The following is a 72,089-nucleotide window of genomic DNA, read 5'->3' on the forward strand; positions in this document are numbered from 1 at the left end:
TATATTTTCTGCTAAGAATTGCTGGGAACTGCATCTCATTTAACCGATCTTATTCTTTTGTACGCGTTTATGTATCACCAAACGGCTAAACTACAAAAAAAAACCAAAAAAAAACTCACTAATCTAGATATAAAAGTTAGTGATCTTCATACAAGGAAAAAAACAGTATGTTCAGTTAATGGAAAATGCAACTGATTTATTATATAAAGTTTTAAACAATAATGCTGAATGCATCATTTTTTATTCCTACAGGGTGGAACAGTAATAGGAATCCTTGTAGGAATTTATTGCGGATGTATTGTGTTTGTAAATAAGGTCATGTGAATGGCCCACAACTGCCGTATGAAGCTATATTTTTTTGCAAAAGATGAGTCTACAATGATTTGAACTACGAAAGCTTCTAATATCTAACCTGGTATCAATTTATTACCAGTAAAAGGTGTGTTTAGTCAAGCAGCTAAGTCAAATTTTTCATCAGAATTCTGCAAAATGTGGTAAAAGCATCAAACTTGGTATATAAGCTCCTAACACCATTCTAAGCAAAATAAGATATGGCGCCAACCTGAAAAAAGCAACTTCCGGTTTTTTCCAAGATGGCGGACAAAATTGCAAAAATTCTAAACTTAATATCAAAGAAACCGTACACAAGGTGGTAAAACAATGAAACTTTGTATATTATCTCTTAAGACCCTTCTAAAACAAATAAAGATATGAAACCAATATGAAAAAATATCAACTTCCGGTTTTTTTCAAGATGGCGGCCGAAATAACAAAAATTTGTAAGGGTTTCGCGGAACCCAGTGGCTCGCCTACTTTTGCTGTTTGTCGCAGGCTCAACAAAAATGAGGAAAAATTATTAAAAATTTTCCTCTAGATACTATCTTTTGATTGTAAGAAGTTCTGTTCAAGTTTGGTAAAAAATCCAAGAAGGTTTATGAATCTAATAAATGTTTCAAAAACTTTAACTGCAGACTGTAAGTAATGTTTACTGGAATAAAACTAAGTCCATTTATAAGTAATATACGGAAAAACAGGAAATAAATTTTTACAAAATTTCCTTCTAGATACTAGCTTTGATCATTAACATGCTTCTGTCTAAGTTTGGTACAATTCCAGGACAGTTTTAGAAAGTTATTAAAATTTTTAAAGCTTTAACCACAGAGTGAAAGTAATGTTAACTGGCAGAAAAACTAAGTCCATTTATAAGTAAAATACGGATAAACAGGATTTTTTTTAACAAAATTTACTTTTGAATACTATCTTCTGATCACAAACAAGCTTTTGTCCAAGTGTAGTACAAATCCAGAATAGTTTAAGAAAGTTATAAAAATTTGAAAAACTTTAACCACAGAGTGAATGTAATGTTAACTGGCAGAAAAACTAAGTCCATTTATGAGTAAAATACGGATAAACAGGATTTTTTTTTACAAAATTTACTTCTGGATACTATCTTATGATCATAAACAAGCTTCTGTCCAAGTTTGGTTGAAATGCAGGATGGTTTAAGAAAGTTATTAAAATTTCAAAAACTTTAACCACAGAGTGAATATTTGTGGACGCCGCCGATGACGACGACGACGACGCCGACGGAATGTAGGATCGCTATGTCTCGCTTTGCGACAAAAGTCGCAGGATCGACAAAAATGATGAAACAAGTCAAAAGGACGTTGCAATATTTACAAAAAAAATAAATATCAAATGAGTACAATTGAAAGTAATATATATATATATACAGTAGCTGTTATATACAATAAGACGTTCATTCATCCTGTTTGTGTCGGTAAACTCTATACTCTGCAGTACATTAGGCAGAATCTCCACCACACTCGCCTAAAGCTGTACACGGAAGAGCGGATTTGAAACCCTTGCACTGTTCTCGACAACCTTTCTTGCATCCACAGTGAACAAGCTCTGTAGTGGAGAGGCTGCCTCTGCCAATATTGTCCAGAACGGGTTCTTACATGCCGTTGTCTTGCTTCTTCCACCCATACAAGTCTGGGGATGGAAGAACAGGCTGTAAAAGCAAACACTGCATCCAAATCAATCCAGCTTGGTACACAGAACGTGTGGTATTTTGGTAAAGTGCCTCTCTTGTTGGTGGTACAGACTCGATTGATCTACCTTTATGTGCCAAGAGTACTTTTCTAGCTTCATTTACACTGTTTGATTCACTTGTCCGATGGTACAAAAGAACAACATATCGCTCCAGCAATGATAGAATTGAATCACGGCATACTGTGGATTCACTTATTTTCGTGGGTACCAATTTTCGTGGATTAAGGAAAACTAACATGTTCGTGAATATTTAATTTGGTTGCATCTGTTTGTGAAAAAAAAACAAAGCCTTTTTGTTTTCGTATAAATTGATAGATATATATTGAAACATTATTCAAAACCCTGCATGATGCGGAAAAATATGACAATTGAGAGGTTTAGCTAGCTATAAAACCAGGTTTAATTTACAATTTTCTACATAAGAAAATGCCTGTACCAAGTCAAGAATATGACCAAAGCTATTCATTCGTTTGGTGTGTTTGAGCTATTGATTTTGTCTCTTGTTTACAGTCTTTCCATTTTGAACTTTCCTCGGAGTTCTGTATTTTTGTTATTTTACTTTTTGTCAATATAATGGAATTTTATAAGACTGTCATACAAGTGAGAGGTTTAGCTAGCTATAAAACCAGTATTAATCCACCATTTTCTACATGAGAATTGCAACTGATTTTCACAGTTTGTATTATGTTTTGCCGTTATTGTATTGGTTTTACGTTAATTGGTTTGTTGTAAATTAGTCCTCCAGTTTTTTCGTTTTATTTGTTTCACATATTCAAATGTCGGAGCCTTTTTTACCATGTAAACTGAATAGATTTCTCTCCATGTTGTATGCCGATTGGTGGTCTGCGATTGCTTACAATCACTTTATTTCAACTCTATTGGATAGTTGTCTCATTGGCATTCATATCAAATCATCTCTTTGTATATTAACAATTCAAATATAGGTCACATCGTTTATTTTTTCGGAAATTTCTGTATCTTCGATCAGTTTGGACCCCGTATATCAGATGTTGGTTATGATCACATTTTGCTTCATTGTATAACTGTATTTCACACATTGGCAATGCAAATAACGAGATTGAACTTCAGTCAAGTCAGAAAATTGTCGTCTCAAATCATTATAAATGTGGACGCGAAAATAAATTTACAAAATTCTCCTTCTTAAAAGTTAACAAATTTATCAGCTTTTGGCTTTAGTTCAACACATTCAGACGACACTGTCAGTGAACCTTAAGTTGTTTTGACAACAATATGGCCAGAGATACATAAAAACAAAGCAATACATGACATGACAAATCATCACTTCGAATTGAATGATGTAAAGTGCTTAAGAAATTTGAATTGATCGTCGACTGGGTGGTTCTAAGTTGGCTTCAAGTTTTTTCCAAACTAGCGACAAAATATGGCAGCTCGCAATAGTTTTGACTCTAACACATTTTTTTCAAAAATTGCTGTTAAATGAATATTCGTCTGAAACAGTCATTAAAATCGTAGCATCATCTGAAAAGTCAATTCGGTACTGTTCAGTAGCTTTTCGTGCAATTCAGTATGATGTTGATGTGTAGATGTAAATAACAGATACTGAACATTCTGAACGTATCTTGATTAAAAGTAAGCAGAGTGTATTAACATTACTGAATTAAGCGTACGGAGTAAGACGAACAGTTCAATGAAAGACTGAAAATAACTTAATGATTTGTTGTTTCACTATTGTTCAAATCTTAATGACCGTGTCAGATCAAAATTGGCTTACTAGTGATTTTCATGTCTGAATGCTGGATATCATTCTGGAAGCATTTATCAGGTTAAAATATGCTGGATATTATTAGATGCAATATTATGAAATAGTATGTAAACATATGCATTTTTATTCTCATAACTTCATAACTTAAATGAAGATGCATGAATACAAAATCCTTTGGCTCACTTATATGTGCCGTCTGAGTTTTTGAGTCTTGATGGAAGTTTACTAGTGATATATTTCTCAATTATCATTACAAAGGTTAATGGCGGAAAAAGATACAAGTAAATAAGATATCAAAGAAACATAATACGCGACATCTAGCAATCAAAAAAATGGTCCTGAACAACAAAAATTAATAATTTTAATAGACTTAAGATCAGTCACTTCACTTGGTTTTTTTTAATATTGAGCTGTTACTCATTCATATCATATGTATCTATGTAGAGGGCGAATCATTCGATATAAGTTAGAGTTTTGTAAGGTTGGTATTGGTGTAGTTCATTTATCAAGTTTAACGGCTAGTCATCAAAAACGTTTAGTCTTTTGGTGTCAATTTTTCTACAATATGTTATTCTTATCACAATACAAATGTTTGAAATATTTTAACGTGTCATTTCCCTTTAATTATGAAAACATATTTCATATACTTTATACTCTATACTCTTTTTATGGGGGCATTTAGAATATCAAATGACGTTTTGTTAACATATAATCCACACATATTATATATTGTCAAGTGCAGAGCTATTTTTAATGACTAATGCTAATGGCATATCACATTTGGGCTACGCGTGACGTCATTTAAATTCAGTAGCGCATCGTTAGGAAAAGGTAAAATGCATTATTAATGTGAAAATCAGTATATTCCAAGGCCTACCAAAAAGGGTCCTCAATGCTCTTCAACTATGTACTTTTTTGGCTTTATATTTTTTTTTATCTGAGCGTCACTGATGAGTCTTATGTAGACGAAACGTGCGTCTGGCGTATTAAATTATAATCCTGGTACCTTTGATAACTATCAATAAATGATAGGATATGATATGAATATGGTTAATGAGACAAGTACCCCCAGGATACAAAATTACGTAAATGTAAGCTACACTAACTCATCAAAGACATATGTATTCAACCAAATACAAAACAATAATAAGGAAAGAAATTAAAGTAAAAATGAACACATAAGCACAGAGGCAAAAATGATTAAAATACAAAATAAAACCAATGGAAAAAGAATATTTGCCTTCAAGTGTATCTCAGAGTAATGAATAATGAAATTAGTGTGTTTTATAGCACCACTAAGCATCAAAATGATGCGAACCTATTCATACGCGCTGTTTCATGTCTGATTGGCAACATGAACTTCTAGAAACGTGTCGAATTACACCAGCCTCAAGGCAATTACAAAGATGTAGGGTAAGGATATATTCTTCTTTTTTGGGGGATTTGCGAAATGTATAAATAAGCATGTGATTTGAAAAGTCCTACAAATTCTAAAAACACACTAACAGCAGGTCTTCGACCGTTTCAAAATTTTTCGAAATACAAAGGATTTTCATATCCCAGGCATAGATTAACTAGTCGTATTTGGCACAACGTTTTGAAATTTTAGTTTCTCAATGCTCTTTAACTTTTTACTTGTTTTAGCTTTCTAAATATTTTTATCTGAGCGTCTGATGAGTCTTATGTAGACGAAACGCGCGTCTGTCGTATCAAATTATAAGCCTGGTACCTTTCATAACTATCAATTAAGATATTGTTATAATAGGGAATGGAAACAGGGAAAGTGTCAAAGAGGCAACAACCAAAACAAAGAGCTGAAAACAGCCCAAGTGCGACTTCAACACAGCGATAAAATCAAGCACCTGCAGGAGGTCTTCAGCTGACGCCTAATCAATATTGTATTTTAGTACAGCAAAATGGATCCCACACTAAACTCTGAAACATGCAAATGAACTTAAATTTTAAAAAACAAAGACTTACAAAGGCTTGAGGTTCCTGACTTAGGAGGCGCAAAAATTTGGATGTGTTAAACATTTTTTGTTCAATTTCCAACCTCTCCTATACCTCTAGCCAATGTGGAAAAAAACAAACACATTCCAAACGCACAGTAAAACTTAGGGTAAGGGTTTTTACTCCAGGAATAGATAACCTTAGCTTTATTTGGCAAACTCTTTGGGAAATTGGGATTCTTGATGCTCTTTAACTGTGTGTTTTATTTGGCCTCTTTGTTTTTTTTTAAATCGATCGTCACTGGTGAGAGATTTTTAAACGAAACGCGTGTCTGGTGTACAAAATTTTTAATCCAGGTAACTATGATAAGTTTATATTTAAGTCATTACTCTGTTGTTTCGCCGTTATCATGTTTTTCTTGTTGACTTTTTCTTTTGCTCTTATATTTTTATGTCCCTTTTGTCTTTACATGACCAATATGTATGTCAAGAAATTCAAATTGGCCTTAGATCTTAACATTGACTTTCGAGATGCGTGTCATGGATCATAGATCATGGATCTAAACAACCCAACTATAAAATATGTATTGTTAAGAAGTGAACATATTAAACAAATAATTTTTGATATTTTAAGGGTAGACAGTTTCTATAAATAGTCAACAAAGTACTTCGTTCGAAATGTATTGGCGTTGCGTAAAGTGGTAACAATCAATTTGATCAAAAAGGTGCGTTAACAAACAAAGTTCAAAGTTTAAAACATGACCTCAAATCTGTGTTATGTCTCATTTCATATTGCATTTAGTACAGAAAGAAACATAAATGCTGATTGTATGATTCACATCAATATTTGTATCGGTATGCATGAAACAAAAGAAAGGGATATGTTTAGTGTTCGATTGAACAGACATAGGTTATGTTTCCAACACACAATATTGGTTAAATATATTTAACAAGTATCTTATTGAAAAATTGTGAAATTCAAGCGACTTTTAAGAAATAAAAGTGAGGGAAGAATAAAAATCGAAATAAATGCGCGAGGCCTTCTCACGGAAAGGTTAAAAGCCCTTCAAATAAAAACAACACACATAAATCAACATGTCGTTTGATACTATAAAAACATTTAAATCATCTTAGTTCTACTATTTCTTTTAACAAACTACACAACAATATTTGAAAAATGGTTATTAAGTACATCTTGATTTTGTATTTACAAAAGAATATAAAAGGCGTTTTATATTCGACCATCAAAACTAGTAAAGCAAGTAGATATAAAACAATGCAAATACAAAACTATACGAGAAATCAAAACAATCAATGAATATACTTCAGACTATAAACTGATGTATATTCCGAACAATTATTGAATCATGATAACAATCGAGGATTCGATTACGTCAGATTTGAATTTCTCCTTTTCTATTATAAATTATGAGCCCTTATGCAAAACTGAATCAATCTTAAGGTTCGTCATAAGGAAATATGTCAACGTTTACAACGCAAATTTTATTATGAAAACAAATATACCCGTGCACCTTAAAAAGCTCTCAGTCTTGGTTTGTCCTAATAATAGAAAATTTAAATGCATTTTATGTTTCGGAATATTAATGTTTCCAGGATTTTGACATGCATATTTACGTTCATACAAAAATTGTCAAAATTAACTATGTATATAAAGTAAAATAACAAAAATACCGAACTCTAACGAAAATTGAAAAACGGGAAATCTCTTATCAAATGGCAAAATCAAAAGTTCAAGCACATCAAACAGATGGAAAACAACTGTCATATTCCTGACTTGGTACATGCATTTCCTGATGTAGAAAATGGTGGATTAAACCTAGTTTCATAGCTAGCTTAACCTCTCACTTGTATTACAGTCGCATAAAATTCCATTTTATTGACAACAATGTGTGAACAAAACAAACAAACATAACAGGCAGGTAAAAATGTCAAAAATAGGGGTATAACCTGCATCATTGTGTTATAATCTTAATAACTATAAAAACAAACAAATATGTCAACAAAGCAAAAGATTTCATTTAAACACAGTTTATTTGTTATTACATAATAAAAAAGGATCAAGAAAAACAAAATAGCATGTAGACAAAGCACATAATCAAAAATGAAAGACAAGAATACAAAAAAAAATGCCATAGCACAATATCACAATGGCGGGATGTATAAGTACTGAGCCACACCAAAAGGATATTACCAAAAAAGGAATAAACTGTAAAGGTTAATAATTTACGAAGACAAATAAAAGAACACTTTAACACGTAATTGATAATAACGAACAGCGTCAGTACCTAGAATCTATACTTAAAGACCATCATGTATTATTTGTGTAGTTGATACGAAATATTTATCAACAAGGTCTTGGTATCTTCCGATGCACTTTTTTCAGAAATAGGACGAGACGTTCTTTGACATAACTTTCTGCTCAGACACTCCAGATGTTCAAGAAGTTTCTCTCATGTGATAATTGTAGTGTTCTGTGCTGATTTATATTAACAATAACGAGACAATAGATGTCTACACAACAATACGAATAAATCTCTGTAACTGAGTGTTTATTTACCCTTATAGAACTGAAATGTGTGTCGCAAATTTGCAGAAGTCCTCCTGCAGGTTTGCGGCAGACAAAACGTTTGCAGGAAAACAAAAAAAGGTGTTTACAGATGTTTGTAGCTACCTGATAATTTCCCCCAAAGACATTGCAGCTTTTTGCTGCAAGCTTGTGGAAAGTTTGCAGAAACATCACTGTTATCAGTAAGATCGAAAGAGTTAAGATAATAAAACATGTTTGCCGCAAGAATGCAGAAATCTTTGACCAATATATGGTTGCAAGAAAATTCAAAGAATTACACAATACTGACTGGGCATGCCTTGTTTTCACTTCCTGGAAGCTAACCATTTGAAATTTTTGGCTAGGTCATGTTGATAGTATTTGAGAAATGTTATACGTTAGAGATCAAGGAGGCATTTTGGTTCAATAATATAGGATATTCAATATGTAATTTTGTAAGTACAAATTACTCATAGAACTGTAGATTTATAATAAGATAATTAATGTCACCATCATATATATTTAAATTAACAACTATGTTTGAAATACTCTAGCTATTATAAGTTTGGATTTTCTAACTGATTAAATATATTTTGTTTAATAAAGTTCATTTCAGTTCTATAATGAAATTATTACCTAGCTATATGCTTAATACACATCTCAGATTTATTCGTTTTTATTTCAATATATATATAACTACATTTGAGCATGACCCCTTTTCAAAAATGAAATGCATGTATGTATTTCCTTAGATATACTGACTAAATCTCAGATAATTTTGCAAGTATTCTTTGTATGCGCACATATCTAATTAGCATACTCAATCTGAATCTATTACAAGCGTTAAACAACTAGGGGACAGAACTCGTTAGTCCTTCAATTTTTCGGCTAATGTTTAAAAAAAAAAACATTAGAAATACAACGTATATAAAAACTACGTTATAAAAGACCAATAGAACAAGAAAAATACCAACTTACTCTCATTACAAAATATTACCAAATGGTGAAAAACGTTATTACAATTATAAGAAAACATTGGTCCATCTGCAAAAAGACAAACAATGCAATGACATTTTTACATGTATATAGCATATAAATGTAACAAATTGATAAAAGATTACCTTGCGAAATCAGGATAACAGTTGAAAGACTTTTGAAAAGGGGCCCATGCTTAAACAGTTTAAGAAAAAAATCCCGATACACTGTTAGTAATAATCTGAATTATAGGCAACAGAGTTATGAATATGAGTTAGCAAAAAACGATGTTAAGTCTTAAAATTTATTACGAATGTTGGTTGAAGAAACCACAATTCATTAAAATGACGAGAGTTCGGGAGACCATGATATTAATCTGATGAATTATTCATCTCATGACTGTCCATTAATAATGTGCATATTGATCTCACTGTGTATTTTTTTTAAATCTCAGTGTGTAATAAACAATTCTCAGTGTGTGTTTTTCAATTTATTTCATCTCAGTGTGTCTTTTTAAAATCTCAGTTTGTAATTTTAAATTCTCAGTGTGAGTTTTTCATTTTTTTAAATCTCAGTGTGTAATTTTAAAATCTCAGTGTGTTATGTTATGTTTTAAAATCTCAGTGTGGTTTTTTTTTATTCTCGGTGTGTAATATTTCGTAAAAAGGGTTTTAACATAGTTTTGACGAGAACGGCTTGCCAAATATATGTGTAGTTTCTGCAAATTTGCTGCAAACACGCAGCAGAAAAAAATAACTGGTTTTGAACAGTTTGGGGCAAGTTTGCAGCAAATCTAATTTGCATAATTATGTTTGCCGCAAGCTTATCGCAAGTTTCATTTGCATGGTAAAATGGTAGTTAAAGATTGCAGCAAATATTTGCTGCAAACTTGCATCAATGTTTGCTGCTAGTTTGCTGCAAACGTTTAACGTATAAAATTCGTGGATCCGAAGCGCTTTTCTGGATTTACCTTCATCGCTCAAATCAAAGGATGTATACGAATCGAAACAATTTAAGAGCTATATGACCACAGAGGACTATGCTTGAGGAAGTTGAAACATTAGTTTCTTTATAATTTCGAAATTTATAAACGGACAGTTTTAGAAAGATATGTTCTAAAATTATGTCAGTACCTAAGTCCTGAGTACTTTTCTGATGGCTACCTCGGGACTGATAGTCCAATAGTAGCGATATCGACCCAGTGATGCTAAAAATTAAAACAAAACTTTATTAACTGGTTTCTACTAACATATGGGCAACACGACGGGTGCCACATGTGGAGCAGGATGTGCTTATCTATCCGGAGCACCTGCGATCAACCCAGTTTTGTTGGGGTTCGTGTTGCTCAGTCTTTAGTTTACTTTGTTGTGTTTTATGTACCATTGTTGGTCTGTTGGTCTTTTTCTTTTTTATTCATGGCGTTGTCAGTTTATTTTCGACTTATGAGTTTGAATGTCCCTTCGGTATCTTTCGGCTCTCTTTTATAATTTTTAAGAGTCCAAAGCGCTTTTCTTGATTAACCTTCATCAGGAACGCTGGAATTACGTCTGCAGTAAGCCTGGCTTTATATCAGTACATATTCGTTTCGAATTTTCCAGGACACTTTTTGGTGTATTTAACAGCTCATCCTGGTCACGTAGGTTGAGTTCAATTAATATGACAGTCTCCTCATGACTCCACGATGCCCCTCTTTTCCCATCCACTATCTTTAGAAATGTGGATACATGCCGCCGAAATTGCAGATTTATTTGCATATCTAACTACATGCATATATCTAAATATTTGGTCTTGGGCATCATATTGAGAAGACATTTTTATATTTTCCGAAATGCGCATTTAGAGCACAAAGTACTGCTGATTTTTTTATTTTTAATCTTGATCTTACTCCATACTAGACATAGCAGATCATAGATTAGCCAGTTGTTTCTGCAATTCAAGAGATGTTGTCAACAATAAAGACGGCAGATGAATCGTGTCTATAAGGTAAGCTACACAGTAGTGTACTAGGCAAAATGTACATTTTAAGTTGACAATGTCTTTGATGTCTTTTACAGAAATATTTACATTGAACGAAGTGTTCCACAAAATTATTTGAAGTACCGAAAATAACCTTATTTATCAAAATTTGCTGCAAACAATGTTTCAAATCAAAAAGTACACAAGGCTGTCAGACTATAAAGCAAGTCCCTGCATCAAAACAGTGTGAGTCTACGGACGTAATTTGTAAGATCGTATTGGGATTAGAAATTAACAAAAATGTCGCTCATAAAAAGGTTGTTATTATGAATATTGTGATATTTGATGAAACTGTTAAAGATCACACGTTGTATGGAACAAGTCATCAAATATCAGAATAATATCAAATTGGCTTTTATAGTACACAGTACAGATATGTGTTAATCATTGTCCTCGAACTCATGGACTATAGAGAGTCCTTGACAATAAATTTTATAAGTAAAAACATACTACTGAGTAAAATGAATAATTTATAGTTTGATATTAATATCAATCAAAAATCCTAACTCTAATGTTACCTATGTTTAAAACCTTACCAAGGATCCATCAAAGGGACAAGGCTAATAATTTTGAACACCTGCATGGCAACCGTTTTACTATTTATTCTAACTTTAAGATATATCTTATAATATATAAGATATCTTATATAATCTAGTCTTTATAAGATATCTGATAAACTTTATAGGATAAATTATATACTCTATAAGATACCTTTTAAAGAATTTATGATATGTTATTAAGTATAAAAGATATCTTATAAAGTAAATACGATATCTTAAGTACATAAGATATCTTATGAAGGATATAGTATATCTTATATACCTTTTAAGATATCGTATATACTTTATAAGACATCTCCTCATATAATTTTCTTTATAAGATGTCTCATATAATTTTTCTTCATAAGATATCTTATAAACTATACAAGATACATTATAAGGTTAATAAAATATCTGATAAAAACTAGATTATCTAAGATATTTTATATATTATATAAGACAACTCATATAATATATAATATATATATGATATCTCATAAAATAAACAAGATATCTTGTTATCTTGCAGTTGTTATCAAATAGTCCATTACTATGTGTGTTGGATTTTGTTTGAGTTCAGTGTTTCTGTTATTCTGTTGTTTTCCTCTTAAAATTGATGTGTTTCACTCGGTTTTGTTTTCGCTTAATCGATTTATGACTATTGAACAGAGATATACTACTGTTGCCTTTATTTATAAGATATCTTGTAAATATCTTTTATATAAGATATCTTATATAGTTTATAAGATGTCTAATATATTTTATATATTAAGATATCTAAATATATAGTTTATAAGATATCTCGTATAATTTATAAGATATCTCATATAATTGATAAGATATCTTATAAACTGTAAGATATATCTTCTAAACTTTATTAGATATATTGAAGCTAGAATAAATAGTAAAATGGCTTGCCATACATCTGTCGTGCGTTTCGTCTTCACTAGACTCGTCAGTGCGTTTAAATCAATACAGTTTGAACACTTATCAAATAAGAAGAGTATTCAAAACCACAAATTTCCCGAAACTGTGCAAAATCTACCATAGGCAATTTATCACTAGGTGTAGAAATACTTTAAGGTGTCAAAATTGTTCTAAATTTCAGTAAATTGTACAGAAAATCACCGTGTCAATGGTATGTAATGTCAGCAAGAAGTGCTGACTACTTGGTTGGTGATATTCTTTTGAACAAAATGTCCACCGTCAGTGCAATCGACCCTTTGGTTGTAAAAACTCAGGTCTGAAAATCGACTACTGGTATCTGTGATCCGAATGATGCACTTAAATAAACTTTACAGAGAAGAAAATCACAAATAAACACAGAAACTTACATACTTACACAAACAGTACAATACTCTAGAGATTATATTTATCAACAAATATGCAAATACTACGTCCAAGAACATAATAAAAAAATAACATCATTATACTTTTCTAAATGTGATACCAAATAAAATTAGGTTTTGAAATAAAACATAAATTGATAAAAATAAAGACAATTACCTGTTGTCAGGACAGACGCACTTAATTATTTTCTATAGTTAGTATGTAGGACCATTCTTCCTTGTGCATTGATTGGATAAATCAATCGTACGATTAAATAGGTGACAATAATAATGCTCATAACCATGTCGTACTGTTATGTATTGGAATATATATATCAACATGAAATAGAATACCCACATATTGTTCGTTTAAAGGTACGAGTTATTGACATTCTTTATGCATTATATAATGATTACCAAATCTGAAGCTGCGTTGTGTCATATGCTGGTCATTATAACAGGTATAGTTCCCCACGGTCGATAGTAGAGTTCGCGATATAAAAACGAATAAAGTATGATTTTTTTTTTATTTAATTATAAATGAAAGTGATAAAGTGAAATAATAATTGGCTTTTGGCATCCAGTTTGGTTCAATTTTATCAAAATAAGCTAAGTATCATCGCTGGTGAATTATTCACTTGCAAGTGAATAATTCGACCTCATTTAATCCGTATTCATGTGACCTTTTATTTAACCCCTTAGGTGGGGATGGTAACGCATGTACTCAGCTATTAAAAGGAAAAGAATGCCAAAATTGAAATTGAAACAAGGATGAACAATTTGGTTGACTGAATCGATCCACAAAATAATCATTCTTATACAGGTAAAATCGACGATTAACATTTTTTTAACCTACAATATGAAATCATCGAAACGATTTTGGCCCATAATATTGTACAGCGATTACGATTTCACCATTCACCCTGCGTGACCGAACACTTTTTCTTATAGGAGTTATCTACCCGCGACCCATTTTTCCTGTTATCTTTATTTTTCTGTAACCGTAATTGATATCGACAAAAATATTTTTCCAAATTGTTCGTCTACACTTAAGGATGTTTCGTTTAAGTTTAATTTGAGTGATCCAATGACATCTTATAGGAGTTATTTCTCTTTTCAAATTTAACATAGGTGATATGTTGAATAAATTCATACAACATAAGTCATAGAAACCTAAAGTCCTTGGTTCATTTGAAGAAATTGAGGTCAAGGTCATAGGTCAAGGTCATGTTCTTAATTTTGAACTTTGCTTGTTATCTTTATCCCGAAGAAACCGCAACAATTAATGATAACTTAAAGATACTTTTCCTAAATAATTGTTCACAACATGGCGCAACTTCAACCTGTTTAAGTCGAAGTGTTAAGGTCATCCTTTTTAGTTTTCTCCCCTTATATATTATAAATCAGTATTACTCTTCAACCACTCTTCAATGACCTGTGATCGCTGATCTATGACCTTGAAATTGAGGTTAAGGTCAAAGGTCAATTCGACGTTCTAGATTTTGACCTTTGCTAAAAATTCATACTGGTTCATTATAAAACTATTAGGTCTTTTGCATCAGGTTGGTAGACATATGACCTTTAAAGAGGTCAACCGGAAGTCCGGAAGTGACATTATTTTAACCATAAGTATCCTATTTCATACTAATTTAGTGAAAAATTTCCTAGATATCTTTTTTTAGAATCGTTTTTAAGTAACAAATCATATGAACCGGAAGTGATATTTTCTTCCACCGTTTTTTAAATTAAATTCTTTATTATCAAAGCTGAGGTGGAGAGCTTTGTACCAAAATACCAAAATACCTTGTGGTACTTTTTCATTAAGTTAGTGTGAAAATTACTACTTCCGGTTAAAATAATGTCACTTCTGGTTGACCTTTTTGATTGTCTACCAACCATATGCAAAAGACCTAATGCTTTAACAATGAATCAGTATAAATGTGTAGCAAAGAGCCAAATCTAGAATGTCATATTGACCTTTGCCCTTCAGCTCAATTTCAAAGTCAGAGGTAAATGATCACATATAAAAAGACTTAAGGTCATTCACTTGTAGGGTAGGGGGTTTACTGATTTCAAATATATAAGGGTAGAAAACTCCTATGAAGGGTCACCGTATCACTTCGATTCAAATGTAATGAAGTTGCTCCATGTCGTAAACAATTATTTGGCAATAAACATAAAAACCAAAAACCTTGTATTTTAAGAATCAGTTTGAAGCCATCAATCATATGAAAACGAAGTGATTCTTGTAACTTTTTTAAAATTATAATCCTTTATTATCAAAAGTTGAGGTGGAAAGACCTTCAATTGTTCTCTGAACAATTGGTTTTTAATTAAATTTATGTTTATATCGGGTCCAATGACCGTCTGCAATCTTCGGAGGTCAATTCAATGGTTAATTAGATGACGTATAGACAAAAATACACACGAATTGTTGAATCATCTAATCAAGTCCATGCATTGTTAATTGTTTATTTTAGACTTTTTGTTATTTGAATATACGTTTTAGTATGTTATAAATCAGATATGAGAATTTGAGTCAAATCGGTGATCATGATTTTGACAGCTAATGCCCCTTTAATATGGATACGTCCTGAATGTACATGTATATAATATCACGTGATATTGAGATTAAGTGGGAATTTATTCCTTGTTGGTTACTTCTAGCCAAACGTTTACCAGATATAGCAGACTAACGTTGGGACAACGTTGGCCCAGCAAATATGACTTTGTTGGCTCGACATCGGATGACAATATTGCCCCAACGTTCTAAGTTTAAGTGTAAACATATTTTATTTGCTTATATATGCTAAAAGGATGAGACAACAAACTTATAAAGCCTTTTCCCATGAACAATGTATAACATTCGCGTATTTACAAAGCATGTATGCAAACAATACATTATATAATTATATATATTGGATATGTAAAAAGATGATATGTGATGATGTGAATGTTTGTACACAATATAAATTTATATGCACTTTAGTGGGCTATATTATACAATTATATAACCTCTTGGACTTTTTTAATAAATTCATATGCATTCTTTAAAATTCTTTTATTTTCATCATTAGTTAATGACGAATCACCGGAGGTTAAGATGTTAGATTTTAGTGGAGAGTTCTCTGATAACCAGTTCAGATTAATAGATATATTAATAGGATTATTGGGTCAATGAAATTCTACAAAAATGGTATATTATATCATTCCCATTACGTAAGGGGTAAACAGCTGTACTATGGATTGTTGGTGGAATCAAATTGCAAAGATAGGCTGATGCATTATTACGTTGAATATCATAAAATAATTGTAACTTTCTCCTTTCTCTTCGTTCAGTTAGAGTTTCCCAACTAATATCATCATAAATAATTCTGCTACTAGTAAAAATAGGGAGACCTGTTAGAATTATGGCTGTCTCAAGCTGCAGTTGCTGTAATTTGTTACAATTACCCACACCCATAGTATCCCACACTTAACAAGCATATTCGAGTAACGGTGTTATAAAAGTCAAGTTAAGTTTTTCTAAGTTATTCCTACTTAATCTGTACTTTAATTTTCTAAGCACATTCAAATGTTTCGATTCATTTTTATGGTACCTTCCAAATGGGTGTTCGATTATGCATCTCTACTAAACGTAAAATCCAAATGTTCATGAAAATCTGTAACTTGAATATTCTTACCATTGCATATGAAATTCATTTCCGGAGTTTCAATGTATGAAAACAACATAATTTCTGGGGTTTTTTTCTGGGTCAAAGGACATCAGCCATTTCTTAGACCAAAGGCTCAGCTCACTCAGGTTATGACGGATCACTCGGTGATTTTATTTGTGACATGCAACGTTCTTAGTGCAAAGAGGGCCAATGTTGTCCCAAGATGATGGTTTTACGTTGGGCCAGCGATGGATTTTTTTTTTAAGATAACGTTATCCCAACATTAGGCCAACGTTAAATAAATGTCGTTTTAAAAAACATTTGGCCAACGATAAATGTCGTTTAAAAAAACATTGGACCAACGTTGGACCAATGTTAGATATTGTTTAAAATAACATTGGACCAACGTTGGACCAATGTTAGATATTGTTTAAAATAACATTGGACAAATGTTAGATATTGTTTAAAATAACATTGGATCAATGTTAGCCTATTGTTTAAAATAACATTGGACCAATGTTAGATATTGTTTAAAATGACATTGGACCGATGTTAGCCTATTGTTTAAAATAACATTGGACCAATGTTAGATATTGTTTAAAATAACATTGGACCAATGTTAGATATTGTTTAAAATAACATTGGACCAATGTTAGCCTTATTGTTTAAAATAACATTGGACCAATGTTAGATATTGTTTAAAATAACATTGGACCAATGTTAGATATTGTTTAAAATAACATTGGACAACGTTATATATTGTTTAAAATAACATTGGACCAACGTTGGACCAATGTTAGATATTGTTTAAAATAACATTGGACAAATGTTAGATATTGTTTAAAATAACATTGGACCAATGTTAGATATTGTTTAAAATAACATTGGACCAATGATATATATTGTTTAAAATAACATTGGACAACGTTAGATATTGTTTAAAATAACATTGGACCAATGTTAGATATTGTTTAAAATAACATTGGACCGATGTTAGCCTATTGTTTAAAATAACATTGGACCAATGTTAGATATTGTTTAAAATAACATTGGCCCAATGTTAGATATTGTTTAAAATAACATTGGACAACGTTAGATATTGTTTAAAATAACATTGGACCAATGTTATATATTGTTTAAGAAAAAACATTGAACCAATGTTAGACATTGTTTAAAATAACATTGGACCAACGTTAGATAGCTTTGGACCAACTTTGGACCAACCTTGGACCAACGTGAGATAGTATTCAAGATAACATTGAACCAACGGTGGGCCAACGTTAAAACTGTTTGAAATAATATTGATCCAACGTTGGGCCAAAGTTGAATAAATTTATAGGTACAACGTCGGGCAAACGTTACAAATGGTTTAGAACACTGCTAAATGGTATTTGGTTTGCAACGTAACGTTTTAATTAAATGTTTTCGTCGGTTTATGTTGTTATTTGTAGGTCCATCTAGGTTTGTATGCATGTTTGCTGCAATGATTCAAATCATTGGTTTTCCAAACTTTTGACATCAAGAAACACGTTTTGCACGCATGCACGGAAATCAGCATCATGTATTAGATGACAAACGTTAGGAATAATAGGTTTCATCTTTAACAACTTCCTCAATATTTTTTTTTTGTAAAATATTTATATAATCTGTTTCTACACATCGTTTCTATAAAATACAAAGTGCAATAACGTGATAATAATAGCTCATTCACTATATATGATATATGAAATATAACATTTTAATACATATGTACATTGTATATATTATACCAAAATAACTAATTTCAAGTTTTTTGTGAAAATCACAATGACAAAGTGTTATTTTCATCATTAAATGTATTAGATATAAGGTTTATGATCACATCGAAATTAATGACAAAATTACGGATGCTGATTGTTAGCAGAAAAGAAATTCAAATGAAACCGAGGTTTTAAAACTAAACTTTGTACGTTTGTTTTTTCTACATTGGCTAGAGGTATAGGGGGAGGTTGAGATCTCAAAAAACATGTTTAACCCCGCCGCATTTTTGCGCCTGTCCCAAGTCAGGAGCCTCTGGCCTTTGTTAGTCTTGTATCACTTTTAATTTTAGTTTCTTGTGTATAATTTGGAGTTTAGTATGACGTCCATTATCACTGAACTAGTATACATATTTGTTTAGGGGCCAGCTGAAGGACGCCTCCGGGTGCGGGAGTTTTTCGCTGCATTGAAGACCCATTGGTGGCCTTCGGCTGTTGTCTGCTTTATGGTCGGGTTGTTGTCTCTTTGACACATTCCCCATTTCATTCTCAATTTTTTTTGCCAACATACTTATAGACTCCAAATTGATAAAAAGCGTATTTGTATAGATTATAACATGCCCTTTTCCATATTGGCCCTGGTATCATCCCGAGACTCCCATATCGGCCTCGAGGCTTTAGCCGAGGGTCGATATGGGTCGAGGGATGATACCAGGGCCAATATGGAAAAGACATGTTATAATCTATTTATCACATATTTAAGTTCTGCAGAAAAGAGAAAAAAGTTCAATTATAACAATTTAATGAAATATAACAGGTATAATCTTAAAAATTTTATCACAAAAGTTTCATCACATTTTCAAATTTAGTTTTTATCATTTACTCCATAGAAATTTATTGTCAGCTGAAGGACGCCTCCGGGTGCGGGAGTTTTTCGCTGCATTGAAGACCCATTGGTGGCCTTCGGCTGTTGTCTGCTTTATGGTCGGTTTGTTGTCTCTTTGACACATTCCCCATTTCATTCTCAATTTTTTTTGCCAACAAACTTATAGACTCCAAATTGATAAAAAGCGTATTTGTATAGATTATAACATGCCCTTTTCCATATTGGCCCTGGTATCATCCCGAGACTCCCATATCGGCCTCGAGGCTTTAGCCGAGGGCCGATATGGGTCGAGGGATGATACCAGGGCCAATATGGAAAAGACATGTTATAATCTATTTATCACATATTTAAGTTCTGCAGAAAAGAGAAAAAAGTTCAATTATAACAATTTAATGAAATATAACATTTCCACTTATTTTTGAATATGGCAATACACAAACTCGAGAATTTGGCATAATCGGGGCTAAATCTATAACTGTTGGTTGTGCATTGTTACTAGTTGCCATTGTAGCAGAATTCTCCTCATAACTTTCAATACAAGCAACCATTGCATCGACATCTACATTTGTTAAATCATCATCTGTTAATTGTTCAATATTGTGAATGGATGTACTTGGCTGATTAGAGATATTTTCATGATTATTAATTATAGATCCTCGGTTACCAGAAGAGATGTCACTCAAAATGTTTGACATTTTTTCTTGCTGCTCTAGAGAAGCAGAGCTATATTGGTTTATAGATTGAACATTACGGTGTCCAGTCAACTGCATTATCTGGGTAGCTTCAACGTTAGAATGTAATAATGAAGTAACTGTTGTTTTTCTGGCACTGTGGTTAACTTTACGGCCTGTGAGACCAGCTTTAAGAGACATAGTTTTTGACAAGTTACCAAGCTTGTTTTTTCCCAGTGGTTGTTTACTGAACCACAATGCTCTAATAGATGGGAGAGTGCTGTCAGGGGTAATATTGTGAAGTGTTGACAGATACATCCTACTGTCTGGTGTCAAAGTATCAACAGGCCGTCTTTTCATGAACTCTTTAAATGCATTTACAGGACATCTTGGGTCACCTACAAAGAAGACCAATGATTAAACATACAAAATAAAAGAAGAAACTTCTTTTTTCAAAACATAACATTTTTTTTCAAATATTCTTAAATGTAAATCGCAGAGAATATATGTTTTGTTATGTATTAAGAATACGATTTCGGCTTTTTTTGTGTTCTGTTCCGATTGCTGCAAAGTAGTTTTATTGTAAGTTAATATGAATTGATATTACAAATACGTGTTTTTGTAAGATTAAAATATCATGATGTAATTCTATACGGTATTTACCTGGGTTTTCAAACATTTTAGGTGCAAACGACCTTGTATTTCCAGACTCCCCTTGTCTTGTTTTTGTCATTCTTTCGGAATATTCAAGATAGTGCTTTCCTTCAGATGTTGCTTTCATGGTTACATCACCAAATAACATATCTGTATGCTCTTGTCTACTTCTCATTCCAAAATGGAGACAGTTATTTAACCATATTGTGTTTGTTAAGGCTTCAGGGTTACCTAAAATAACATACATTGAATATGAAATTATGCGAAATTACATGTATATATATATGGCCTTCCAAATATGAATAATTTATATTCAAGTTTACTTACATTATACAAATACAACTACCTTTTTTCTTTTATTCAAAGAAATTCTATTAATTGAGAGGAGATTCTCTGGAAATCACTTTTTAATTTATAATAAAAAAAATTAGGCATAATATTAGAAATACAACTATAGTTATTGTATAACTGAAACTTTTGACGGACTTTAATTACTATCCCATTATAAAACGGGAACTGCGTTTTAACTATAAAATAAATCTTAAATACTTTATTAATACTTGATTATTAAAACTTACTTATTCCTAGCAGATTTTTGTTGAACAAGGAATCAATTTCATCAGAAGTGAAGGGGTCTGCACGTCTTTTTTTGTTTCCAAGTCCTTTCCCTTTCAATGCTTTGCGCTTCGCCCCTAGAACATCCCGAGAGTGAGCAAATTCCTTGTCCTTTATAATACTGATGTTGCTTTTTTCATTCAGATATCTATTTATGGATGATTGAATGCACTTTAGCGAATCTGGCTCATATTCTTTCTTATCTTTTGTACGTACGGCTATGTAGAATCTTGCCAGATACATATTCATCGCTTCAACTGGAATATCTTCTGGATTGCGTAATTCTCCTGCACTTTTTAACCACTCCTTTAGAATTTTAATGTCACTTTCAGTTTTTTTCCTTGTGTTAGCGTTTTCATTTCCTCTACAAAGTCTGCCGTATCGCTTTCCTCCACTGCGATGAAACGAGCACCGTCATTGTTCGCCATTGTCGTTAAGGACGCAATGACGTCACGTCATTTGGAATCAGGGCACAATAACCAATAACCTCTTTTTTGCCCCGGGCAATTTTGAGGTTATTGCATATGCAAAACCCAACGTATTCGTAACAAATATGTGATAAACCGAATTATTACATTGGTAGCAATGAATTACATTGATTTCCCAGTTAAATAAAAACCGATAATTTCACATGTGAAATAAACGTGGTTATTTCACTCTCTGACGTCATACAACAATAGGCGTTGTCAAGATGTCGATAACGTCGGATCAAAACAAATTGTGAATGCGTAGAAAAAGGATATAGTTCCTTACATTTTCTACATTAATTTCATTAAAAAAGCCATTTGCCAATGTAATAAAAAGAATAACAAATCAAAGAATTCAAATATCAAAAAATATTCAACTCGTGACCGAACAACACTGATAATTAACTCATGCGCTACGCGCATTCGTGAATTAATGTGTTGTTCGGTCACTCGTTGAATATTTTTCTCTATTTGAATTCTTCGATTAGTTATTCTATAATTATTGGTACTTTTGCAGTTTGATAAAGAATGTGAATATTTAAATGTTATAGTGTCTATTAAAAATCAAATATTGTAGATTGTATTATAGATAAAACTAAAAACACTGTATATTCTTATATGATTAACATCTTACAAAGAATATACTTTTGATTATCAATCATTTTAAAAATCAAAACTGTTTGGCTTCAAAATAAAATACACGATTGGCAGTGTAACAGTTGTGTGTTTCCTTAATATAAAGATGAATTAATATACTCATTAAAAAAACATATCACACGAGTTACCACGAAAAAATACAAATCATCATAACTATTTGTCAACTAGAATATCGACAAGACCAACATAAAATACTAACCAACATAATACCAACATCCAGCAATAAACATACATAAAAGCAAACGTTTCCTATACTTCTGCATAATGTTAAGAGAAATCGGTGAAGCAACGTTGTAACCATTTAGTATATAAAAGAATTCAATATATAATTGCAAAGTCTACAGTCCTTAAAGATTCCATTCCCCTACAGTGATCGGGTATGGGGACTGACAATATTTTGAATCATCAGGTCTCAACTAATAGCTGACTTTGAAGAAAATATTTTTATCTTTATAAGAAGATCTATCAATAACCAACGGTGAACCTCACATCAATTGCCCACTATCAACCAACATATAAGGTTTGCCCAAAATTATAGTGCTAACAAATTTAATCATCTGTAATTAGCATCCAATGATTGCACAACGTAGAACCGATGTTGGAAAACCAACGCAGTGTTGTACCTAATAAAATTATGCCATAGTTGACCCACAAACTTTTAACGTTAATAGTCCAACGCCTATATTTAACCAACGGTGATATCTTTATCCAACGTTGGTAAAACGTTGATATGCCAACGTTTACATCAAACAAACGGTACAGCCTGTATCCAACTTTGATCCAACGTAAGCATGATGTATGAGATCAGACTGAACAATAATCAAACGGAATTTCTTTTTCATGCATAGTAACTTAATATGTATCAATATACACAAACATATTTCATTTATACTGACCTAAGTATAACTCTCGAGAAAATCTTTCGAGCATTGGGTTTTGGACACAAGTTTCCGACATTTTACATATACGGTATTTTAACTTTTTTTATTCGAGCCTTTTGGTGAGTCTTTTGAAGACGCCGAAACGAGCTTCTGGCGTACAAAATTATAAGTCTGGTATCTTTGGTGATTTGTTTACACTATACTTAAAATGCATTTTAAATGTAGTTTGACCGAGATTACTCGTTTTAGTTGTTTTTTCTGGCCAGCGTGATCGTTGATGACAGAGAAAAATAAGTGTTGAACTCCGACATGATAAGATTATATTTGATTTTTTATATACATATTATATTGTGTATTAATAATAACAATTGCTGTGCGTTAAAGTACTAAACTCGTTGTCCACCAGACTTGTTGGGCCATTTTAATATGCCCTAAAAATAGTTAAGTAGAGTGGATACTAATTGTATTCAACAATATCTTTAATAAGTCAGTGAGATCATTCGTATACTTTTCCTCTTCTGACTTGAAGGAAGATATGTCCTCCTCTACTGTATCTTTACTGGACGTGTTACATAAAGTGGGGGTATTTATGTACCGTCGGGTAATTCAGACAACAGGAAAATATAATAAAGTTCTTCACTTAATTTGGTGCACTGTTTGCTACTTTCATTCTATATTTACAATATCAAAAGTAACCCTACAAACCCAGATTTGGATACTTTATAACGATATAATTGGTGTACGAGGTTTCAAAGACATAATTTACTTTCAAGAACAAAATAATCAACTATTGACATACAATAATGTACTTTACTTTACTTTACTTCACTTTACTTTACTTTACTTTACTTTACTTTACTTTACTTTACTTTACTTTACTTTACTTTACCTTTACTTTACCTTTGCTTTACTTTACTTTACTTTAATTTACTTTACTTTACTTTAATTACCTACTTTACTTTTACATTATGCCTATTTTACTTTAATTATTTTAGGCCTACTTTACTTTAATTACTTTAGGCCTACTTTACTTAAGGCCTACTTTACTTAAGGCCTACTTTTGTCCGTCAAAATAGAAGCATGTATAGTTTACATGTACATACAACACGAGCATCATTTGAATCAAAATATAAAAATTATATTGACGAGATTACTTCATTAACAATGACACATTAAAAGATTTTAAAACAGACTACTGTTGTGCTGTTGGTTGCAATAACAGACCATCTGATGTGCCGCCTGACTTTGTAACTTTAATTGTCACGAAGAAGTGCTTGCATGGGATTCACGCTGAAGTCGTTCACTTAGCGGGTAGAATAAATTAGATAAATCAGCGGTATAGGGTATAAGGTCATAAATTAAGAAGTCAATTAACACCTTAGCCATGTGAAATGCTCGTTTTACCTTGTACAATATCACCAGGTGACAATTGATAAAAAAGTTTCCTTTTCTAGATACAGTAATTGAAAAGGGGACGACCATTTGATATTCTGAAGGAAGCTGGAAGGAAACTTATCCAACTTTTGTACACAATTATTTCCTTCATTTTGTGTTGCAGATTATTCTTTTTCATCCTGCCTTGAGCAAAATTGTTTATTTTCAGCTCTTACTTGATCAGGATATTCATTTTTTAACCCACTTCCCGGAAATCAAATGGTCATCCCCTAGCTAATATAGATGTTAAAAATGTTAACCTTGGTACCTAATTTACACTGAGATATCATGGCCAGTACGGTTAATGCAACTGGATATATTTTTTTTTTTTAAATAATTTATGAGGGGGGTCATTCAACAATTTGATCTTATTTTATGGTTAAGCGTTGTAAATACATGATATTCAATTACTTTTAATGATATCTTGTAAATTTTCAAATTAATTTGAAATGTCATTATATCTATCCTTTTTTTTTTATAAAAGTTTGAAAATTTTGGACACAAAGTATGCTAAGATATGCATTATATAGAATTTGCAAAAGTTGAAAATATGTCGAAAATTATTCTGGCCGTTGGCACTGAACATCTGCTTAGACAAGGTCGATCATGAACATAGCCTAGAAATTTAAATGGCATTGAATGCATTGTTTAAAAGTCTGATGTTTGAAAATTGAAGATAAACCTGTATTTCTGATACGTATTTTAAAACTGCCTTATATCTCACTTCATTATTATGACCGTCTAAAGAACATCACTGAGGCAGAAATATTTGAAACAAATGTACATGTCTATTAAAATTTACAAGAAAGTGTTCTATTTCATGTTATATGCCATGTATGCTGTAGCAGGATAAAACACATGGTGACCCCATTTTTTCTTTTAGTATTCTGAAAGCATTTTATGAGAGCTATCTTTTCACATTTTATTTTAAAATACTATCATTCAGTTTACCTTCAAATATTCATACAATGATGCCTTTTCTCTGTATAATCCATACAAAATGTTTCCTATTTTCACAGACGTGGTAGCTTGAAAACAAACTCGGTGACCTATCATTGTGTATTTTATATTTTTAACATATCACAGTATACATGTATACTACATCTTTGGCAAAGAATATAAGAGAAAATTCTATCTATGTTCGTTTATACTTCCATACTATGCCATTAGTGGAAATTTCGATTATTTAGTAGCAACATTCTTAACTGCCGGTAACTGGTTCTTGTACCCATAAAATTTCACTCAAAAGTCACAATAACAGTAACCGGCTTTTGTTTAAAAGAAGGTTAAAAATTTGAGTCTAAGGTACTAAACCTAATTGTAGGCCGTAACCCTTTACATGTTACAAGAAGATGTAAAAAAATATTTGAGAAAACACTGAGAATTGTTTACGGTAACTCACAACGAGCGAATTGATACTGGAACGGAACTGATATTAAATGTATTTCTGATGTTTATGCTGTTTTCTTTTTAACAAAATACTGTTTTGTGTCGGTACCTTTTATAGCTTATTATTCGATATGGATTTTCTCATTGTCGAGGGCCGTATGGTGACCTATGGTTGCCGCGTTTCATCTGTCATTTGGTCTCTGGTGGATAGTTGTCACGGGGCGTCTCTTCCTATATGAAGGTATATACATATGTGCCGCTGGAATGGGTCCCTTTTTTGATACGTCAGATATATCAATGGGGTGCAATTTTACCGAGGAAATATATCAATAGGTAGTAATTGACCAATTGTGATATATTTAGGTACTATTTGAGCTGATAAATATATGAATGGGTTATGATTTCGCTGTGAAATATATGTATAGGTGGGGATTTCACAATTATTCAATATATGAATGGGGGGTGTTTTTTAAATCCCAGCTGCAAAACTGTACCCAAAATCTAATGTAATCTCTGTCCTGCCTTTTTATTTTTCACTCTATTCAGTCCTGCCTTTTTTTTTTTTAGTTTATCCTGACTTTTTTTTACCTAAATTGTCGTCCTGACTATTTTTTTTGCAAGTGTCTCATCCTGCCTTTTTTTTTACTCAAAACTCCTGTCCTGCCTATTTTTTTCAAATTTCATCCTAGCCCCCCATAAAAATCAAATGGTTACTCCCTTAATTTGAATATATAAAATTTAAAAAAAAGATTTTTAATATCTTTGACCAATATATAAATTTATTCGTCCCAATCATAATACATTTACATAATTTGTTAATATACAATTGTTAAATGTCAGCAATTGCCAAAGATATAGTAGCTATTATATCTATGATGTCAGTGACAACTTATCAAATAGCTACATTCGTCGTGACAAAAATATTGTGAACTGGCCCTGTCACGTATGATATCGTTAATTATCGCGGGATTATTAAACTAGAACGCACTGCAAAGGATTTCGAGATCAGCGTATGTGAAACTGGTCTATTCCGAAGTCGTTTCTAAAACTACTAACCCGGAAGTAGTTTTGTAAAAAAGCGCTGAATGTTTGAGTGACAACAATAATGTGTTTTCCATTATTAGGATGTTTAGTGGATGTTCTTCCATATATATGTGTTGTCACGGTACCCGTTTACGGTTCATTTTGTGGAATTGACCTTATTTTACGCGTGTCAATCCTGTTTTATGCGTATGCATTGATAACTCAGTATGGTCCTAACTTTTTGGTAAGCATGTAAGAACCTACAAAAAATCCTATCACAGAATGAATATTTTATGCAGTTCTCTTTCTCTGTATCTGTATGGGTATGTGTAGAAACCTATTTAGGCTTTTAAGCACAGTGGAGAAGATCGCCGTTGTTATGGGCGGTGTTCCTGTACATGTAGCACGGTCCTAAACATGTTAAATAACTCTGGCTCTACAGAATCTGCATGCACAACTTTATCTGGCATTTGGTTCCAGTTTACGATTTTTTCCACCAAAAATGAATGTTAATATTGCTGTCTGGCGCTTTAAGTCCTCGGGTATTGTCTATTATGTGTCGTTCAATTATATTGTCTGTTTCACAGTTAGTAAATACTTTGGCTTTGATACTTCTTTTTGGTCTTGCTTGTGTGACAAATTTGTTGGTTGTCAGAGCCGGCACCAGTCCCTCAACCACCTTTTTTATAAGGATCAGAGGGAGACTGTGTCTTCTTTCCTCTAGAGTTTCAATGTCTAGTTGACGTCTTATGTTGGTGATGGAACCTGTTTCTAATTGACTCCTGTAGTTCTTCTTTATGAATTGTATGCCACTGTTTTGTATACATTCTGTTTTGTTGATGATTCCAGTGGCGGATCCAGAATTTTTCATAAAGGGGGCTCGCTGATTGACCTAATGGGGGGCCCGCTCCTGTCATGCTTCAGTGATTCCCTATATAATCAACCAAATTTTTCCCACAAAAGGGGGGGCCCGGGCCCCCCAGGGCCCCCCCCCCCCTGGATCCGCCTATGGATTCCGTTTCATTTATGGGTTCCAGATGGTTGCGTCCTATTCCATTGTACATGTTGTAGTCTTTTGTAGATCTTACTAGGGATACATGTATGTATTGTTGTGAAAATCCATGGATTCAAACCCTCAATCTCAAGATCTAAAGGCAGCGCTCTTACCAATTGAGCCAAGGAAGATATTTCCCTAACTCAACCAGTTAGACTACCTTTATATCTCCAGGTCTACAACACTCTTCTCCCTTTTCTTTTTTCAAGCTGCATACCAACCATCCAAGCAGCTCACAAGTCCACTACTGTACAACCCAGAGTCTTTCACCCGTAAAACCCTCTGGCCAGTTCCTTGCATGTCACCTGCACATGTCACTGTCATTCTATGACCTGGTCAAACCTAATGACCATATATATATCTAACATCAAACTGCCAGGCAATATTCTACATATACTTTTGTGTACCATTAGTAGATGCTCGCAGCGCCAATGTTGTGAAAATCCATGGATGGTACCAGTGGGATTCAAACCCTTAATCTCGGGATCTTAAGGCAGCACTCTTACCAATTTAGCCAAAGAAGATACTCCCTAAATCAACCAGTTAGACTACCTTGGCTTTATATCTAGATCTCCAGGTCTACAACAGTATGCTGCTTCTCTACACACTTCTGCAGTTCTGGTACATTTTTTAAGTTCCTCCTAAGAAAGCCAAAGGTGACATTGGCTTTCTTATTGATGTTATATATATTAATGTGGATACTCCATTTTAGGTCAGTGTTCTCCCCCAGGCCGTTTAGCGTCACGGCACCGCAACGCTATAATTATTTTGAGGATGCTATTTTACTTGTCTCTATATCGCAAAACCATGTCCTAATTTTGAACTTTTCATCTAATTACCGCTTGTGATCATAAAAATTATATCACCTTTAATTGTAATCCCTCCAAGTCGGACGATAGAGGCAATTTAGAGTGATTAAATATGTGTTAATTGCCCTTTGGGTGATAACTGAATGGATACGAATACCCCAAGCTGACACTTGTGACATGACTATACCACGTGGTCCAATCACAAATTTCGACATGGAGAAAATGTAATCAGAAAATCTAAAAAACAATTCGAAATCTACGTTTGCATAATCCAAATTCAAAGATACAAAAGATTTCTCTCTTTAGAAAAGAGGTTAGGTCGTATATTTTTACAACTTTTAAAAAATTACTTTCTTTCATTTCCGGTACTACTAGTTAATCGAGAGCGTATATTAAACATTTTGATTTTGAATTAAATAAGTTTAATACTTCTTTAGAAAGAGATCATAATTGGCTTTAGTTAATGTTTCATCCATTTAATGCATTAAAAGCGTCATATTCATTCCCAATCTCTTGTCAAACATTGTTTATTTTCGTAAATTTTTCTTCCGTCGCCATTGAAATATTTGTGTAAACTACGGATCGGAACCGGACCAGATATGGCAAAATTCAGCATTTTTTCGATAATAACTACAGATGCACAAATGGCACAGTAGACAGAAAAAAATTATCACGAAAGAGAAAACTACGCATTCCACACGCATTAACAGACTATTTATTAGATATCTTTGCTAAATGTATTCTTTTTGAAAATACATCGTTTTAATATACTGACTAAAGTACGTGTAGCTTAACTTTGTTAAAAATATATATCATTTTGATATAAAGAAACAACTGGGACTAATTCATTTAGTACCATGAAACAATGAATTTCATAGACATGATAAAGAAAAAAGTTTTTTAATTGAAATTTTATTGCTATATGATACTTTCTTTTCCCTTTTTATATAAAAACCAATTCTTTTTTTTTGCTAGATATTTAGTATTTTATATATACAGGTTTTACTATAATAAACCATTCATTCATTTAGTTGAGTAGGTAGGGTAACTGGAACCATACATATATTTTTATTTGGCCCAAGAGGAAAAAAATAATTCTGTAACTATAAATGAATATAGAAAACATAAACTGAAACAACTGTTATCATGGTTAAAGTTTAATTGTATTCTCAGTTATGAATTGAACAATATAAACATACATGTATATAACATAAAGGAAATAGAGCATCGCTGTGACACATCAAATGACATTGAAAAAAAATACAGTTTATTTTTTTTTACGCCAAATGTGGTGCTATCCAAAATTTCTGGGGAGAACACTGTAGGTCATTTGAGATTTGGTGTCCTAAGGATGGGTTCATTTGTATCTCTACCTTTTGTAAAATGCGTTTATTTAGGGTATAGAATTTGTCTGTTTTTTTATTGATGGATAAGATATACAGGGGTTAAAATTAACATTTTTCACTGAAAAGTCCTGGACCTTTACAACAGTAAAGTGGAAGGTCCACACCTTAGGATGAAAGGTCCAAACATTGACTTTTGATTGGATCAATTTTAAGATTTTGTGTCCTTCTCACTAAAGCACTATGCCTACCAGAGTGGGTAGGGTATTTTATACAATATTTAGAGGTCATGGTTCCCGAAGCTTCTCCAAATTGGAGCCAAGGGCGATCTATCTGCCAATGAGACTGGAATTTTCCCTTACGTTTCTCACAATCATATCTTTTATCCTTGTTTAAACTTTCATTGCTTCTTTGTCAGACTTCTTTTCTTTAGCCATGTTAGCTACACATGGTTAAGTAACGTTGACAACCACATGCGTTAATATGACCAAAGCACCCATAAAAATTGTCATCTGACACGCTGTACTATTAATGAACCAGGAAGTTGATCACTAAGTTAAAAATAAATTTTAGCACAAAGCTAATTTATCGTGACTCATTACCACATCAATTTACAAGTTATAACAAAGTGATTCATACAGAAATTCATTATATGTTTTCTGAAACTTGAAAATCAGCAGTCCGTCGGGTGCAGCTAATAACCAAATTTGAAGTCTGACCGTAAATCTGATAGGTCCCGGACCTCCGACCACCGCTAATTTGAACCCCTGATATAGCTTTTTTTTTTGCGTTTAATCACATCCCCCATTTGTCAGCCCAAATTTCTAGTTGTTTCAAATTTGATTGAAGTTTGTGGTGATCTTGGTCAGTTCTAATGGTTCTGTATAAAAGGCAATAGTCTGCAAATAGTCCTACTGATGATGTTACACTGTCTGGCAGGTTGTTTATGTGGCACAGAAACAGGATTGGTCCTAAGACGGTGCCCTGAGGTACCCCTGAGTCAACTGTTGTTTTGCCGGATATTTCCCCTTCCACCACGACGGTGTACATTGATCTGGCGATCAGGAAGTTTGATAGCCATTTGTGTGTGTTTCCTTTGATTCCATATTGTGTAGTTATTTGTTGTGTGGTACTGTATCGAAGGCATTGGAGAAGTCTAAAATGGCTACGTCAATTTGATGTCCCTTGTCATGCTCTTTTAGGAAATCATTGATGTTAGTGATGAGTTTTGTTTCCCATGAGCATCCTGATCTGCTAATTCCTTCAATCATTTCAATCTATAAACATAATCAAGTTGACCCTTTTGGTAGTTTGGCTCACCTTTCGCATGGCCATAATTTCCCGATTTCATGACACATAATACCTGGGGTAATTCCCCAATCTCAGGATCTCAAATTCAGGACTCTAACCAACTGAGCCAAAGAAGATCTTTCCTATCTTTACCAAGCTAGACTCCATTTATACAGCATAATGACATGATATGATCAATTTGATGCCCTGATGTAAAAGTTTAATGCAATTCTGGTTCAAAACAACAGTTTACATCTTTACAGTCTGCACTAAAATGTTTTCTGACTACTAGTCCGAATACCAATATTCAAACATTTTTCTTAAGTGTCTAAACAAAGTTTTGCAAAAACTTACTAGTCCGAATAAAATTTTACTTGTCTGGGCCCGGCATCAGACTAGTGGCTAAAGGTGCAATACATAATATAGCAGGGTTTCTCACTAAGGCGAGTCCATGAGTCCTGGACTCATGAAAATCTGTCTGGACTCATCATTTTCAAAACTGGTGAATCACAAGAGGCATAAAGATTGTAAAATATTGTATTGACTGAGCACAAATATAATGATTTAATGACACAAGTTTAACATGTTTAAAAAAATCAATCTAAACTTGATGTATTAATTTTCTTGCTCTTTTTTGTCATGGGGACTGAATAATAAACAATATAGCAATAAAATTCCATCTTATCACTTTTGGACATGCAATGGCCAAAAATGATGAGTCCATAGACATGCTGGACTCGCCTTAAAAAATCGTAAGTGAGAACCCTGAATATAGGCACCTTTTTCTCGTTTCTCAATTTTTTATATAGATAGGACTGTTGGTTTTCCTGTATACATTGTTTTACACAAGTCATTTTGGGGCCCTTTATAGCTTGCTGTTAGGTTTGAGCCAAGGCTCCATGTTGAAGTCTGTAATTTCACATATAATTGTTTACTTTTTACACATTGTGACTTGGATGAAGAGTTGTCTCATTGGCACTCATACCACATCTTATTTAAACATGTACCTAAGACTACGTACTGTGTTTATTCTCCCTATACCATTTTCATAATCTCATGGATTCAGGCGACGTACACTTCAACTTTGTTTTCAATCTACTTTCAAAATTAAAAAAAATCTGTTAGGACTTCCCATACTGAATTTTAGTGATTTTCCTTATATTTAGTCCATTATGTATTTTGATAGGCAATTTAGCGTTTTAGATTAGAAGTGGGTCCTCATTATTAAATGCATACAAATTGTTGGGGTTTTTCTTCCAATTCCTTTTTTTTTGCCTATGTGCTTTACTTTACAATTGTAATTATTTAAGTGAACCAACACATGAAGTGGTGATTGTGCGGTAGGGTAAAAAAGAGTGTTATGACGACGTTATTGATAAAAATTATAAAGTAAAAGTGAAATCAAAACGTCGTCTTAACAATTATTATTGTAACATTACTTCGGGATTACCGCAATAATTGCAAAATTTGTACTTCAGTGTTGTATTTCATATATACTTTTCCTGAAGACACCACACTTACCATGCTTACTGGCAAAACATGTTGTCCATTAAAACTATAACTTAATGGTAGTTATGAGTGTTGTTGTCTTTGATATCCATACATCTTTACAATGATACAAATTATACTATATCATGTATATACAAGCTTCATCCTTATTTAATGATTCATATTATTTTTCAGCATTATATATTGCCTTATTTGAATCTAAGCCTGTTGGTATTGACATTGATATATCTTCCAATAAATCTGGTACCCTACCCATTAGTATGGCTCTATGACAAAATACTATGGGTAACAGAGCCAGCACTTATGATAGCAGAGATTGTTTTGGCCTTAAACTTTGTGATGCATTGTAGTCAGAGAGTGATTGAAAAAATGGAAGAAGATGATTCTAATTTATGGAAGGTAAATAAGTCTGTAATAAAGTACATTCCATTGTACATTTGTACATGTATACAAATTGTAACTTTCTGTTTACATATCATACATGAATACAAATTATACCAATCAGAATACATTGTACATGAATAAAAGTGACACCAGTCTGAATGAAAGGTTTGATTGATTGATGTTTGCTTAACATCAAGTGGCAAATATTTCATGCATGTCCAGGACAAAAACAAATTAACAATAAATACAATAGGTAGCTCCTGTAATAGAGGCCGTCTTGGATAAAAGTCATGGAAATTTGGACTGCAACAGGAAAATGAGGGTAAATTTGATAGAGACAGAAATTTTGCCTTTCAACACGCCACCTACGTACCTCTTAAAGAGTTGTTGCAACGGGTATTAATTTCCAGAGAGCATGGCATTCTCTCTGCACAAGGGATCAGATTTAGCATCCAAATTCTGAGTGGATGGGGCTGCATATTTATACATCCCGCACAGCCAAACATACGCCCCACTTTGGCAAGGGTATTAAAGGTTAAACTCTGAAAATTACAGAAAAATCTGTTGACCTGTTTTTGAGTTATTGGCCCTGAAATTTTTTTTTCTTCAGTTATTCGCTCTTATCGTGACAATAAAGGAACAAATATTGAAAGTGTAAATTGCAAAAACGATCAGCGCAACAAGATCTATTACTGTATAAGGCTGTGTATTGTCTGCATTTGTCTATAACCTTCACCCCTCTTCACCCCCCAATATTGTGAAAATAGTTTAGTTCCCTTATATGAACTGCAACAGCTTTTGACAAGTTGTGGGTCCGCGACAAACAATGACGAAAACTGGCAAGAAAGTAAGCATTGTTGTTAAAAAGATTGATAATTAGTATAAAATTTATGAATATTTGTTGAAAAGGAACTTTAAAGAGATGTACTTAATCTTTTTGGAAAGTCTTCAAAAGATCTGTTTATTTGCTTAATTAAATCTTCTTTCAGATTAATTTTCTATACTAATTACATACAACACTTGTCAAAAGTTGACATGGTTATTTAATTGCTTTACACACAAATCCGTAAACTCAATCATGCTAGATGACACAACTGCACAATATGACCTTTCACCTGGAAATATAGTTTTGTGTAAAGAATTTCTGTTCTTTGGGTTAACACTTTCAGTATTTCTAGTTTAGATTTACGATACAAAATGTCAGGTCTTAATTTTATTTACGAAGATAAGTTCGAGTTTTACAAAAAAAGTTGGAATACGAAGTTGGCAGATCATGATGGTGTGTTGTCGTTTACTTGTTACATACCCGAATAACATCAAACATAATCCATCTTGGTTAGATTTTACTTGGTTTCAACTTGACTATTATGGTTATATTAGTCAAAGTTTCATCTCTCATTGATATCCATGATTCAGGTACACTGTTAAGATGTAAATACACAAAATAACCAACTGAAACATACCAGACATTGGGGAAGGGAGGGGGGATTTATTGGAATGCCAAATTCAGTTTTAGAGCAAAGCTATTCATCTTTTGATAGAAACACATAATTTTAGATCTTGTTGTAATGTAATAAATCTCAAAATAAGTTAACACATTTATATTCACCCAGTATCGCTTTATTTATTATTAAGATTTTTCATTTTGTCTCTGTTTACCTGAAGTTAATAATTACTTTTTTTTTTGTAGATCCTGACAATAGGTTTTTCTTCCTTGTGTTATGCACTGACAGCTTCAGCTTCATGGGACATTTATCTGGAAGGTACCAAAGGTCAAATGCTGTAAGTGTACTTTGAATAAGTAAGATAATACCATATTAAGGGAAACATTATCGTACATTCATTGCAATGGAGTTCTTGTCTTGCCTCCAATGAAAATCAGGGAAGCAAAACTAAAGCATACAGTTGGTGTCAACTGTATCAAAAATTGTTAAAGTTTGTAAAATAACACAGGTGAAACTTTTTACTGTTTTTAAGTTATTTAAAATGTTAAAAATTTGAAATATCTATATGTTGTATTTATCTTTTAAATCCGTCAATTATGATATATATGTCCTCTGTCCTGAGACAGTGGGTCTAACATATGTGTAGGGGACCACACCTACATGAGTTAAATGTCACCTGACAAAAGATTATTGACTCCTGATCTGAGCTTTATTATAGTTAAAAACAAAGTTTGTTATACATGTCTAAGTGTGGCACTGATAGTTCTCTGAATAACCATTAAACTTGAAGGAAGTGAAATGATAAAAAAAAAAAATGCCAAGTGTTTTAAAAATTTGGCTGGCATTATGTTTGAATCATGCCTTTACAGTACACACAAGGTGGTTCAGTCAAAAATTAGTCAATGCCCGAGAATAAAGTGATTCACTATAAACATGTTGAAATAAATCTCTACATATTTAATAAAAAGAATATCAAAGTCACCGTGATTCACAGTGATTACTCCACACTAGAAAAAAAATGATTTTTGACTTAATCTGGTTATGTGTACTGCATGAATATGTTGAGAAGAAGTATTTTTTTTCTAATTCATACATGTTTTCTGTTAATCTAAAAGTAATTTTATGTACAATGTATACTTTTATGTTTATTTTCTTTTGATTAAGAAGTAAGTTTTTGTCTACTTCCAGGTTGTTATTTGTTGTTTTGATTCTCTGTCTGACAATGCACAACATGATGTGGATGTCACAAGAAGGTATATAATTCTAGTCAATGTGGGAATTTAAGACAAAAACAGTACGACGGGGGAGAAGGGGGTCTTATCCCTTATCCCTGAGAAAATAAATGCCAAATCCAGAACTGCCTTGAAAATATTCCCACTTCATAATGTATAATGTATAATGAAATCCTGATTTTCAAACTTCCCAACAATTTAACTGGCTTTTCCCAAATTTTCCAGAATTAAACGTCTCAATCCCTGAAAAGGTACTTCCCCCTCTCAACAATTGTTTCTTATCACTTTGAAGAATAATTTATTTAGCTACAACCCTAAGTTTTTGTTTCGCCTTGACGGAGTCAAAAAGCGAGACATAGGTATGCTGTTTCCGGCTTCAGCGACGGCGGCGTCAACAATGTATTAGTTTGTGATTAGGTCTAGTTCATGGTGAAACACTAGTGGTAGGTCAATGATATTTGGTATGCAGTTGTATTAGCATTGGCACATCTCATTACCATGGAGATTATTTGGCCCCGCCCCCTCAGTCAAGGTCTATTGACTTTGAAACTTTTCATATTTTCATAGTTTACATGTATTAGTTTGTGATTAGGTCAATTCATGGGGAACCACTAATGGTAGGTCAATGATATTTGGTATGCAGTTGTATAAGCATTGGCATATCTCATTTCCATGGAGATTATTTGGCTCCGCCCCCTTAGTCATGGTCTATAGACTTTGAAAATTTTGTTAAGTTAACATGTATTAGTTTGTGATTAGGTCAGTTCAAGGGGAACCATTAGTGGTAGGCCAATGTTAATTGGTGTTCAGTTGTATAAATATTAGCACATCTCATTTCCATGGAGAATATTTGGCCCCGCCCCCTCATTCATGGTCTATTTACTTTGAAACTTTTGCTTAGTTTACATGTATTAGTTTGAGATTAGATCAGTTTAAGATGAACTGCTAATATTAAGTCAATGATATTTGGTATGCAAATTTATTGGCATTTGCAAGTATCGTTTCCATGGAGATTATATAGCCCCACCCCTGATCATGGTTCATTGACTTTGAAACTTTTACATAGTTTACAAGTTAATGTTTGTGTTTAGATTTGTTTAAAGGGAACGACTTATAATGAGTCAATGGTATTTGGTATGCAGTTGTATTAGCATTGGCACATCTCATTCCATGGAGATTGTTTAGCCATGTACCTTCAGTCATGGTTCATCGACTTTGAATATTTGCATAACTTACATGTTAAAGTATTGCTATTTTAATTTCAACATTTGCATTATCAAAATTACAAAAAGGCCAGACATATCTCTGTGGTAACAGTTTATTTCTAATAAATAGGATGCATAGTAATTTTACAGTGATCTGTAGCTATTTATATCCACATCAATTTGAACTGGTGGATAGTTGTCTCATTGTTGATAATACCACATCTCTTTATTATTCAATTAAAAAAAATGAAACATCTTGAGTCAAGATAGCAGTTTTTCTTTCCTTTTTTTTTTTTTGTCACAGCGCTTCATCTAGACAGTCATCCACAGGTCTTAAATGAACTTGAATATTTAAAACTTTGGTAGTTCAGAGCAATTCTAAACTAAAAAAAACCTATATGCCTCATTTCTTATTATTCTAGGTGAAGTTTTTGTTATCAATGACTGCTTTCAATTTATGTTTTAATAAAAATGCATGAAAAGTATTACAGGAATGAAAAAAATACTGGATCATGACAACAGACCTCAATTACTAACATCTGGCTCCTGATAAAAAGTTACAAAGAAAAAAACAACAACAAACAACAATTGGTACAGGCACAAAATGGTATCAAGAAAAATGATGTTGTGAACACTAGCTTTTTTAAAATTTTAAAAGAAAAGGGTACATCAAGAATCAATACAATGACATAGTGGTTACAAAAAAATGTATAAAACGTTACATACCCTTAAATAATCATTCTCACCACTTTAATTTTGCAAAGTTAATAACAAAAACAATAAATGAGGAACTTACCAGATCATACATTCATTCAAAAAATTGTTGAAAAAGAATGAAACAGCCTACTGTGGTTTAATGTATTTTTTAGGGTACCCAATTTTTGGTGGTTTGAAGAAAATATTTTTCTTAGAGATTAATTGTCTGACAGAAAATATCTGGGAATTTCTATGTGTTTGTTATTTATTTAATTTTAGGATTTCTGTGTGATGTTGCCTTTTCAACACTATGTTCTATATCAGTATTGTATGCTATGAAGGAAGAGACATCGTTGATAAACCATCCACTACGTACACCAGATACATGGCTACAGTAAGTCAATAACAGTTATCTCCCCTTTATATATTTTAATGCCCCACCTAGGGGTATTATGTTTTACGGTCTTTGCGTCAGTTCGTCCGTCCATTAGTCCTTCCGTCTGTCCCACAAGTTTTTGGTCAAGGTAGTTTTTGATGAAGTTGAAGTCCAATCAACTTGAAACTTAGTACACATGTTCCCTATGATATGATCTTTCTAATTTTAATGCCAGATTAGAGATTTGACCCCAATTTCACGGTCCACTGGACATATAAAATGATAGTGCGAGTGGGGCATCCATGTACTATGGACACATTCTTGTTTAAAATTTGTTTTACATTTGAAAGAATCACATCAACAGCAATTCAAATGAAGAATATTCTTGAAATAAATCACTGAATGTTATTTATTGTCATGTAATATATTTTTAATTTTACTTCAAGTAAAATGTATTTATACAAAATAAGAAGATGTGGTTTAATTGCCAATGAGACAACTCTCCACCAGAGACCAAATGACGTAGATGTTAACAACTATATGTCACCCTACGGCCTTCAACAAAGAGCAAAACCCATACTGCATAGTGAGTTATACAAGGACTGGATAGGGCAAATGTATATACAATGTAGATGTTGTACCTGTACAATAAGAAAACAAATAATCAATCGTACACATTGATCATGTTGATCACAACATCTTCACAAATGTAAATACAGTGAAAATTATTGCCACAGACTTTATATATTCCAAATGAATTTTCAAATTACTTAAAGATGTATCATTTACTACAATCAAATTGATTAAAAGAAAAACACACATGCTGGGTGTTTATTTGCTAATGGTCCAAGGGAGACAACCGCATGAATTTTTCAAATGTTTCAAAGTCTATAAAAGATAATCTATACTGATTTTTAAAGTTTCTTTGTAAGATAGGGCAGTGAAAGTTATTTCAAATGTTGTGTTTTATTCTATTTCATTATCTTTGTTGTTATTTGTACATTGAAGACTATATATATTTACTTTTTTAATGACTCAAACAAAATTGATAAAAATATTTTCTTTTTTTTTCAGATATGACAGTAGAAAATCTTTATATAGTATTGGATTCTATATACTCAACAGTACAATGGGTAAGTCTTTACATCAGTACAACTGGAAAGCCTGTATGTCTACCTATGGAGATGAGAAGTACGAGGATTGAGATCTTAAGAGCTTGTCCCAAGTTAGGAACCTAGTTTGTAATTGTCTTATGTCTAATGTCATATCCTAATGGTATTTTTGACATTAGAAGACTTTGGTGTTGATGGCAGATCTTCAATTAATTTATTTACTGCTTTTCTAAACTAGGGATGAAGTTGAACTTGACCTGTCTATTGTGGAAGGTGTTCGTTTTAATGATTTTTTTCTTTGTTTGTGAAGTTGAGTTGTTGTCTGACTGATATATTTATCCCAAATTTCCTTTATTCATGCAAGTGCAGTGTTGAAATCTATAACTAGTACAATCAAAAGTATGTACACCAGTGCCAGAAATACATATAATATATAAATAAGAAGATATGTTAGGGATTAAATGACATAGAATTTAACAACTAGGAGTCATTACGTTCTTCAACAATGATCAAAACCCATACCGCATAGTAAGCTATAAAAGGTCCTGAAATTACAAATGTAAAACCATTTGAAAGAGGAAACTTACTGCCTGATTTGTGTACAAAACAGTAAACACAAAACAGATATGATATACAGCAACAAATAACAACCACTGAATTACAGGCTCCTGACTTGGGATAGGCACATACATAATGTGGCTGGGTTAAACATGTTTGCTGGTGCCAGACCCTCCCTCTAACCTTGGACAGGGGTGTAACTGTAGTTGTGATTGGCTTTGAACTAGCTTTCAGTATCTGCAATTACTTGTAATCAGAAATTGAATGATTACTGATTACATGGGATCACATTGCAAAATGTAATCGATTACAGCTGATTACGGTTACTGATTACGATTACCCCATTCCTGACTACCATAATAAAAAATTATGTTTCTAAGACTAAAATATCAATCAGTACACATCCAACATCCAATGAATTTAGTCTAAAGACATTATTAAAGTCAGAGAAAAACATGACCTTGTGTAATGCCAAGATACAGGTATCGACAGATTGTAGAATCATGAATGTACATATGTATATAACAATAATATTTAGTTTGGTTTTAATTTACTGATTACAAAATCAATATTTATACTGATAAAAACAATATTTTAAAGGGGCATTAGCTGTCAAATTCATGTACTTTGATTTGACTCAAATTCTCATATTTGATTTATAACCTACTAAAATGTATATCCAACTTACAAAAAGTCTAAAATGAACAATTAACAATGCATGGACTCGATACTATGTATCCCCATTTCGTGAGTATTTTAGTCTAGACGCCATCTAATTAATCATGTTAATCATTGAGGTGACCTCCGAAGACTGCCGATGGTCATATAACCTAATATATAAACATAGATATAGATATAAATAGATTGCGAACACATGCAATTGGATTTTTCACGGTCTGTTTGATTTCATATCATAGGTTAAAAAAATATGTTAATCATCGTTTTTTACTGTATAAGAATGAGTTTTTGTGGATCAAATCAGTCAACCAAATGGTTTACCCTTGTTTCACTTTCATTGTTGACATGCTTTTCCTTTTAATAGCTGAACACGCCTAGTTCATGCGTAACCCATCTCTAGCTAAAGGGTTAAATAGAAGGTCACATGAATAAGGGTTCAATGAGGTTGAATTATTCACTCACAAGTGAATAGTTCATCAGCAATGTTTCGTTGCTTATTTTGCCAAAAAATTGAACCAAACTGGCTGCTAAAGGCGAATAAATTATTTCACTATTTCACTTTCATTAATGACTGAACAAACAAAAATCATATTTTATTTTTTTATATATCTTGTAACTAATGCCCCTTGAAAATCTAATTACAGGTATGAATTGGTAACCTTTAAGAACAAGTTTATTTAAAGGATCGATAAGTTTACCTGGATTGTATCTAAATTTACAGGCTCGGTAAAGAACATCACCATAAAAATTAGGATGTGCTATCTGGTTTGTAATGAGACTTCTACAGGTACAGCCAAACTTCCAAATGAAATCTTTATAAGTTGGTACATCAGTACAATGAATCAACAAAATAACTTTATAATTTGAAATGCTTTTCTGGATTAACCTTCTTCAAGAAAACTCAAAGCCAAACATTTCAAAGCCGTGGATGTATATATTTGTAGAAACTTTAGGAGCTTTATAACCAAAACCGGTCTAAAAAGAAAAAGCCAAATTTAGCTGTTGACTTTACCTGAGGGAGTTGGAACCAGTTTCTTTAGAGTCATATTTATAAGCAGGGAAATTTTTTTTTAAATATAATAATCTGCACAACAGTATTTCTCATACTTGTTAGTCCTTATTTCACTGCAATTAATTTTTTACTGTTTATTCCAAAGCTTTTAATCAATATCAATATATATGATCCTGTTTGCAATATTAAACCATTGGTTTGATTCAAATTTATCTTTGCTGTTGCTTGTCATAAAGTTAAAACAAGGTTTGTTTTTGGGAATACTAGCCACACTTTTCTGATGAAAGTAACCAAAAACAGTGTGTTTCGAAGTGTTGTTTTAAGGAGTTATTGCCCTTTATAGTCAATTTTTAACAATTTTTCGTAAATTTTTGTAATCTTTTACAAAAATCTTCTCTTCTGAAACTACTCGGCCAAATTTAACCAAACTTGGCCACAATCATCACTAGGGTATCTAGTTTAAAAATTGGGTCCGATGACCCTGCCTGCCAACCCACATGTCAGATATGGCTGAAAATAGAACTTAGGGGGAAAATGCAGTTTTTGACTTATATCTCTGAAACTAAAGCAAATGTATAAAGGTTGCATTATTTCATGCTCAATTGTAAATAAAAATATCAGGTGAGCGACACAGGCTCCTTGGAGCCTCTAGTTTTACTAAACATGCCTATCTTATCTATCCATACTAGGTTTAATAAAGACTGCATGATTTCTATACCATGAGGGAGTCCAAGTGGTGTATCAATTTCTTCTTTTTCTCTCTTTTACTCCTAACTTTTGTGTGTTATTTCTATTACTATTATTTAATTATTAACATTTTAATTGCCTGTCTGCCTTTTTCAGCCAAATTTTTGAAATCTCAAAGTCAAATTAACAGTTAAAAACATTAACAATAGAGAGATACATGAGCAAACATGGTAATTATTCTTTTCATCCATTAACTCAACACGAAAAAAATCTGTACAACTCTTTCAGATGGACAAAACTCCATCAACAGATGACAAGCATATAATTTCCTGATTTGAGACAGGCATGTTAAGGTGATTAAATTAAACCTCTCTTTCCAGTACTCCAATCATGGGTCAGGTTAGCCTCAGGCGTCATGAAATTTAAATCAGGCTTCACTTTCTCAATTAAAAACAGGGTCCAGAAAGCCAAATATCAATTTTGCATGGGCTTATTTTCTAACCTTGTAAACAAAAATGTTTTGATAATATTCTTTTATTTCAGATAATGCAGGCCTTGCTTTAGAATTTCTGATGAAGTTTTTACGACCATTTTTCTTGGTTACTCTAGGAATAAGATTATACAGTATATTATATATAATAGAAAAAGTATATGATAAATTTGTTAATGAAGTAAGTGTATTTTATTTATATGTTTAATATATATAACAGCACTTGTAAAAAAACAACATCATAACTCATAACATCTGTTTCCATACATAAAAGCAGCACTGAAAATGATCATAATCACAAAACAAGGTTTGTTATATATATGTGACATATACAAATTGTTGCAAATCAAAAATATTTATTCTGTAAATTCTTATAAGCTATGTGTCTTTAGACATTACCAGTGATTTACAGTAAGGTAAACATGTGTAACCCCTCTATTTTTTATGCACCATATATACCTGTCCAAAGTTAGGAGCCTGTAATTTATTTTTTGTCTTTTGTTGATGTCTGCTATATGTTTTTTTTCAAATAATGTTTTATCATAAAACAGGCCGGTGGTTTTCTTGTTTGAATTGTATCACATTTAGTCATGATTGAGTATTTTATACTGCAACTAGTTGTGTTTATTTTCTAAATATAGTAACACAGCTATATTTTGTGCAATGTCAATTTCATCATGGATCACTTTTTCCACAGTCAGGGGTTCGTTAAGGGATGAAAATAAGTTTGAAATTTGTGTTAAAATTTTAAATAGCTATCAATGTAATAATTTAAGTTGCAGTATAAAAACAATATTAGGTCAATGTCATAAAAATATAAACTTTTTTGTATTCGGCACAAAACTGGGGAAGGGCTCAGTAGAACCTCGCCTTTCCAAAGTTTCTTAGCCTCGTACAAAAAAGTTTATATTTTTCTGACATTAACCTAATATTGTATACTTATAGCCTTCTACACAGTAAGTGTTTTGCTCATTATTGAATACTGCATTGTGCGCTATTAATGTGTACATCCTTGTCCTTTGGTCTCATTGGCAATCGTAACACAGCTAAAGTTGTGAATGTTAATACAATATTAATGCAGGGATTTTGTAATGATTATTTTCTTTGATGCAAAAAATATGTATCCAGCAATTTAAGTCTAGTATATGTTCTACTGTTTAATCCTGGTTGAAAAGATTTGTTTATTCTAATTTGATAATGAGGGCTGTTCCATAAAAAAAATATTACATGGTACCCAGGGAAGGCACTTTGAAAATAAAGTTACCGCCCATAGAAGCAATTTTAGAGATCTGCATACATTCAAAGATGTTGTCACACCTACCCATAGTGGCATATTCAGGTTGTCTTCTGTGTGTCCCATGTTTGTTCTATTGCCAGAGTAATGGAAAAGACAGTATTTGCAGTTGAAATAAGTTGATATTGAGTTATAGTTTTTTGGATCATATTTCATCGAATTTAACAAATATAGTATAGGAGGAAAACAATTGAATTTTAAAGAAATATGAACATTGAAACATAAAATTGAGATCATGCATGTTAAAGTAGATTTAAGAGTCATGTGTTAAAACCAAAACAATATGTCATGGCTAGTCTAGGGGAGACAATCCAAATTTCAAAAAAATGATCTCATTTCCTTGTAATTGAAATTCATTTTGAGAGTGAAGATTTTTCTTATTATCATAACCCCTCTTTCTAAAGGAATGGTAAATATTGATGGGGGAGTCAGTTTGTTGGACTTTCCATCCGTCTGTTCTTCTCTTGTGTCCAACTTTTGTTTCAGCAACTGCTCCTGTACTGATTAACAGAATTATGTGAAACTTTCACAGAATCTTGATCACATAATGTAGTTTTGCACCTATTTCATTCCTTCATCTGAATGACTTTTGGGATTGACTTTGGGATGACATTGACTTAGTAATTTCTGCACCTTACACATTTAGTATCAACAACTCCTCCTAAATCCTTTATTGCAACTTTCTAACAATCTTAACCCTACATAATTATGTGCACATCCTATTATGATTATTTATCTGAATCTTTTTGGGGTTTCAATTACCAAAGCATGAACTTTGCTATTGCTTTTTTTGGGGTACCCATTATGTATTGACAACTCCTCCTAAACCTATTTTCATTTATTGAAACTTTCTCACAGTCTTAACCATATAGTGTTATTATGCACCTCCTGTTTTGTTTTTTTATCCAAATTGTTTTTGGACTTTCCCAAACCAAATGAAAAGACGACTAATTTGATGATTGAATAATCTTTGATTATTTTTTTTTCATATAATTGTTAAGCAAATAAAGACTAAATTAATGAACATTTTAAAATAATAAGTCAGTTATTAATGTTTTGATATTTTCTTACCAAATTCACAGAAATAAGTAACCATGAATAAAAGTACATATACAGTATAACAATCAACCGAAATAATGGAAAAGAACTGCCATATTCCTGACTTGGTACAGAAACAGTAATAAATGTTTCATGTTTTGTACATATTTTTGTTGATCAGAATTTAATCAAAGAATTTAATCAAAGCAAGGCATCTTTAAATATTATGGAAATAGGTACACATGTACCTCTTAATATTAATTTTGAAGAAAACAATTTCGTATTTTAGAATCATAAAGGACTATAGGTATTTTCATTGTGTGTAACCTTAGATGAAAAAAAAAACATCATATCATTGGTTATATGTCACTTTTTGTTCAGGATATTGTTAGCAACTCACACTTATGAAAATATTATCCAGAATGCATTAAATTTCAACATGATTTTTATTTGTAGGATGAAGATATATTTGAAGATTTTGATGAAGAAAAATTATCTCAACTCTACAGATCTCCATTGACTATAAAACTTTCAGTAATATTCATGTTTACTCAAATGACTGTTAATCTTTTTTACGAAACCCGTGGAGTTTCTACAGTGTCAGCATGGCCGTTTACATATATCAGTGACTTCTATCCTAAAGATATAGTATTTAGCAGGGTAATACAGATTATTGTGGTAAATATATTTTACATATGGAGATTATACTACTCAGATGATTGGACATGGAGTGAATGGTTCTCATCCTCATTGTGAAAATTTGAAGAGGATTTCTGATTCCAGTAAGTGTTTTAATGGATGGAAACAGAAAGTAAATCATAAGATCTGCATAGAATGAAATATATTGTTGTGAGTTTGGTTTGGCATATTAAGTTTAAACCGTGTGTTTTCGGAACAGAAATGAAACTGGAGATGGGGTACCAGAAAGTTGAATACTATTTTGAAAGGTTGTATTACTCTCTTCCCATGAATACCCATTCCCAATATATTAAAAATATTATCTGTGATTTTCAGCAGGATATAGGATCTAAAAAATAGGGATTTAAAATTGTAACTGCCAAGTTGAAATTTCAAAATTGGTAAATGTTTTTACTAAACATGCTAAAATTGTCAACTCAAACTTAAATAAAAAGAAAATAATTTATATGCATGCTTTTTCAATTATATGAAAATAACTTAAAAAAATATGATTTTTGTTTTAAAAGAAACAAATGTATATTTAGACATTCAGTATTATTTTTTTCTCCTTTTCATATACATGATATATGTGTGTCTCGTTATTAAATGACTTGACTGGAAGCTCCATGATATACATGATATACCCTTTTTTATTACAATATTTTGGAAACAGCATGGTTCATACTACACAGTAGTAAAGTATTTTAAAATCTATCACTAATTTTGTAGCCATCACATAAAAATAACACTTTTCAGCATTTTCATAAATATACACAGGTCTTTGCATTGTGAACACCTCCTTTTACTATAGAAATTATGCAGTACGGAAATATTTCTTCACCATTTGACTGCCATTTTTTCCTGGAAACGTAATTTTGATTGTTTCAAAAACGGAGATAAATGGGGAGATAATGAACTGTTTAGATACAGGGTCAACTATAGTTCATCAGTGATTAGATATGCATCATGTACATGTATATACAAATAAGGATTTTTTTATATGCCCATCATGGAGGGGACATACATGCATTATTGTATACCCTTGTCTGTCTGTTTGTCAGTCAGTCTGTCCACACATCCTTCAAAAGATAAAGAATAACTGATCAAGTTTTATGAAACTTGTGTGGAAGAAAACAACCTTTCGATTTTGAAATTGTTTTAGGTTGTTCTAGGACTTAACCGTCATTGCCATTTGTCACATATCACACCCTAACTTGAGGCTTGGATTGATTTAGGCTGTTATTTGGATCGTTTAAGTTGGCTACCTGTTGATTTTGAAAAAAATTTGATTTTCAATCCAGAGTTAGGGGATTTTGATGAGGCATCAAATTTTCGTAAATTTTTCACATCATGTTCTCTAACGTTTAACTTGTAAGACTATTGTTGGGATTGGTTAAAGTAAGCTACCTATCAGCAATGATCAGTTTTGAAGTTTTCCAATTTCTCATTCAAAATCTAGATCTAGAGTTATGGGAATTTCTTTCCTTTGATTGTAAGATTTAAGACAATATTTTAACATGTCTTGCACTAACTTTAGTATGCTTTGATCATATACTTCTAACTTTTTAATGTTGTTGGGATTGTCAAAAGAAGCTGCTTCCTGTTTTTTTTTAAATGTTAGATATGCTTTTCTAGAGTTATTGGACCTTTAACTATCTCATGCAAGTTTTTCTGCAAGGTCATTTTACTGACTTTTGATTTTATGGCACTTACAATGATCCATTTTATATTTGGAATAATTTCAATATGCATATGAAGGTTGAATCTATTGTTTCTGTCACAGCTCTTTATTTAGTTAATGTGTTTCTAAACACTGATAGTGTCAGAGGTGCAATTTAATAATATTGTCATCTCAAATGTTATACAATGTTATTTGTTTTATTTCATTGTCCTGTAATTCGCTCAAAGGTATTGCAAATTAGGCATATCTTCAATATACAGAGTATTAATAGATAATAAAAATAAATAATGGAAATCAAAGGACAAGTAATGTATTTTGAGACCAAAGTTTATATGCTAATACAATGTATTGTTTATTAAGAATAATGCTAATATAACATTTTTGTTTGTATATATCTGTTTCACAATAAATCATTTGAAAAATGGTAACTACTGTATGCATTAAAATACACAGTTGGTTGTAACTATGATTACTAACCCATAATTTTTATATTTTGGATTTTTTTTTAATGTCAAACTGCTTTTTGATTTTTATTCCTTTTTATTTGTTATAATATTTTTGTTTTATCTTAATTTCTTATATCTTTGCATAAGAAATATAAGATATATATACAAGATCTGTAAGTGCATTTTGCCAATTCTTATTTTGAGATTATCATTATGATCATGGTAGTACATTTCCTATATGATCTCTTATTTAATAAGATCTGCATTTTGCTTACTGTAAATTCAGAAATCATTATTATTGCAAATAATGCTACTGGGTGATAATCACAATATGAGAACTCGCATTTGGAGATCTGATACATATCACTCTATGCAGATTTTCCTGAAATTTCAATAATTACTAGAACACACCCGCGAAATAGCGGGCATTTAGAGCGTGGTTGAAAGTATGTAAACTGTTGTAGGATGAATTTTTGTTAACGATTTTATGACTGGAGAATTTCAGGAACGGTATTAAAAGTCATAGATACTTGGTGACAGGACAATTTTTTTTAGCCCTCCCCCTTTTTTTGCAAAGTCCATTATTTTTTGTTTTCTGTTTTTCTGTATACTATGAACATACATATACTATAAATAAAGTGTACTTGCTATTTACTATCAATTCCAAGTTTACTATTCACGGCGGTCACTGATGTATTATATTTGAATTGATAGTAAATATAAAGCAAATACACTTTATTTATATTATATGTATGATCATAGTATACAGAAAAACACGAAAATAATTGTCCTTTCCCTAAGTACTTATGAAAATTATGTGTAATTTTAAAACAGTCCTAACCTAAAGGAAATCTTATCTATGACTTAAAAGTCTGTCCGATGATGGAAACAATATCCGGACGCCTTTATTTTCGTTTTCCTCCAAAAATAACCCAAACTGAATAATCATAAGCGAGGATGATAAATGCGACTAAAATGGTACCTATAGGACACAGAGGCATGATGATTAATTTATTATGGAAGGAAGAGAAGTGACACACAAAATGAGGTCTTCTCATTTAATAGTATAGAATCTTGCATTTTTGTCCTTTCTTCAAAATTGCAATAATAAATGCACAAAATAATTTCTGAATTTGCAGTATTCTGATTTTAAGATTATTTAGGAAGATTAATTTGCTTACTTAGATAATTGGTGTCAGATTATTTAAGTTTCTGCATTTTGCCTGAATTGAGTTGTTTATTTGTTGTTTTGCTAATCATTTATTTTTTGCTATTCCTTGTTGTATGTGATTAAGATTTAAAAAAATAATACATAAAAATCCTAGATTGGAGCAATACTTATATCTCAGAATGAATCACTTATAATAGACTATTTTCATATTACCGACTTCTGACTCCGGAATACATAATAATTCGACAGGTTGCCTAGTCTGTGGTAGGACATTCTGGACTCAGGTCAAGTAAGCGCAACAAAAAGAAATAAAATCAAGCTTACAATCAGTTCATTTTAGGGAAAAAATTGTTGTGAAAATAATATAAAAAAACAATTAAAAAAAATTCCCCAAATTGCACTGATTGTAAGCTTTATTTTACTTCTTTTAATTGCTCTTACTTGACAGAGTACCAGAATGTCCCACATCAGAGTATTTAACCTATAAATAAATTATATATGCAGGAGTCAAAAGTTGGTAATATAAAAATAGTTTATTGTCCAGAAAGTATGAAAATTTACTATACATTATTTTGATGCGTGTTAATCAGTCAAGTGTATAACTTGAACAAGTTATCACAGAAAATAACAGGCATACATGTACTGTTAGTGTGTGAATTCTGACAGAGTTATCTCCTCCTTTCATGAATTGTGTTGAAATTGCTCGGTCCGTTATTTTACAAAGAAACAATGTCTGTTATTACGCCTTTCAGTTATCACAGACATTTTCGTCTCCTGAACATGGTGAAATGCAAATTGAGTCAGATATTTTAAAATTTACCGCTGTTTGTATTGTTGTTTAGATCTCGTATGATTTCACAGTATGCCTAGTATTTTCTGTAATAACTTGTTTAAGTTATACCCTTGACTGTTAATATTGTCATTTTTGTCTGTGTGCAAAAGTGGGATACAAAAAAAAAAGTATTGCAAATGTTGTTTATTTTAGAAAGCTATAATTTGAAAATAGGAAATTTTTTTTTTGAAAAGTCTAGATCTGTTCAATGTTTTCTTGTTTCTGTATTAGTAGTATTATTTTCCTTTCTTCATTTCATTAACACGATAAAAACTTTCAATTTTCTGTTATTTGCAATGAACCACTGAAAGTGTGTCTTAATATTTTTTTCATTAACTATTAATTGGAATAACTTTTCTTTGTAAATTTGTAAACCTGATATTACTCTTAAATATTATGGGTTTTCATGTTTTTTACATGTATGAGCATCCTCGTATATTTTCAAGGACTATTAATTTATGATACTGCATTAATTTGTAGCTTTAATAATCTTTAAAATATATGTCTGCATCAGTCTTCATCTGTTTAAATCTTGGCCAAGAAGTAAAAATTAAGGCCTTTTCATTTTCCATACTACTAAATTTTTAGTTTTAATAATATGTTAGATATATCTGTCCTTGTCTGTTTTTTCTCATTATTGTAATCCCTCAGTGTTTCTTGCACTGTCCTAATTAATTTGTGCCATTTCCTAAATCTTGTAAATAAATCTGCTCAATCATAGGTAAAATGTATGCCCTTTCTACCATTGGCTAGAGGTATAGGGGGAGGGTTGAGATCTCATAAACATGTTTAACCCCGCCGCATTTTTGCGCCTGTCCCAAGTCAGGAGCCTCTAGCCTTTGTTAGTCTTGTATTATTTTTAATTTTAGTTTCTTGTGTACAATTTGGAGTTTAGTATGACGTTCATTATCACTGAACTAGTATATATATTTGTTTAGGGGCCAGCTGAAGGACGCCTCCGGGTGCGGGAATTTCTCGCTGCATTGAAGACCTGTTGGTGGCCTTCTGCTGTTGTCTGTTCTGTGGTCGGGTTGTTGTCTCTTTGACACATTCCCCATTTCCATTCTCAATTTTATCCTTTCTACCATGCCTTCTTTATTTTTTAGTGGGAGTCCATATTTTCTGCCATTTGTCATGGTTAGCCAATTTGGCTAAATTTGCCAAGTGCATTATTTAGATTCCAATTATCAAAATGTAACAATAAAGGTCCAAGTCTGTAGTATTGGCCCATTATTCTCTATTCTGTAAACCCCATCCAGACCCTCATTACAGGATACCACAGACATTCCCTTAAAATTTTAACATCACAAGATAAAATGTCTTACACCACAAACCAAAAGTTATTTTTTATATACAGTCAATAGGTCAACTGTTGCAAAATACTGAGTCAAATATTGCAGAATTTCAAATAGTGATAAGATCTATGCAATAAAGATTTATGAGAAAAGATGAACATTTATTTATGTACCATTTGTATATGCTGAAATTATATGACTAAAGCATTGTTTATTATTCATGTTATTAGGATTTATATTTCAGTCCATGTTTTAATGCTTATTTTTTTTACAATTTTTCTAAATAAACTTATAAACAGTAATTTGTATTTTTTTTATGACCTATCTAAAATCTTTCATCAGTTAGTTTGTCTGTTTGTCTATCTTGTATCATGTTAAAGTTTGGGTTTGGCACATGCTGTCCTATGTCCATATAATCTATTTGCAATAAGGTATAGAACCACTAATTAAGGCCCGGTCGGAAAGAACATACAAGAAAGTAGTACATATTTTAAACAAAATAGTTCCTACGCATAGCTGTATCTTTGTCAATAGGTGGAATATTTGGGTAGTTTTGGTATCAAATGAAAGCTTGGGGACTTGGGATCACTGTAGAACCCGTGTTGAAAGTTTCTTTTGAATAATAAAGAAATATATACAATTTTAATAGGAGGGCACATTTGCCCTGTTGTTCAGATCAGAAGTACCTGTTTTTGTACTATCAAACTTCCGGGAACCAGTACGCTCTAAAATGCAATTAAAGGTATGTTGAATTTTTCAGCACAAGTCAGGATAAGGTATAGTTTTGACATGAAATAACTGCTACTTTATTTGAACTTAAGACAAATTAGCCATTAATGCTTGAAATTGCAGAATTTAACATAGAAAGCAATGGGGCTATGAATTAGTGGTTTTATACCTATTACTGAAAGGCATGTGAAATTCTATTTTTAGAAATGACACCCTTTGCAATGAAAATTAGTCACATTTGTTGTCAGTAATCATGTTACATTATTTTTTTTATGTAACAATTATGTTGGTGTCAAATTACAACCCTCAAATTGCTACAATAAGGTATATCAGCCTTTTTTGATCATTTAGCATGCACACAGTTAAGATTTTACCTGATGTTTGAATTTTTGCATTACCTAAGACTGAAACCAATGAAACATGTACATTATGACTAGTTAATAGTATAAATATTGCTTTTGGTCAAATTATCTAGTGAGTGTTCATGTTTTATTGGGTTTCTTAGTGAATCATTTATTTCAAATGAAATTGATGTATACTTATATAGGATTTCCCAAATCTCACTTGAAATGCATTTTATAACCAGTTTAGCAAGTTGTCTAACTGGGAGATACATAAATTGCTCTTGTTAATCCATGTTTATACATAAAAGTATGGTTTTTACCAAATCACTCTCCTTTTTCAACATGTAGAAAAAAGGGGGGTCAAAATTATCTATTATTTTTTTATGTTTGGACCACTGTATTTATATTCAAGGAAGAATCTTTGATAAAAATAAGACAGATATGTAAGGACACTGCTATTTGAGTAGATATTAACAAATAAGAACTGGTAAACATTGAAAAAGTGTCATATCTGTCACTATTAGTATCCATATGGAGTTTTCTTTGTATAACGCATATATTACTACCAGTCCAATTTGAGCTTGAATTCAGTGATATTGTGTTTTAACTAAAGCTTTATGTGTTTTCCTATGCTAGAAATAGATCATAGAAGGAAATTAAGTCAAGCAGAAGTCAATATAACAAGTTAGGTGCTGTTATAGGTAAAGAACCACTAATTAAGGCCCGGTCGGAAAGAACATACAAGAAAGTAGTACATATTTTAAACAAAATAGTTCCTACGCATAGCTGTATCTTTGTCAATAGGTGGAATATTTGGGTAGTTTTGGTATCAAATGAAAGCTTGGGGACTTGGGATCACTGTAGAACCCGTGTTGAAAGTTTCTTTTGAATAATAAAGAAGTATATACAATTTTAATAGGAGGGCACATTTGCCCTGTTGTTCAGATCAGAAGTACCTGTTTTTGTACTATCAAACTTCCGGGAACCAGTACGCTCTAAAATGCAATTAAAGGTATGTTGAATTTTTCAGCACAAGTCAGGATAAGGTATAGTTTTGACATGAAATAACTGCTACTTTATTTGAACTTAAGACAAATTAGCCATTAATGCTTGAAATTGCAGAATTTAACATAGAAAGCAATGGGGCTATGAATTAGTGGTTTTATACCATAAGTGTATTAACAATACATGAAATACTCTTGCAATTGACTGTCCCAGAACTATTGATCAGGATGACTTGATGAGTTGCTAGGAATAGAGTCAAATATTGAAATATATTTGATTATTTGTACATGTTTCACTTTAGAAATTGAGGGGTTAGGCATTTGAAATTTTACAATGCATGACAATAGTCATAGGTGCAATCCATTCGTGGATCATATTTGTCTCGCCTGCAACAAAAGTGGCATACTGCCAGTCATGCGAGCCATAGGGATACAATCTGGTGACAGCGTAAACTATTTGTATAAAGCTTTTCATTTCATAATGAAAAAGACCTGGATGCTTCATATCTTGTATGTACCTTATGTTATGAAGCTTTCATTTTTTAAATGTAGATTGTCCTTGACCTCAACAACTTGGAAAACCAATGTTTTTTTTTGTAATGTGATTCAGTATCGGATTCAAAAATATTCATGAGGAGGGGCCCACTGACCGCCCTAAGAGGGGGCCCCGCTCCAGTCATGCTTCAGTGATTCCCTATATAATCAACCAAATTTTTCCCACAATAGGGGGGCCCAGGCCCCCTCACCTGGATCCACCTATGTGCATTTCTCAGTGGTTATGAGTAATAGGATAATATATATTTGATACATTGGTTCCTTGCATCGTCTATGTGTCTATCAGACAGGGTTCAACTGACCTGAACCTCCTTTCATGGATAAATGATCAAGGTTAAAGTTTGTTGTCAAGTCCATATCTCAGATACTATAGGCAATAGGTCAACTATATTTGGTGTATTGAATAATTGAAAGGGGTACATATCAGACTGGCAGGATTCATCTGACCGTGACCTTTATTTCATGGTTTATTGGTCAATGTTAAGTTTTCATGGTTTTGTTAGTTTATATCCAATTCTATAAGCAATAGGTCATCTATTTTTTCTGTATGGAATGATTGTAAGATGTACATATCTGTCTGGCAGGGTTCATCTGACCTTGACCTTGTTTTCAAGGTTCATTAGTCAATGTAAATTTTTCATGGTTTGTCAGTTTATCAGGTACATTAACCAATAGGTCAACTGTATTTGGTGTATGGTTTGATTGAAGATGGATATGTTTGTCTGGCAGGGTTCATTTGACAATGACCCCATCCTCATTGTTCAATTATTATTAAAAAATAAGCAGGCTAGACATTTCAGCACTCTTGTGATTAAATTTGTGACAGTCTGACAGCTTATTATTATGGTTATACGTTCAATATTTCTATACATCCGAACTTTTATACCCTTTATTTTGTGGATATAACTTTTTGAACCTTTAACAACATATTGACCAGATTTTGGTATGGTATAGCTCAATTGATTGAAGAACTGCTCTTATTAATTTTTTGGTCACCAGGTCAATGGTCAGCAGCAACTAAATGACTGAAATCCGTTTCCCCATCTCTCACTGTAAGTTACAGCACAAGACCAACTTTAATTTAAGTTAGTTTGAAATCGGCCTTGGTAAGAACAGGACCACTAATAATTGTTGTGTAAGCAGATCAGAGTTCAAGGTCATGGTGCCAAAGAATGGAATTTTTAAAAAAAGCCATTTTCCTAGATTCTTTTAAAGCACTAGTTAGATCTTTTGATTAGCATTCACCCTTTGTTGAAATAGAACCCTTAATGATTTTGAGGTCACATAATCAGAGGACAAGGTCGTAGCAGTTACTGAAATTTTGGCTTTTTTTTTAATCTGTTCGCAAATACCATTACTTCACATTTCTTTTCATCCAACTTGACTCCATTCATCACAAAAAAACATGCAGTTCCTGAGACAATCCATAAAAATTGAACGCTGTACAATGCATCTATAATATTTTGAAAGAAAAATTATACGTTTATAACCCATGGTTTCTGTCCAGTATGGCTGCCATTTTGCATTTAGATTGGCACAATAATCACAAGCTAATTTTTGTCATTGATATTTATTCAGCAAAACATAATATTTGAGTCAGAAACAGTATAATTGCAGAATATGTTCACACAAAATCTCAAAAGGGTCATAGGTGGAACCCTATTCTAATATGTCTATCATTTGATGATTTTGTCTAGATCAAAGAACGAAAAATCAACTTAACACTTCAATATAAAATATGGGTTTCATTGAAAAGCTTTTGATACAATGTATGTATTTTTTTCATGATTTTTATATGAAAAAGCCTCAAAGTAGCTACCACAGAGTTGACTATTTGCGGAATGAACGAATCAAACAAGACAAGACACTCAATCACCAATGACAATGTAAGAAAATAAACTTGTTTCTTTCAACCATTCTTTATTACGTCGCTTAGGAAGGCCATTTGTTTCTGAAATCTGAATAAAATGAATTAGTTTTGCATTGAAGTTCATATGTCATATTCTTTCTGAAACTGATATGCAATTGAAATGCTGAAATGCTGAGGAGCCTCCCAAAAGTAGTTACATTTCAGTGATTGAGTGTGTGAACTCAATATTCAGTGTAGAATATTTCAAGCATATTTGGACGAAAATTAAAAAAATACAACAAATATGTAGAATACGCAAGGGATATTATCTTGGGAGGAGTAGGAAATGGGAAAATGTTAATTGATAGTTGTTCGATAAAAGTCCAGTGGCACATATTTCATCATGTCATTTTCGGGACAATGGAAAAGGTTTGGAAAGATTCAGTATCTTGAAATTGTTAAAAGTAAGATAAGGACTCTTCACAGAACTGCTTCATTATTGGAAAGGATCTATACAGTACAAAAAATAATTGCCGCGTGTTTCGTAGCTAGACATTACAATGTCAACTTCGCCTGGGGTAGTTGCTAGCTAGCCTAGTTTCATAACAAGTTACATCTTGTTGATTTCATATGTTACAGAAAAATGGGTGATTGTTTAGATAGTGCCAATACAGGAGTACTGGTTATATACTTCACGAATGATATCCTCGGAACCTTGAACACTTATTAATTCCTCAGTATAAGGACCGAGTCCGACTGAGTGGTAGTGAAATACAAATGATCACGCATGACTCCAGTTTCTGAAATAGTTAGCATCAGGTACAACCGAGTCCTCAAAATGTTAGGAAAGCCAAATCTATTTAGTATGATAATTAATGGTAATTATCGAATGAAAATTCTTTTTCTAACTTTAAAAAAATATATATGTAGGACTCAAATCTATGGCGGGTTCCAAATCTATGGCAGATTCCTAATCTATGGCAAATATGACGTTACAAACGCCAAACAAATCAAATCTATGGCAGTTTTTTGTTTTCTACAAATCTATGGCAGATCTTGTAATTTTTCCGGGAAAAAGAGTAACATATAACGTCACAATTAAATAACGCCATATTGCGTCGTCGCCGCCGCTAAGGATGGCGGAACCCATAGATTTGAACACCATTTTATATAGATTTTTTTTATATGTAGAATGTAATTCAAAAACAGATATTTAACACGGGGCTCACATATTTTTACAAACAAATACACAGGGAAACACTTTCCGCTTTCCCTCTAGAACAATTTGCCGATAGTGTGACCTTTTATTCAGAGGAGGGACAATATGTGCTGTATCGTCCGTATCCCGCGATGAAGAAAGGCACCGCTGTTTTAGTAGTGTATATCTTAGGAAAGGAGTTATAGTAAATATGTTAGCGTCTATGGCTGGCAAAGTATATAAAGTGAGAGATGAAATTACAGGATATACCACTTTGACTTAAATCGTCATCAGTTAAAAAAGATTGATTAACGCTCAAATAAATATAATTGTGAAAAGTCAAACTGTTTAATTCTTTTTATAAAAAACTGCTTTCTTGTTTGTTAAGGGACTTCCATTTTTACTAGTGGTTTAATGAATGGGTTTAACAGGTACCATGCACAGATTAGAAAATACTTATTTTTATGGGGCACATCAATTCAATCCCGAAGTCTGTATTATGGTATATCACTGCTACACTTAGGACATTTTATGGTTGCCATCACGATTTGGTTGAACATTATGGAATGTTTATTTCACAAATGTTTATAGACATGCTCACGTTGTCGTACATTTCGACTTGTTTAAGACAAGTCATTGATCGTATATTTTCTGCCTTGATCTCCATTTGCACAAAATCTGCCATAGATTTGAAAACAACAAAAATCCGCCATAGATTAGGAAATTACAAAACTTGCCATAGATTAGGGATGGCATGACGTCATATTTACCATAGATTCGGAATCTGCCATAGATCTGGAACCCACCATAGATTTGAGTCCTTCATATATAAATGGTATAAGTTTTGTGAAATTATCAATTATATGCTTCGCAAAAATAGAAAACAAACAATAGTCCTTTTTCCATAATAAAAAATCTCGTATAGTTTAATATATTATTCCAGACTAAATGAAAGGTTTATTGCAGAATATATTTAGTTAAGTATACATGTGTTCCTATAAGGGACATGTGTGAAACACAATTCAAAGGTGTTTTTACTTATTAATTAAAAAAAGATATAACTGTGGATTAAGAACAATGAACCACTGAGTCTCAAATATTTGGAATGTTGTACACAAATAGTGGTTCCATCTTAAAATTTGTTTATAGTTCTCTGTTTCATCCGGGTTCATAACGACTTCAACCAACGTGATTCTCTACGCAATGACATAAGATAAAAACACACAAAACACATGAAACAGTAGTTTATTACTTCTTTCCAAGCGTTTCCCAGTATGATTTAGCCACGTCAGTATCTGGATGGCCAATGATTGGGTCTATTACTGGGTCAATATGAGGGAAATGGATTCCTGAAAGACCGGTTAATGGGTCCTTGTCTCCATAGCTTTCATCTTTCTCTGGTGAGTGAGGTTCGGCTGTCGTAAATGGCATTAGTGTATGATGATGGTTGCCAAAGAGATCTGTAATTACAAAACAGGTTCATTGTATTGTATTTCCGCTGAACATTTGTCACATAAATGACAGAATAATTCCTGGAACAATAACACTATATATTATTGTGACGGGATTGCTTCCCGTAGTATGTAGTAGATACTTAGCCAGTCGTAAGCGGTGGAACTAGGGAAATACTTCTTAGCTCAGTCAATTAGAGCGCTGCCTTGTATCACAGAGGTCCCGGATTTGAGTCCCTGAGGAGATAAGTTGATTTTGTAATGAAAATCATGCTCTTCGGTTACACTATATTAGTCTTATATAATTCTGACATCCAGATTATGCAGAGACATACATCCTAGATTTTATAAGACAAGTTTGCTCAAATTATATTCTAAAAGACGAAAAGCGCGTCCGGCTTCATTATTTACCAACTTGACATTTTTTTGCGTTTTATCATAAGAGGTATAGCAAGCATATATAGTGTTATTTTCCTTTTAGAAAATTCAGCACGTACAAAAAAGTTTAATATATGAATTCTTGTTAATATTTTGCTATAACAATATAATTTGAGCAGACTTGTGTTATAAAATCCAGGATATATGTCTCTGCATGTCCTGGGTGTCAGAATTATATAGGACTAAATTAAAATTTAGAGATTAGAGTTGCAGTTTACCAGTTCCTTGTTAGCTATTACATGACATCGTATCATTATAAAGTTAAAAAGAGTATGTATGAGTATGAGTATGAAAAATGTAAGAGTACCTCCTAATCCACAATCGTGACAACATGGATGTGCTCCACAACAGTCAAGACATGCTCCAGGGTTCTGTTCATGAAATAGATCATCAACCAGGAATCTCTTGGCAGAAACAACTTCTTTTCCGTTTACTTGTGTACCAACTGAAGGAAGATATATGTGTAATCCGCAGGCAAATTTATTGAAAAAAGTTAATTCGTAATGGTTTTAAAAATATACTATGATTTTTACCGCTGTTGTATAATAATTACATCAAGTAATTGCACAAAAATAAAGATGAGTAGAAGGAGGCGCAAAAAGTTTATTAGTTCAATGGAAAGCACATTTATCTATCATCATGCACTTAATGTCCACAATCTAGTTCATATGTTTAATCCTGCCAATTTTCTCCAATCCCTTAAGTGATGAATGCCGTGATCATAAACATCCGTGCTATAATCTTAACTATATAGACTTGGAACCAAAATATAACATATAACATATTTTACGCACCTGCAGGTTTCAGCAGAGATATCAGATCGTTGTCCAGTCCACAAGTATTACAACAGGGTGATGGCCCACAACACATCAGGCATAATGGTGGGCGATCTGATGGTAACTTTAAATCACCAAGAAAAAGAGCTATGAAAGAAACAAGAATTAAAGATGTTAAATTAGATAAGACATAAATATTACTTTGGATTTTTCTTTCCCTTTTTTCTCGTTTATCTTTATTTTTACCATTGCGTGGTCAATGGAGTTTATAATATCAACTTGGTATCTTCCGCCTTATTTTATAACAATGGAATGCAAAAATAACATAAACAGAGAACCAGACGCCATCGCATTTAAATATACTGTGGATTCATTTATTATTGTGGGTTTCAATTTTCGTGGCTTGTGGAAAACTTGCATTTTCGTGGGCATTTGTTTTCATGGTTTTGCCAATCTATTCATACAACATGTACAAAGCATATAGAAAATTTGTAATTCGTTGAACATTTGAATTCGTGGTTTTGTTTACATGTACCCACAAAACCCACGAAAATTGGTATCCAACGAATAATAATGAATCCACATTGTGCAAAAACGTTGCTCTGGAATTAAGAGACAAAGGCACATCACACACAAGTCATGTTTTTGTTATTGTTAAATTCAAAAAACTTAACCAACAATGGGAGGAATTAATTGTGCTTACCCTGTGAAACAGTCAAAAATCCGAGACACAGAAAAGCCAACATGTTTGATGTGTGTTCACAATTCGATACTGGTCTATATATGAACTAGTTGACCGGACTACGAAATTATAACATATTGGGAACTATGTCACATGTTTAGATATTCCGCAACACGTCGAAATACTAAATGTGACCTATGGAACCTGAATGTCCTGTTCTTATCGCAGTTTACCGTTACATCTTTGCCGCATATCTTTGAGCTATTTATAAAACATAAATAGAATATTTCCTGCATTTAAATCTCATTTGAAAATTCCTAAATTTTAATAGATTTAAAGGTTCGGAAGCCAAATACAAATCTAGAACAATTGACCGGCATCGCCTGTAACGAGTCTTCTGTTGAAAATCTAAGTTGTCTTATAACTTAAAGATGTACCAGGACAGCTACTTCACAACTAAAATATTGATTGGTTGTTTATGGCTGCTTAATATTCAGCGGATGATATTACATTCATATTCAGTGTGATACATGAAATGTGTATTGAAATATAACGCATGTTTTGTACTTAATAAAATCGGATATGTAGAGTAGCTATAGTTCACAAGGTTTTAGCTTTCAACCGAAAATGTTTCCAGTCATTAAGACAGAATAAGATAGAGAATTGAAATGGAAAACGTGTCAAAGAGACAACAACCCGACCAAAGAGTGAAAAATAGCCGAATGGGTCTTCAACACAGTGAGAAACTCACGCACAAAAATGAGTACTAGTTCAATAAAAAATGCACGTCATACTAAACTACAAACCATATAATTGAACTAAACTTTAAAAATACAAGACTAACAAAGGCCAGAGGCTCCTGACTTGGGACAAGCGCAAAGATGTGGCGGGGTTTAACATCTCAACCCTTCCCTTATACCTGTAGCCCATAAAAAGACCATATATACATGTATCCAGTACAGGCGAATTTCAACAGATTTTGGAAGGAAATATGATAGCTTCCACTTTCTAAAGGGGCTCTTTAATGCAAAGATTACATTTTATAAAAATTACTGCAAATGCTTTTACAAGATGTAATAATTTTTCAATTTCATAAGCTCAACTCCTTACTTCATGTCTACTTTGTGTAAATGAACAAACATTTTATAAAAACAAACACAAGATTAACTAGAGACTCCAGACTAGGGACAGGCTAAAGCGGGTTATAACATGTTTTTTTTTATACCACCTCCCCATACCTCTATCCAATGTGGAATTAACATTTTATCAACAAAAATGGGATGAATTTACACTAGATTAACTTAATCATTAAGCCTGGAGAACACAAGGCTTTATTTATTATTTTGATGAATTTGCAAAGTTTTTATAAGCTTTTCTTTCTTTTTTGATCATGAGTGACATCGATGTTTGCAAAGCCGTGATGTCTGACTTATTTTAGGACCTCATCGAAAGTTTTAATAGCTTTGTTGGCTATGGACTGTTCCACAAAGTAAACTAATAAGAGTTGTTTGCTTTTTTCAAATGAAAGATGTTATATTTTGTTCTTTTCATGTAATTTTCTAAATTCTCATGGACTAATTTAAATTATTTACAATATTCCATATAACACAGTTTGTGTGAATATATAATAAATGCTTCAGCATATTTTGGCGGAATTAATGCGATTTGCCAAAAATGAGTACGAGAAGTTTGTGTAATAGGACCTACCATTTGATTTTAGGGGTTGCAAAAGTGGATATAATGTTGTAAGTTACACCACTGTCCCAGGTTAGGGGGAGGGTTGGGATCCCGCTAACATGTTTAACCCCACCACATTCTGTATGCATGTGCCTGTCCCAAGTCAGGAGCCTGTAATTCAGTGGTTGTCGTTTGTTGACGTCTTGCATATTTGTTTTTCGTTCATTTTTTGTACATAATTTAGGCCGTTAAATTTCTCGTTTGAATTGTTTTACATTTGTCATTTCGGGGCCTTTAATAGCTGACTATGCAGTATGGGCATTGCTCATTGTCTATAGTTGTTAATTTCTGTTTCATTTGGTCCCTTGTGGAGAGTTGTCTCATTGGCAATCATACCACATCTTCTTTTTTATATAAATTGAGCGAGGGGAAAATATAAGCCTATGTACATGTAGCAAGAGATAAAGATGAATAGCCAATAAAAATATATCACTATACATCATTAACTTTGAAAATATATTTTAATTCAAATTAAAAAATTTTCATATTGAATTCTAAGACAAAATATAAAGTGTTCATGACAAAAAAATCCCGTTAAAGCTTAGAACGACGGGTGCCACATGTGGAGCAGGATCTCCTTACTCTTCTGGAGCACCTGAGATCACCCCCAGTTTTTGGTGGGGGTTGTGTTGCTTAGTCTTTAGTTTTCTATGTTGTTTCATCTGTACTATTATTTGTCTATTTGTCTTTTTATTTTTGGCCATGGCGTTGTCAGTTTGTTTTCGATCTATGAGTTTGACTGTCCCTCTGGTATCTTTCGTCCCTCTTTTAGAACATACACGTAACTTCATGCGATTTTTTTCAGAGTGAAAAAGTACCCCGAATAGTGATCGCTTTTAAATTCGTAAATAATTTAAGTTAGTGTTAAGTTTTGTCAAGGCAGAAACATTGTAGGTTTTTTTTAGCAAATTGGGGGAAAATCATCAGTATACGATGGATATACTTTCCTTATTGATAGAATATAATTCCTGCTTGAAATTCCACTTCCACCTCCTCGTGGGTGAGTAGGTGACTAAGACTAACGGAAAGGGTACTTAAACTTAAAAATAATTGAATAAATTTATAAATAAATAAGTATTATTATCTGTATTTACCTGAGTTTATCTGTCAAATAAATGCGCGCAAATGCAATCAAAAGCTGCTTGCAAACGTAATGATTTTTGCGCGCAAATGTTATGTCAATGCGCGCAAACGTAATGCATCGGATAATATGGATAATAGCCGTCGTATAACTTTTTTTTATTTTTTGTATGTTATATGCGTTATGAGTTATTGAAATGCATCATTATAGCTAAAAAAAAGCCTTCAAAATGTAATTATTTTGCCTATGCATGCTGTTAAAAGTTCCCCGCAAAAAATATTCTTGTTTACATGTAGATCACTTCCAATGACGTGTATAAAATAAGTTTTGTACTTGTTTACGGACAAGTCCTTTTTTATCATACGTGTATGTGTCATATCTTGTGATCCTTTTACTTCCTGGTAATGCAATGGAATAAGGCTATTTGCTCCTTTAAAAAGTACGTATAATTCCTCGTTAATTGATTAACCTGTTCATTTTGTTAAAATTTAATTGAATATATTTGTTTCATCTAAAACAGTAAAATTGTTTGCGTAAATTTATATATAAATGTACTTTTAGAAATAACTGAGTCATGAATTGTGAAAAAAACTGGATTTTACTGTCATGATTTACCAAAGCTTTAACATAATTCCCGGGATGCATATTCTTTCTTCAACTTTGATATGCACTTCCATTAATCAATGCAATAAGTATAGTACCAATTTGGACATTTTTAAATATTCGACTCAAAAACCTATATTTCGGCACTTATCAGCGTTGTATTTTTGATGTGATCTAATTTGAATATTTGTTTTACTTAGAGGATTATACACAACAAATCTGGAAAACAGCTGATTTATTCATTATTTATAGGCATATGCATTTTTGAAATATCTAGAATAATTACGTTGAAGCATTTTAATATTCTTTTTACTTTCTTTTCATTTGTTATCGATTTTTTAAATAAAAAGCTAATTACGTTTTCAAAGCGCAATATTGTTTACATTGGTTGGTTAATCAAAAAATAAACGCCCATAAAAAAATTCCCATGTAATTTGACATTTTTTCATTGTTGAAGCCTGTTTGTTGTTGTTTTATATACCTTACATCTCTTTTTTATTCAATACAGTTATACAAATCATGTAGAAAATCAAATAATGGAAGGCCGATTGGTGCAGATCGATCAAATAACTTTGAAAGGTTCACCTTAACCTTTTGGCATCTGTGACCCTGTTTGCATAACAAAATTTAAAGTGCATGAGTACAAAAAAATACTTTTGAGGTAAGAACAATTTTAGGGCATGGTTGGACATAGATATATAAAAAGTTATATGCTACTTGTGGTTCAAAAATTTAAAAACTATTTTGATTTTAAGATTAATTCCGTTTCTTAGATCCTACATTTTGTATAAGCAGTAAATTAACTAAGATATATGGTGTATGGAATGATGACAAGATGATCATATCTGTCTGCTAGGGTTCATCTGACCTTTACCTCAATTTCATGGTTCACTGGTCAATTTTCAATTTCCCTGGTTTAATCTGTTTCGTATAGGTTCTATAAGTTGAAGGAAACCTGTATTTGGTACATGGAAGTAATTTAAGTTGTGCATGTCTGTCTAGCATGTATCTGCTGGCCTTGATCTCAATTACATGGTTTTTTGTTCAATGTTATGTTTTCATGGTTAAGTGGTTTAGCAATATGACCACACAAGTTGATGTATGGATTAATTGTTAGGTGTCAATGATAGGGTTTATCCGACTATGACCACATTCCCATGATACTTGTACTTAAACTTTCAATATTTATAAAACAATCATGGCCAGTAAAGCAGGCGAGACATTTCAGCGTGTGCACTATTGTTACAATATAGTATTATTAATTTGCAATTAACAGTACATGTTTATTCTGTGGTTTGCTAATTATTCAGAAGCTAGTTTGATCGAAAAATGTGATCAACTCAGTTTTCATTTGACCTCGACCTCATTTCAAAGACCAGTGAACACAGTTAAGTTTTGGTGGCCAAGTCCATAAATCAGTTAAAATAAGCAATAGGTTTTTATACGACCGCAAAAAAATTGTGCGGTCGTATATTGGTATCATGTCGTCGTCGTCGTCGTCGTCGTCCGAAGACAGTTGGTTTCCGGACAATAACTTTAGTATAAGTAAATAGAAATCTATGAAATTTAAACAACAATGTTTATAACCACAAAAGGAAGGTTGGGATTGATTTTGGGGGTTATGGTCCTAACAGTTTAGGAATTAGGGACCACAAAGAGGCCCAAAAAGGCATTTTTCTAGTTTCCAGACAATAACTTGTGTTTAAGTGTATGGATCTCTCTGAAATTATACCACAAGTTTTCATACCACAAAGGGATGGTTGAGATTGATATTTGGGGTTAAGGTAGTAACAGTTTAGGAATTTGGGGCCAAAAAGGGGTCAAAATAAGCATTTTAGTAGTTCGCGGTAAATAACTTGTGTGTATGTGTATAAATCTCTCTGAAATTGTATCACAAGGTTCTATATCACAAAAGGAAAGCAGGGAATGAGTTTGTGGGTAATTGCCCCCAAATGTTTAGGAATTAGGGACCAAAAACAAGCATTTTTCTAGTTTCCAGACATTAACTTGTGTTCAAATGTATGGATCTCTCTATTATATTGTACTGCAAGGTATCATACCACAAAGGGTTTTGAGTTTGGGGGAAATTAATTTACTCAAAAGGGGGTTCAAAAAAAAATTGTTTTGGGAGGGAGGAATATTTTTTCATATGTTTTTCCATTTTTCCATTGATTTTTTCTGATTTATATATAAACCAAAAAATACTGATATAGCAGGAGATGCACACCAAACATGATGCGTAAATTATTATATTAAAAGTATTGTGCAATAGCACAGTATTGCGCAATAGCAAGAAATCTTCAATTGCACAGTGTTGGCAATAGCACAGTATTGTGCAATAGCAAGCAATATTCAATTGCACAGTATTGCGCAATAGCCAGAAATCTTCAATTGCATATTATTGCACAATAACAAGAAATCTTCAATTGCACAGTATTGCGCAGTAGAAAGAAATCTTCAATGGCGCACAGTATTGCGCAATAGCAAGAAATCTTCAATTGCACAGTATTGCACAATAGCAAGAAATATCCAATTGCTCAGTATTGCACAATCGCAAGAAATCTTCAATTGCACAGTATTGCGCAATAGCAAGAAATATCCAATTGCACAGTATTGCGCAATAGCAAGAAATATTCAATTGCACAGTATTGCGCAATAGCACAATGTGCCTGTCCCAAGTCAGGAGCCTGTAATTCAGTGGTTGTCGTTTGTTGACGTCTTGCATATTTGTTTTTCGTTCATTTTTTGTACATAATTTAGGCCGTTAAATTTCTCGTTTGAATTGTTTTACATTTGTCATTTCGGGGCCTTTAATAGCTGACTATGCAGTATGGGCATTGCTCATTGTCTATAGTTGTTAATTTCTGTTTCATTTGGTCCCTTGTGGAGAGTTGTCTCATTGGCAATCATACCACATCTTCTTTTTTATATAAATTGAGCGAGGGGAAAATATAAGCCTATGTACATGTAGCAAGAGATAAAGATGAATAGCCAATAAAAATATATCACTATACATCATTAACTTTGAAAATATATTTTAATTCAAATTAAAAAATTTTCATATTGAATTCTAAGACAAAATATAAAGTGTTCATGACAAAAAAATCCCGTTAAAGCTTAGAACGACGGGTGCCACATGTGGAGCAGGATCTCCTTACTCTTCTGGAGCACCTGAGATCACCCCCAGTTTTTGGTGGGGTTTGTGTTGCTTAGTCTTTAGTTTTCTATGTTGTTTCATCTGTACTATTATTTGTCTATTTGTCTTTTTATTTTTGGCCATGGCGTTGTCAGTTTGTTTTCGATCTATGAGTTTGACTGTCCCTCTGGTATCTTTCGTCCCTCTTTTAGAACATACACGTAACTTCATGCGATTTTTTTCAGAGTGAAAAAGTACCCCGAATAGTGATCGCTTTTAAATTCGTAAATAATTTAAGTTAGTGTTAAGTTTTGTCAAGGCAGAAACATTGTAGGTTTTTTTTAGCAAATTGGGGGAAAATCATCAGTATACGATGGATATACTTTCCTTATTGATAGAATATAATTCCTGCTTGAAATTCCACTTCCACCTCCTCGTGGGTGAGTAGGTGACTAAGACTAACGGAAAGGGTACTTAAACTTAAAAATAATTGAATAAATTTATAAATAAATAAGTATTATTATCTGTATTTACCTGAGTTTATCTGTCAAATAAATGCGCGCAAATGCAATCAAAAGCTGCTTGCAAACGTAATGATTTTTGCGCGCAAATGTTATGTCAATGCGCGCAAACGTAATGCATCGGATAATATGGATAATAGCCGTCGTATAACTTTTTTTTATTTTTTGTATGTTATATGCGTTATGAGTTATTGAAATGCATCATTATAGCTAAAAAAAAGCCTTCAAAATGTAATTATTTTGCCTATGCATGCTGTTAAAAGTTCCCCGCAAAAAATATTCTTGTTTACATGTAGATCACTTCCAATGACGTGTATAAAATAAGTTTTGTACTTGTTTACGGACAAGTCCTTTTTTATCATACGTGTATGTGTCATATCTTGTGATCCTTTTACTTCCTGGTAATGCAATGGAATAAGGCTATTTGCTCCTTTAAAAAGTACGTATAATTCCTCGTTAATTGATTAACCTGTTCATTTTGTTAAAATTTAGTTGAATATATTTGTTTCATCTAAAACAGTAAAATTGTTTGCGTAAATTTATATATAAATGTACTTTTAGAAATAACTGAGTCATGAATTGTGAAAAAAACTGGATTTTACTGTCATGATTTACCAAAGCTTTAACATAATTCCCGGGATGCATATTCTTTCTTCAACTTTGATATGCACTTCCATTAATAATGGCAAATCTTCAATTGCACAGTATTGCGCAATAGCAAGAAATGTCCAATTGCACAGTATTGCGCAATAGCAAGAAATATTCAATTGCACAGTATTGCGCAATAGCACAATATTGCACAATATCACAGTATTGCACAATATCACAGTATTGCGCAATAGCAAGAGATCTTCAATTGAAATTTGATACAAATTATTTAACCCATTTCAAATTTTTAGATCTTTCACCACATTTATTTTGTGTCAGAAATCTATATTATGTCAAAAATTTGATAACAATCCAAATTCAGACAGTATCAAGCTTGACTATTGTGTCCAAACTTGCACCAACTGTTCAGAGTTCAACCTCTGCGGTTGTATCAGGCTGCACTCGGCAAATCATTTCATTTTTTTATATGAACAAAAACAACTAAAATACCTTGCAATCAAAATTATAGTTAAGACAACTCAGCAGACAGACAATTTTTGAGACTACATATCAATTACGGATAAAATGCAGTGTAAGACCATAATTATTTAATCTTCGTAACAATCAATGAATAAGAATTGTGTTTTTACCTGTGAATTGTTGATAAATTTCATTATCAAATGATTAAAAATCTCCTAACGGAAGTTTAAAAAAATGAGTACAGATTTATAGATTATTCATGGGGTTTTTTTTTCATAGAAGGGCAATCGCCCTGAGATGAGATGAGAATATGATTATGCTTCGATTTAAAAAAAAAAAAATAATCTATTTATCGCTATTATTTTCGAATAAATGGAATTTACTGACCCCGTATATATCGTATTAGGTCACTAGCACACTATGTAACAAATTTATCTTACCGACTACTTCCATTCGTCTGCACAAAAAAACTAATGTCAACAATAACAATTTAATATCAACAACCTTGATATAACAATATTAAACAGAACTTTCAATTCAGTTAAATAATCAAATAGTGTCAAATTCGTAATTCCACTACTAACCGTGTATTGAAATAAGCCCCGCCTCCCTACTAACCTAATATGGAATATACACGGTCTCCACGCGGACGCTTTTAACCAATCATATTCCTAGAAATGTATAGGAGGTAAGATAATATACAATACATGCAAACAGACAGACAGACAATCATTTGTAGCACATTTGTATAAAAAATTTACTTTTTTTATTTGTTAGAAACATGATTAAATTCCTTTTATTAACTAAATTAAGTTAATGTATAAATGAAATACACGGTAAAATTGAAACGAGCTAGAAAAACACTTTTTTGTTGACATTTCAGCGCAGTCATCCGATACCGTTTTTTGATAGCTAAACTTTCCTGATTGGTCGACAACTCTAGTGCGTGGATATGTATTATAACGGTGTTGCTAAAGTACTTATAGAAACTAGCAAATAGTTTTCGTTCTCAAGCGAGTCGAGGGAGAATGAAAATGATCACATAAAAAGATCGAAGAAAAAAATCCACATAAAAGCTATAATATGTCATAAATATACCATAGTTAAAATATTTCACAACACTAGTCTATCATGAGCAACCAACATATTTAAAACACATTTTGATCACACCAAACAAACACTTCAGTTTGTGATAAAAAAAAACATATTTTTACAGGACGCAGTAAAAATTTATCGAAGATGGGAAGGGAATGAAAGCTAACTGAATTTCCGAAAGTATTGGCATACATAATTTTTTCTTTGGCAGGTCTAACCTTTCGGGTATGGCATCTGCTAGCAATTTTTGTAATCTTTGTGAAGAGGAAGATGTTTTCAATGTTGCAGTTGTTTGGTGTGCTGATTGTGAGACTTTTCTTTGCAAAGACTGTGAAAGGCACCATGGCAGAATTAAAGCTTCAAAAGGGCATCAAACTATAACCCTGGAGGAGTATAAAAAACTGCCTTCGTTTATTGTTAATATAAAAAGTCGCTGTGAAAAGCACGATGAAAAGTATAACTTTTATTGTAAATTCCACGGCGACCCTTGCTGTGTAAAGTGCATAAAAGACAACCATAAAGATTGCAGGGGTTTAGACTCATTGGTTGAAGTGTTAAAGGATATCAAAACATCCGCTAAAGTTTCAAATTTGGAAAAAGAGTTGAAAATTTTACTTGAAGATTTTGAAACAGTAGTCAAACATTTAAATTCTAGAATAACCGTCCTCCAGGAAAACGAATCAGAATCTCTTAAGGAAATACAAAATCTGCGTGCCTCAATAAATAATCATTTAGATAATATAGAAAAGAAAATAGTGGATGATTTATCTATGGAATTCAATAAGATTAAACTGAAATCATATCATCTTTCCACTGAAATTGGGAACAAAAAAGAAGTTATTCAAATTTTGCAAAATGACCTCTTAAAAATGAAAATGTATGCGACAGACCTTAAAACCTACGTTGGTTTGCAGTACTTGGAGAAATATATATCGCCAGAAGTTGAATATCTACATGATTTGCAAAGCAAGGGTCAGTTGGATGACATTCGTATTGAGTCGAAACTATCTTTCGATTTAAAATGTCTGACAAATAACATAAGAACATTTGGCACTGCAATAACGCATGCATCTGCATGTACTTTGAAGCTAAAAACCTCTTCCGCAGATCAGGTGCATCAGTCAGTTTCACCTTTATTAACAATTGATAATATTAACCCGAACCTGAAAACAACATTGAAAATTCCGAAGATTGTAAGAAAATTAGAAATACACGGTTGTCAGGTTTTACCTGATGGTAGAAAACTTATTCTAGATTTTGCTAGTAAAAGTTTGCTTTTGTTTTCGAAAGATGGCAGATTCACTGAAACTGTGACATCATTCTACGGCCAACCATCTGACGTTTGTTTCATCAAAGGCAATTTAATAGCTGTGACAATTTTCAACCTACACAAAATTTTGCTAATTGACATAGAAAAAAAAATCATTACAAGGACTATTGAAGTAGAAGATTTTTGCTATGGAATCGACAGCAACGGTAAAAAACTGGTAGTAACATTACATTCTACATGTAGCGAACGCGGATACCTAACAACACTTGATCTTGAGGGAAATATTTTATCCAGTATAAGAGTACTAGGAGAATTTACTCTCCGTTTGTCGCTGCTTAAAGATAATATCGTTGTTACAAACTGGAATGCAAATGTTATATCTTGCTACACCAACAACGGGGTCTTATTATGGAGAAACAAACATGAAGATATTCGAGAACCATTTGGGATAGCAGTTGACAAACATGGATTCATATTTGTGGCATGCAGGGCAAATGACAGCATTTTAGTATTATCAGAAGACGGGATGACGAGTAAAACAATCCTGTCAAAGGAAAATGAAATTGATAAACCATATGCAATAAGTATAGACAAATCATCATCTACTCTTCTTGTTGCAAATCGTTCTAAAAGTAAAGCCTTCGTGTATGAAATTTAGAAAGAAAACAAAACAGTCGTATATTCCACTGGTTGAAGTAGTTCCATTGTGTAGGTCATTTTGAAATTGTATATGTTGTAGTTGTGCCGTTGTAAACTGAATTCTGTAACCAAGCATTATAAAAAAGATTATTTCTACTGGGATATATTCTTACGTAAACGTTATGATTTATTATTTTAAAAAAAATTGCCAAAGAGGACGTTCGAAATGAAAAATAAAAATTTCATCACTGTTTAATTTAATTAGCAAAATCACATTTTTAGACTGCAGTATACATTATAAGCACTGGGTCGATACCTCTTTTAGTCCCCGAGGGTATCATCAGATCAGTAGTCAGT

General features: G+C 32.4%; 4 protein-coding genes and 1 long non-coding RNA gene across 8 annotated transcripts in view; 2 read left to right on the forward strand and 3 right to left on the reverse strand.

Annotated features, from left to right (window-relative positions):
- Nucleotides 1-1,663: 1,663 nt before the first annotated feature.
- Nucleotides 1,664-13,405, reverse strand: LOC127713080 (uncharacterized). Its single transcript, XR_007987453.1, has 2 exons — nucleotides 13,351-13,405; nucleotides 1,664-2,320 (listed from the first exon to the last, which is right to left on the reverse strand). It is a non-coding gene; the product is annotated as an uncharacterized LOC127713080 (long non-coding RNA).
- A 6,434-nt stretch (nucleotides 13,406-19,839) lies between these two features.
- LOC127712858 (uncharacterized) lies at nucleotides 19,840-21,003 on the reverse strand. The gene is made up of 2 exons (XM_052219464.1): nucleotides 20,785-21,003; nucleotides 19,840-20,519 (listed from the first exon to the last, which is right to left on the reverse strand). The coding sequence occupies exons 1-2, from the start codon at nucleotides 20,948-20,950 to the stop codon at nucleotides 19,840-19,842; spliced, it is 846 nt and encodes a 281-aa protein (XP_052075424.1). The 5' UTR covers nucleotides 20,951-21,003.
- A 6,286-nt stretch (nucleotides 21,004-27,289) lies between these two features.
- Nucleotides 27,290-49,720, forward strand: LOC127713077 (uncharacterized). 2 transcript variants are annotated; one of them, XR_007987451.1, is made up of 9 exons: nucleotides 27,290-27,485; nucleotides 33,421-33,645; nucleotides 35,321-35,412; nucleotides 36,264-36,328; nucleotides 38,488-38,602; nucleotides 39,659-39,717; nucleotides 43,175-43,302; nucleotides 45,910-46,908; nucleotides 46,954-49,720. XR_007987451.1 is itself a non-coding variant. In XM_052219674.1 (8 exons), the coding sequence occupies exons 1-8, from the start codon at nucleotides 27,324-27,326 to the stop codon at nucleotides 46,207-46,209; spliced, it is 1,146 nt and encodes a 381-aa protein (XP_052075634.1). In that variant the 5' UTR covers nucleotides 27,290-27,323; the 3' UTR covers nucleotides 46,210-49,720. The 2 variants fall into 2 exon arrangements, 1 of the variants encoding a protein (XP_052075634.1); XM_052219674.1 differs by having other exon boundaries at nucleotides 45,910-49,720.
- Nucleotides 49,721-58,464: 8,744 nt separating this feature from the next.
- Nucleotides 58,465-60,689, reverse strand: LOC127710869 (uncharacterized). The gene is made up of 4 exons (XM_052216828.1): nucleotides 60,604-60,689; nucleotides 59,919-60,047; nucleotides 59,432-59,569; nucleotides 58,465-58,695 (listed from the first exon to the last, which is right to left on the reverse strand). The coding sequence occupies exons 1-4, from the start codon at nucleotides 60,644-60,646 to the stop codon at nucleotides 58,484-58,486; spliced, it is 522 nt and encodes a 173-aa protein (XP_052072788.1). The 5' UTR covers nucleotides 60,647-60,689; the 3' UTR covers nucleotides 58,465-58,483.
- A 3,061-nt stretch (nucleotides 60,690-63,750) lies between these two features.
- Nucleotides 63,751-72,089, forward strand: part of LOC127711282 (uncharacterized) — an 8,500-nt gene continuing 161 nt past the window's right edge. Inside the window, exons 1-3 of one of the 3 annotated variants that reach the window (XM_052217277.1) lie at nucleotides 63,751-63,839; nucleotides 64,512-64,664; nucleotides 70,035-72,089. The exon at nucleotides 70,035-72,089 is cut by the window's right edge and continues 161 nt beyond it. In XM_052217277.1, the coding sequence (XP_052073237.1) occupies nucleotides 70,051-71,751 (1,701 nt within the window). In that variant the 5' untranslated portion in view covers nucleotides 63,751-63,839; nucleotides 64,512-64,664; nucleotides 70,035-70,050 and the 3' untranslated portion in view covers nucleotides 71,752-72,089. Of the gene's footprint in view, nucleotides 63,840-64,511; nucleotides 64,665-68,047; nucleotides 68,100-70,034 lie in introns of those variants that run through there. The other 2 variants (XM_052217275.1, XM_052217276.1) reach the window with 2 other exon arrangements.

This window comes from Mytilus californianus, unplaced genomic scaffold (assembly GCF_021869535.1).
Source record: "Mytilus californianus isolate M0D057914Y unplaced genomic scaffold, xbMytCali1.0.p SCAF_8, whole genome shotgun sequence".
NCBI lineage: Eukaryota > Metazoa > Mollusca > Bivalvia > Mytilida > Mytilidae > Mytilus > Mytilus californianus.

Excerpts from the sequence above, each read along its gene's own strand:
- LOC127713077 (XM_052219674.1), top strand. The coding sequence starts at position 27,324 with ATGTGTTTTCCATTATTAGGATGTTTAGTGGATGTTCTTCCATATATA. Across the intron at positions 33,646-35,320 it reads ATGATTCTAATTTATGGAAG|ATCCTGACAATAGGTTTTTC; the intron begins GTAAATAAGTCT and ends TTTTTTTTGTAG. Across the intron at positions 35,413-36,263 it reads GGTACCAAAGGTCAAATGCT|GTTGTTATTTGTTGTTTTGA; the intron begins GTAAGTGTACTT and ends GTCTACTTCCAG.
- LOC127710869 (XM_052216828.1), bottom strand. The coding sequence starts at position 60,646 with ATGTTGGCTTTTCTGTGTCTCGGATTTTTGACTGTTTCACAGG. Across the intron at positions 59,570-59,918 it reads ATCTCTGCTGAAACCTGCAG|TTGGTACACAAGTAAACGGA; the intron begins GTGCGTAAAATA and ends ATCTTCCTTCAG. Across the intron at positions 58,696-59,431 it reads TCACGATTGTGGATTAGGAG|ATCTCTTTGGCAACCATCAT; the intron begins GTACTCTTACAT and ends TTGTAATTACAG.
- LOC127712858 (XM_052219464.1), bottom strand. The coding sequence starts at position 20,950 with ATGAGAAGTAGACAAGAGCATACAGATATGTTATTTGGTGATGTAACC. Across the intron at positions 20,520-20,784 it reads TAAAATGTTTGAAAACCCAG|GTGACCCAAGATGTCCTGTA; the intron begins GTAAATACCGTA and ends TCTTCTTTGTAG.